This window comes from Arachis hypogaea, chromosome 1, assembly GCF_003086295.3.
Source record: "Arachis hypogaea cultivar Tifrunner chromosome 1, arahy.Tifrunner.gnm2.J5K5, whole genome shotgun sequence".
Classification (NCBI taxonomy): domain Eukaryota; kingdom Viridiplantae; phylum Streptophyta; class Magnoliopsida; order Fabales; family Fabaceae; genus Arachis; species Arachis hypogaea.
Genome location: NC_092036.1, coordinates 30,259,353 through 30,331,441, shown reverse-complemented (window position 1 = coordinate 30,331,441; position 72,089 = coordinate 30,259,353). Strand labels below are relative to the sequence as shown.

At 35.9% G+C, this 72,089-nt stretch overlaps 2 protein-coding genes and 2 non-coding genes across 5 annotated transcripts; 2 read left to right on the top strand and 2 right to left on the bottom strand.

The window, feature by feature from the left end:
- The first annotated feature begins 19,208 nt into the window (after positions 1–19,208).
- Positions 19,209–19,312, top strand: LOC112714311 (small nucleolar RNA R71). Its single transcript, XR_003159204.1, has one exon. It is a non-coding gene; the product is annotated as a small nucleolar RNA R71 (small nucleolar RNA).
- Positions 19,313–27,185: 7,873 nt separating this feature from the next.
- On the bottom strand, positions 27,186–27,293 carry LOC112716275 (small nucleolar RNA R71). Its single transcript, XR_003160245.1, has one exon. It is a non-coding gene; the product is annotated as a small nucleolar RNA R71 (small nucleolar RNA).
- A 20,274-nt stretch (positions 27,294–47,567) lies between these two features.
- LOC112801222 (type I inositol polyphosphate 5-phosphatase 2) lies at positions 47,568–54,199 on the top strand. Of its 2 annotated transcripts, none has more exons than XM_025843841.3 (11): positions 47,568–47,884; positions 48,007–48,130; positions 48,204–48,305; positions 48,769–48,856; positions 48,949–49,053; positions 49,659–50,457; positions 51,452–51,636; positions 52,215–52,323; positions 52,522–52,670; positions 53,106–53,360; positions 53,724–54,199. In XM_025843841.3, the coding sequence occupies exons 1-10, from the start codon at positions 47,855–47,857 to the stop codon at positions 53,320–53,322; spliced, it is 1,908 nt and encodes a 635-aa protein (XP_025699626.1). In that variant the 5' UTR covers positions 47,568–47,854; the 3' UTR covers positions 53,323–53,360; positions 53,724–54,199. The 2 variants fall into 2 exon arrangements, with proteins under 2 accessions (XP_025699626.1, XP_025699632.1); XM_025843847.3 differs by having other exon boundaries at positions 47,652–47,884; positions 53,709–54,199.
- A 503-nt stretch (positions 54,200–54,702) lies between these two features.
- LOC112801215 (nifU-like protein 4, mitochondrial) lies at positions 54,703–57,345 on the bottom strand. Its single transcript, XM_025843831.3, has 6 exons — positions 57,026–57,345; positions 56,785–56,946; positions 56,530–56,705; positions 55,822–55,925; positions 55,583–55,694; positions 54,703–55,172 (listed from the first exon to the last, which is right to left on the bottom strand). Exons 1-6 carry the CDS (start codon positions 57,225–57,227, stop codon positions 55,104–55,106), a joined length of 825 nt encoding a protein of 274 aa, XP_025699616.1. The 5' UTR covers positions 57,228–57,345; the 3' UTR covers positions 54,703–55,103.
- Between the last annotated feature and the right edge of the window lie 14,744 nt (positions 57,346–72,089).

Sequence of the window (72,089 nt, the reverse complement as noted above, 5' to 3'; positions counted from 1 at the left end):
AACCTCTAAGAGGGACAAAATAAACAAGTTTCTTGTAGAGAAAGCTAAGTACATATATACATAAACTAATAATCAAAAGAACCCAGGGACCACTCTACTTCAGGGATCCAGACGCCTAGCAAGGTGCCTCTCGACCTGCATCTGAAAATAACAACACTATATGGGGTGAGAACCGGAGGTTCTCAGCATGGTAAAGGTGCCACACATATAATATATATGGTCTTAGGAATGCTAGAGACAATCCTAGAACGCCAACACTCAAATTATAAAGCTTAGATTCTATACAGAAGCCATAAAAATGGTAGGTGTTCTATGAAATTCTAAACTTATCTACTTAAACTTAACTTTATCACTGAACCGATCCACCTTTCCTCCACTCCTCCATCACCAATGATTTAGCAGAGACAAACAACCAAACAATTTCAAGCACAAGCAAAAAGAAGGTAGTGCAGGTAGCAAATATAACAATTAGCATATTATATATTCAGTTAGGTAATCCCAAGTACTACATAAAAGACAAAACAAATAGAATGCACATGATGTATGCCTGTCCTATGGCTGATGAGGCTCGTCTGTCGGTTATCCAGCCAACTCGACAAGTCCAAAAATCTTAGATTGTCCCTCGTCGCGCATCCCCATGAGTCCATGCATAGATTTTCTCATTCATTCATAATTCATACATTCATTCATTCATTTATATCTCACCCAATGGGGGATATCCATTCCCGGAAATTTATACGTGCCCGGTCACCCTTACGACATAGGATCAACAGAGTATCGAGTTTCAACCTAGAACACATGGTGGCAAGCCACGGTTCTGTTATCCAGGAAAACTCGTATCTCAAATATCATTAAATTCATAAGCCGCATAATAGTCAAAACCATTCACATTCATCATATAATCATTCATATTAGCCATAACAACATATATTCATTTAGCTTTCACATCATTCTCTTACATTTCATCATGTTTACCCTTTTCTTCATTCTCAAGTTACCTCAATTTCCTGGCTTCAACTAATTACTAAGATTACTAATAAGATCTAGGGTTAAAAGGATAAAAATAGAGGTTTAAAAGTTCGAAACCATGTTTGAATCACAAAAATACAGGTGCTAAAAAAACAGAGTGTTTGTGGACGCACACAAGTGTGCGTGCGCACAATTTGTGAAAGGAAGTACGTGTGCGTGTGCACGAATGTGTGCATGCGTGCACCAACCAGAAACTACTTAGTGTGCGTGCGCCTGACAAATGCGAGTGCTACCAGCAGTAAGCATACCCCTATGTGTGCGTACACACCATGGCGTGCGTACACATGTTTTCTGTAAAACACAAGGTATGCGTGTGCACAAAGGCTGGCGTACACACAAATGAAATCGTTGCTACTGCTGGGTGCATGCGCACATCAATGTGCATATGCACACACCAGAAATTCTGATCATGCTGTACTTAAAAAATTTCAGTTTGTTTTGCACCAGATTTCCAACGTCCATAACTTCCTCTACAGAATTCAGTTTTCCGCAAAATTTATACTGTTCTCAAGCTTATAAAACCCTATTTGATTTGAAACAAATCTCATCTTCATCCAAAATTTGAAGTTCAAGTTATGGACTACAAAAGTTCATGAAAATCAAGTTTTCGTTCAAAACCTCAAACCTCCATTTTCTTTAAAATTCAACTTACCCTCTTTATATCCATCAACACAACCTATTTATATCAATACTACAACAACCACCATAATAAATCATACCTCAAATCAACAATAACATACATACACTTCCCAAATGCATCAATCAAAATTATAACTCACCAATTCTAGGCTCATATGCTCATGTACTCAAGTCATTAGTTATCAATTCATCAAATCACCAACTAATCAACAAGCACCAAAATCAACACAACATCACTTTACCATTACCACAATAATCCTTCCATAACTACCATAACCTAATTCCACAATATCATATATCAACCATACAAATATATCAACAAATTTGTCATCCACCTATCCAAGATATTCATATATTCTTTCAATAAGTTCATAGTCATAAATTCATCAATTCACATCCTGTTATCATCATCCATAACAATAACCCAATACACAACTCATAGTACAATTCAACAACAAGGATACTAAACATTAAACGTTTCTTTACATTCCAACTTATCCTAGGGTCGTCTAGCCTAAGTTTTCACACGACATTATATATTAAATATGCGAAACCTAAACCATACCTTGGCCAATTTCCACGTATTTATCTAAGGTAACCCACAAGGCAAAGTTGTAAGCTTCAACCACCAAAAATCCAGCAACTAGAACTCTCACCAAGCTTCCAATTAAGCTTCCAACATATCCAATTGCCTCATATCACATATTTACATGCACCTAACTTAATTATCACAACATATTCCCAAAATTCAATACCCAAAACACAACATTAAAGAATTAAATAGAGTTCTAGGATTCTCATCTTACCAACGGAAGAATTGGGACAAGACTCGGCACGTCCGCTAAGTCAATTTGATCCTAAACACCAAAATTTAAAAATTTCAACATTTTTACTCATGAAGTTTTGAAACTGAAACTGAGAAATTGAGGAAGAAAACATAACTTTCTTACCTTACAATGTACCGGGCTTTGTAGAGCTCAACTCCACGGTTGCGTGGCCGCAAACGGTGCGGTGCGGCGATCAGAGATCCGGATAAAAAATTACATAGATTTGAATGAAATCAAGGGTTTTGGAACTCAAGGTGTTCTTCCCCTTGTTTGGATTGCTTCCAGCATGTTTTGCATGCAGAAATGGGAAGAAGGAGCTTTAGCTCATTTTATTTAATGAGCTAGTTGGGCCCACGGGCTCGGTTTGGGTCCGATTCGACTAGTTCGGTCCGTTCGGTCCAATTTTGAACCAAATTCTTTGAAATTAGTGTCAAAATTTTCGTTTTAATTCGCTCTATCTTATTTTAAAATAAAATTTATATTTCTAATTTATTTTAATAAAATTTAATTTATTGATTAATTATTTGCTTATGGGGTTTACAAAACAAAAAATGGGAAGACAGCTTAGAAATACTCACCACAATACCTAGATAGAATTGAAGAGGAAGAGGAGAATGATGTGTGGCTGCAAACGGCTCATCAATCAGAATATCGGAGAGATAGTTATGGTGGCTTGAAGTTTCAAGGAGGCTAGGGTTTCTCCCTTCTTCCCTCTCCTCTCTATTTTCGGATCTCTCTCATAAATGGGGTAGTATGGTGGCTGAAAGTGTGTTTAGTGATGTTATATATATGTGGGCTTGGGTCCACCTAGGCCCAATTCATTCGGTTTAGCCCGTTTGGCCCAACTTTGGGGCAAAACCTTTAAAATTAGTGTTTTAATGTGTGTTTTAATTATTTTTACCATCTCAATTATAATTTTAAAATTTCTAACCTTTCTCACTCACAATTAATTTTCTCAACTGCAGTACTGGACAGATATCAACCGATACTACCGGTCAAATTTTTAGTGCACATTTTTACGTAAAAACCTATGTTTCTGCAAAAAAATCTACTGATTTCAAATATCATATTTAAATTGTCAAATTTTGATTGATAAATTTTCTAAATGTTTTCACCTATATTTAACTAATTACTTAATTAATAACGGTTCAACCGGGTTTTACAGTGTACACGAATCATCGGTATCAAGTTGGTCAGACCTAATACCATGAGAGATGTTACAGTCGACTAATAGCATTAATCAATAGACAATCATGCATATAAAATCCAAACTCTTGTCATTAGAACAAGTCTTATTGCATGAAAGAAACTCAGAGTATGCAATGATGCATAGTCCGTCCACTCCCAAGGCTTTACAGGAAGGACTGTTCAGATACCATAATGTAACGATCCAACTTCAAGCACGTCATGATCATACCAAAAGTAAGGTGTTCTGACCAGTTTTCCTTTATTATCTATTTAATATTGAGCCTTTATGACATTAACACGTTTTCAGTTTTAGGAAAAAGCTAGTAAATTTTGTTTTATTCATTAATAATCATTCAATAAAGATTTTCAATCAATAATAATCACATACTTACTAGTAATACATTATAGTTAATCAATGAACAACATATACAAGCCCACCCCTCTGAAATAAAAGCTTCAACTAACATGGCAAGGAAAAATAAATTCTAGCAACAACTCAACTTGCAAAAAACTCTTTTATGCTTCCACATCTTCACATCTATAGCTGAAAGGGTTGGAAAGAGAGGGTAAGAACTGAGGAGTCTTTAGTAGGGTTGCGGTTAGAAGTTAAATTCATTTTACTATTATAGCTGGTGAGAATTTTGAATGTCCACAACAAAACTGGCAAGTGCATCGAGTCGATCCCATGAAGATTGATAGACTAAGCAACAATGGTCGAGTGAATCACTTAGTCAGGCAAGCAGCAAGTGGTGTTTTAGGGTCTAAAAGCATTAAACATTGATTCAGAAAGTAAGAAAGCAAATACTATGACTAGTGTGAAATATATGGGAAAAGATAGTTAAGGAATCAGAGATGTTTATTTTTCTGGATTAAGTTTTCTTACCAACTAATTTAACTCATGCAAGATTTATTTCATGGAAAACCGTCAATGACTAAACCCTAATGTCTTAGTAATTTAGTCTCCTCTAACCTAGATAACCACCAATGTTTTGGTCACTTAATTTTGATTAGAGGGTTAAGTTCAATTCTAGTTTATAGCCACAAAAACCCTAATTACCCAGATATAAAAGGATTATATGTCATGTATCCTATTAAGTCCAAGTAATTAGCAATTTAGGAGGAATTTACTTTCAAGGTATTTTTCAAGTGAGATAACTCTTCCAAGAATCACAAGAACGCATATAGAATAAGGGTTATTCTTCCGATCTACCCAGATTCATAAGATGAAAAATGAAAGTAATCCTTGAAACTGAATCAATACATTAATTAAAATAGAAAAATAATAGTCTTAATCCATAAAAATAAATAGAGCTCCTAACCTTAACCGAGGAGGTTTAGTGGCTCATGTTTCAGAGAGAAAACTAGGGTTCAGAATACATTGGCCATAGTCATAAGTCTCACCTTAAGGGAAGCCACCACTCATATCATAAGAAATATATTGAGAATTAATGACTAAGGCTTGCATTCCACTCAAGTGTTGTGTAAGAGCATTGATTTGCTTAGACATAACCTTGTTCTGGGAAAGAATAGCATCCAAGGTATCCGACTCCATGATTCCCTTCTTCACTGAGGTCCTTTCAAAAGAGTATAAATATTGGTTATTAGCAATTATCTCAATCAACTCGATGGCCTCATCAGGGATCTTCATGTGAAGTGACCCTCCTGCAGAATTATCCATGGACATCCTGGTGGTCTCAAAAACTCTGTCATAGAATATCTGCAACTGAATCCAGTCTGAAAATATATTAGGAGGACACTTCCTAAGCATCAGTTTGTACCTTTCTCAGGCTTCATAGAGAGACTCTCCCTTTCTCTTCCTAAAGGTTTGAACATCTATCTTCAGCTTAGTCAGCCTCTGAGGAGGAAAGAATTTGGTTAGAAACCTGTTGATCACCTTATCCAAATTGTCTAAACTCTCCTTGGGCTGAGTATCAAGTCACTGTTTAGCTCAGTCCCTTACAGCAAAGGGGAAGAGAAGTAGCTTGTAGATCTCAGGATTCACTCCATTAGTCTTGATAGTATCACAGATCTGTAGAAAATTAGATATGAACAGGTTGGGATCTTCCTGTGGGAGTCTGTGAAACTGACAATTTTGCTGCACTAAAGAGATCAATTGAAGCTTTAGCTTAAAGTTGTTTATAGCAACAGGAGGTACAACAATGCTATTCCCATAGAAATTTAGGGTAGGAGTAGTATAAGAGCTAAGGGTTCTCCTTGGTTGCCCATTTGCATTTTGATTAACAATATTTGCATTAACTGCATTATTGTTGTTGTTGTTGAGCTCCATAGTGGACTTTTCAACTTCTTTCTGAGGGTTATCCCTGAGATTTTCAGCAGCTCTATAAGCTCTGGGCTGCTGCAAATGTCTTCTTGTAGTCCTCTCAATCTCAAGGTCAAAGTCTAGAAGGGGTTATTTGTCCTTGTTCCTGCTCATAAGCAGACATAAAACAAAAAAATGGGATTCTCTATGTCAGAGTGCAGAGCATTTCCAGTGAGGTATCCTATGTAATAGAAATTAAATGAATAATTAACACTAAAATTTTGAAAATTAATGAAGAAAAATCACCCCCAAAAAATCGAAAATAATGAGAGGATAAATTAGGAAAAATAAAATAAGATTACTAAGGGAACACCAAACTTAAATTCAGAAATTATAAAATTTTTTAACTAAAATAAAACCAAGATTTCAAAAATTTAAAGAGCAAATCCAAATAAAAACTAAAAACTAAAAACACCTAATTTAAGAAATCAGATAACAGTTAGTTGTCAATCACAGTCAATCTCTGGCAATGGCGCCAAAAACTTGGTGCGGATTTCACATGTCCACAATTGAACCGGCAAGTAATACCTCAGGTGAGTGAGGGTCGATCCCACGAGGATTGATAGACTGAGCAACAATGTTCGAATGAATCATTTATTTAGGCAAGCAGAAAGTGGTGTTTTGGGGTTTAAAAGCATTAAACAATGATTCAGAAAGTAGGAAAGCAAACAGTATGTCTGGTGTGAAATATATGGGAGAAGGCAGTCAAGGTATCGAAGATGTTTATTCTTCTGGATTAAGTTTTTTTTACCAACTAATTTAATCATGCAAGATTAAATTTCATGGCAAACCGTCAATGACTAAACCCTAATGTCTTAGTGATTTAGTCTCGTCTAACCTAGTTAACTGCCAATGTCTTGGTTACTTAATTTTAATTAGAGGGTTAAGTTCAATTCTAGTTTATAGCCACAGAAACCCTAATTACCCGGATATAAAAGGATTATATGTCACGTATCCCGTTAAGTCCAAGTAATTAGCAATTTAGGAGGAATTTATTTTCAAGTTGTTGTTCAAGTGAGATAACTCTTTCAAGAATCACAAGAACGCATATAGAATAAGGGTTATTCTTTTGATCTACCCAGATTCATAAGATAAAGAACAAAAATAATCATTGAAAATGAATCAATACATTAATTAAAATAGAAAAATAATAGTCTTAATCCATCGAAATAAACAGAGCTCCTAACCTTAATCGAGGAGGTTTAGCGGCTCATGCTTCAGAGAGAAAACTAGGGTTTAAAAAAATATGAAAGTGCGGAAGTGAGAAGATCACCCTTGATACGAATTTGATAAATCAATATCCACCGGCAAGTGCACCAGGTCGTAATCAAGTAATAACTCACTAAGAGTGAGGTCAATCCTACGAGGATTGAGAGATTAATCAACTTCAATCAATTGGTCATTCTAGTCAAACAATCAAATTAATATTATTTTAGTGATCATTAAAAATCTTGACAGTAAAATAAATGACTAGAATGTAAATAAAAAGGAATAAAATGATTGAAAATAAAGAGCAAAAAAGTAAATAGCTAGAAACTTAAAGTGAAAAAACTTAAATTGCTTAAATGTAAATACGGGAAGAGTGAATAACAAGGTAATTAAATTGTGGACATGTAAAGGAATTAAGAACAATGAACATTAAAGAGAATAGTTAATTAGGAAGGAAAGTTGTAGCAAGCAATCAGGAAGGAAATTAAAAAGAGGTAGGAAAATGATTATGAATTAAAATCATTAGGGATTGGAGATGCTAGATCTTCCTAAATCAATGAACTTCTCTTTTCTCTTGTTCAAGTAATGTTAGATCTCTGGCAGATTATAAGTAACTGGGTTTCAATTCCTTGGTAACTCAATTTCTCTAGACATGATCAAATGCCAATTCCTTGATCCAATGCTCATGAAAAGAGGTCAAGCTTGAATTCTAATCCCAAGTCACACAAATCCTAAGATCTCAATTTCGGAGTGATTAAATGTCACATATCAAGCTCTGAATCAAAATCAAATTCATTGTGAAAAGAGAGTTTCAAATTGAATTACTATGATCCCTTTTCCAAGGCTCACATAGAATTCTAATAGATCCAATTTCTCTTCTGATTGAATTGGATCTTTGAAGATCGAAAACTCTCTCTTAGATAAACAAAGATCGAATCAAGAAGAGAAGAAGATAAACATTAATTTATTTCAATTCAACAGAGCTCCTTCCCTTAATGAATGAGGGGTTTAATGACTCATTGCTTTATTACACAAAAGCTAAAACTGGAAAAAGTCAGAACTCGAAAATAAACTAAAAGTGAAGTACAAGCAAAAGCAAAAAGTGAAGTAAGATAAAGCTTCCAAAAGTCCCCTTTTCAGTTTTAACCTTCCCCCATTTATACTATTTTTCTACTCTTTAAGTGCCTTCGAAATCTGCTTTGAGAATGGGCTTTGCTGGGATTTGGACTATATGCACTTCTTCTCAGGCTTGGGCGTTATTTGCCCTTAACGCTCCCTTTTGCTGGCTTTGCCAATGCTTAGGACTTCATTCCTAGCATTGGTTGGATTGGGCGCCCTTGAAGTGGGCGTTATTGCTTGTACACACGTGTGTACGCATGTTCACTCATGCGTACGCACAGTTGCAAAAACTCCCACTATGCGTACGCATACTAGGTCGTGTGTACGCACGATTGCAAAATATTCAAGCCCAAGTATCGCAGGCACTATCTCAAGGTGGTGCCAGTTTAGTTGGGTGTTGCCAACACCAGCATCCACCTTCCAGGGTAATCTTGGCATTATTCAAGGTGGCGCTAGTTTTGTTGGGTGTGGCCAACTCCCAAAATGCCTTTCTAGGGAAGCTTTATGTGGTGTGCGCGTTGTTTGAAGATAACTCCATTTGTAGCTCAAGTTGCCAACGCCAGAACACACTCGCAAGGGCCTCTCATTATGCATGGGCATTTTTTTGAGATAACTCCAGTTAAAGTTCAAGTTGCCAATGCCACACTCCTAAAGTGTTTCATGGTTAGATGTTGTTCCAGGATAACTCCTCTTATGATGGGCGTTGCCAACCCCAGGACGTTAGCTCCAGGAGTTGCTTGGCGTTGTTCCAAGATCACTCCTCTTGTTTCTCAAGTTGCCAATGCCAGGGTGTCCTTATCAGGATTGCTTTTTTGTGCATTGCGGTTGTTCCAAGATGGTGCCAGCATAACTAGGCATTGCCAACGCCTGCATGCATCCATAATTGGCGTTCTTTGAAGTACGCCCCCTATATTGGGCGTTGCCAATGCCCTGCTTCTTTGGGGTTGGTGTTCCTTGAGGCAACGTCCTTTTTAGTGGTCGTTGCTAACGCTCTAAGTTAGCTTCCATAATTGGCGTAAGTTTGCTTTCTCGTTTAGAATAGTTTTAGTTTAGTGACCAAATTTCTAAAAATTTGATTAAGAATTTTTAAAAACTAGCTATAGATTTGCTACAAAATGTGATAGATTTGTGATCATAGTAGTAGACAACTTGCAATGAGTTAGGTTCAGAATATTTCTTGCTGATTAGCATCAATTAGGCATTCCATTTTGTCTATAAAAATTTACTTGAATTTAGCAATGAGTCTGTTGCAATAGAGTTTATTGCTAATTATCAACTACATTTTATTCTATTTCTCCTATGAAATTAGCTTTTAATATAATGATAGATTTATAACTATCTATTCGATTGTTAAAAAAATTCTGATGAATTAACGACTATTGTATTTGTCTCACTAATTTGTGACTTATAATTAGTGAGAAATGTATTGGTTGCTAGTCGGTAGTTAATCTGTTATAAATTATATTTTGCGTTAGATTAGCGATAATTTTTTTATTATTTTTGTGGTAGTTAATCGGCCTTATTCTTGTAGTGGGACGAAGATAATAGAATTATAATGGAGGTGTGGTGGTGGTAGTATATGTGTTGGACATAGAATTAGATGTTGGAAAAAGAGTGAGATGTTGATAGGATAAAGGAGTTGTGAATTTTTTTTTATTTTTATCAAAAAAAAATTTAGTCCAAAAACTAATATTTGGATAAAATAGGATCATTTTAAAAATAATTGTAACAATAGGGATGATTTTGAAAAAAAAAATTGTTAAAAATAATTTTAATTTTAGGTATAAATTTGAAGATCAAGAGAGTACTTAATCCAATTAAAAGTAAAGTATTGCAAACCTTTCTTTGCATATATATATCAAAGTTTTATGAGCCAATTTGTTTTAGTCAAATATTAAAAAGCATATCTAAAATAAAACTACTAAAAATCTAAAACTGAAAAAAAAACTTTTAAAAATAAAATGAAGTAAAACCAATTAAAGGTCCAGTAGCGAAGTTTGAAGAGAATTTTTAGAGGGCGAATAGAAAAATTTTAACATAAAAAATATATAATGACATTCATATTAAAATAAAATTTATAAAAAAATTATTTTAAAATTTGTCAGAAATATGACAAAAATAAATAGTTTTGTAAGTAAAAATAATTTTAAAATAATATTCTTTGAATGTTGAGTGATTTAAAATTTTTAATAATTTTTTAATATAAACAACTAAATTATTATAAAAAAATATCTTTGAAATTAACTTCAAAATAATTAATTTATTGTTGTTTTTTATGGAGGTCTTTATCTTTTTTTTTTCTTTTTAGGAAGTAATTTTGAGAATATGTAAAGATTTTGTTGGTTTTTAATTAATTAATTATTGTTATTTATTTGAAAAAAAAAATATATTGAGTGTATGAAAAAGTAATGATATAACACGAGATAATAGAGTATGAGCTTGGTAGAAAATTTAATGAAAATGAAAAAAGTAAAACTTGAATAGAGAATACCTAAGTTTCTAAAAAAAATTTTTCAACCGAAATTAAACTGATCATATTACATGAAACATCTAGTACTAATAGTTTTATAAAAAAAATTGGAGACCATAGCTTTTCATTACCAATACAAAGATCCGACCCTAGCAGTAACAGTAGTTGATGATGGTAGGAAGCCGTGGCTAGAAGTGAATAGTGGGAGACAGATGAAATTGTGGTGTTATAGAATGAGAAGAGGGGTAAGAAGGAATAAAATGATGATTTATAAAAATAAGAAAATAATAATTTCTAACCACAAAAGATTTAAATGTTTATAAATTTACCCATAAAAAAATAAAATTGACCTTATATCCATAAAAAATAGATTTCAATTTTCAGGTAACAAAACTACCTAACCCCTAAAAAATAATTTAAATTTTTTAAACTACCTTTTTTAACCTAACTTAACCAAATTTCAACTATAATCTAATTTTACCATATCCCCCTCTCCAACATTTTACCATCACCCCCACCCAATCCCACAACCTTTCTTCTTCCTCTTTTACTGCCATCGCAACACCCACTTCTGACACCACTATTAATGAGTTCTATTAAGTCCATTTTTTATTATCGGTATGTCAAAAACAGTTGATCTAATAACTACGTTCTCTTTTTTCACTATATGCAATGTCCATTGTTATTCCACTCTCTTTATTTTTCATCTTTATTTATTTTTTCTTCTTCTTCTTAAATTGTTTATGAAAAATAAGTGCAAGGCAACAATAATACCAAACAATCTTCTTTTAGAATAGAGAAAGGGAGAGAATTCTTCTGTAAAAAATTGCTTATAAAAAATAAGTGTAAAGTGTATGACTCATAACTTTTGAAAAGATTTATTTTAAATTAATTTTAAATAATATATTTAATTACAATTTTAATTTCAGAAACTATTTTATTGAAAATAATTAAAGACAATTTTAATTAATTGGATTTAAAATAAATTAAAGTTTTTATTCAAATTCTATAATTATAGATTATTTTTCTTTTTACAATTTAAAGTTTTTTAGAAATCCAAAAATAATGAGGTTTGGCTATTTAAATTAGAATTTTATCTAATTTTATAGTTATTTGAGTTATTCTCTGTATTTAAATTATAAAGTTAGTAGTTGTCAAACAATAAGAATTTTATATGACTTAATTTAAATACTTTATATTTTTATAATTCATTACTTTAAGTTTTAGGGAAAAAGAAAATTAAGTATATTACTATGTATTTTCAATTAGAGAAATTGATTGAGAATCAATTAGTATTTTATACCACAAATAATAATTTTTAAAATAATTTTAGAGATTAAATTAGATTTTCAAATTAATACTCTATACTCTAATTTTATTAAAATTACATTACTCAAATTAAATAAAAAATCACCAATTCAATACACAAACCCTAACCCTAATTTTTGACATAACACACTCCCTCACACACACTCACCAAAACCCTAGCCGCTCTTACCCCTTACCCAGCAGCAGAACAAAAGAACAGAAAGGGAAAAGAGAAGAGGAGGAGAACCAGAAAGGGAAAAGAAGAGGAAGGGACGGAGGTGGCGCCGATGAGTGTCTCGTGTCGCTGCCAGGAAGTCAGAACCGGGGAGAGAGAGAGGGGAAGTTCGTGATGGGAGATAGAGAGAGAGAGAGAGTAGCACCGAGAAGGAGAGGTCGCCGCCACCGTCTAGCCCGCGCCGCCGTCATGAAGAAGTCCAGAATCGAGGGGGAGAGAGAGAGCCGTGAGAGGAGAATGAGGCGTCGCCGTCCCGTGGAGCCTGCGTCGCTATCATCACCGTCGAGGTTTTCATCGTCGCTGGTGCACGGAATTGTGATACATAACTCTGATACAACTAACCAGCAAGTGCACTGGGTCATCCAAGTAATACCTTACGTGAGTAAGGGTTGATCCCACGGAGATTGTCGGCTTGAAGCAAGCTATGATCATCTTGTAAATCTCAGTCAAGCGGATTCAAATGGTTATGAGGTTTTGATAATCAAAAGATAAATAAAGCAGAAAATAAGATAGGGATACTTATGTAATTCATTGGTGGGAATTTCAGATAAGCATATGGAGATGCTTTGTTGCTCCTGAACTTCTGCTTTCATATTTCCTTCATCCAATCATTCATACTCCTTTCCATGGCAAGCTGTATGTTGGGGGATCACCGTTGCTAATGGCTACCGTCCGTCCTCTCAGTGAAAATGGTCCGGCTACGGGTTACGTAGGACTAATCATCTGTCGGTTCTCACTTGTGTTGGAATAAGATCCAATGATCCTTTTGTGCACTGTCACTGCGCCCAACAGTCATGAGTTTGAAACTCGTCACAGTCATCCCATCCCAGATCCTACTCGGAATACCACAGACAAGGTTTAGACTTTCTGGATCTCAAGAATGCTGCCATTAGGTTCTAGCTTATACCACGAAGACTCTGATTTCACGGAATTGAAAGGATCTATTGTCAGGAAAGGCAATCATGTGTCGTAAATCAGGAACCCAAGAGATACACACTCAAGCTCTCGCAGATAGAACGAAAGTGGTTGTCAGGCACGCGTTCATAAGGGAGGATGATGATAAGTGTCACGGATCATCACATCCATCAGGTTGATGTACGAGTGAATATCTTAGAATAAGAATAAGCGTGAATTGAATAGAAAAGTAATAGTACTTTGCATTGATTCATGAGGAACAGCAAAGCTCCACATCTTAATCCATGAGGTGTAGAAACTCCACCATTGAAAATACAAAAGTGATGAAGGTCCAGGCATGGCCGAATGGCCAGCCCCCAGAATGTGATCAAGAGATCAAAAGTGATCCAAAGATAGTCTCAAAAATGATTAAAAGATGTGAATACAATAGTAAAAATTCCTATTTATACTAAACTAGTTACTAGAGTTTACAGAAATAAGTAGATAGTGCAGAAATCCACTTCCGGGGCCCACTTGGTGTGTGCTTGGGTTGAGAATTGAAGCTTTCACGTGCATAGGCTTTTCTTGGAGTTAAACGCCAATTTTAGTGTCAGTTTGGATGTTTTACTCCAGCTTTGGTGCCAGTTCTAGCGTTTTACGCCAGAAAAGGGGTTTTTGACCGGCGTTTTGACACCAGTTTGGGCCATCAAATATCGGGAAAAGTATAGATTATTACACATTGATGGAAAGCCCAAGATGTGTACTTTTCAACGCAATTGAGAGCGCACCAATTGGGCTTCTGTAGCTCTAGAAAATCTATTTCGCGTACAGGAGGGTCAGAATCCAACAGCATCTGCAGTCCTTTTTCAGCCTCTGAATCAGATTTTTGCTCAGATTCCTCAATTTCATCCAAAAAATACCTGAAATTACAGAAAAACACACAAATTCATAGTTAAGTCCAGAAATTTGAATTTTTCATAAAAACTAATAAAAATATAATAAAAACTAACTAAAACATACTAAAAACTATGTAAAAATAATGTCAAAAAGCGTATAAATTATCCACTCATCACAACACCAAACTTAAATTGTTGCTTGTCCCTAAGCAACTAAAAATAAAATAAGATAAAAAGAAGAGAATAAACTATAAAACCCAAAATATCAATGAAGCTTAGTTCCAATTAGATGAGCGGGGCTAGTAGCTTTTTGCTTCTGAATAGTTTCGGTATCTCACTTTATCCTGTGAAGTTCAGAATGATTGGCATCTATAGGAACTCAGAATTAAGATAGTGTTATTGACTTTCCTAATTTAGCATGTTGATTCTTGAACACAGCTACTTTATGAGTCTTGGCCGTGGCCCTAAGCACTTTGTTTTCCAGTATTACCACCAGATACATAAATGCCATAGACACAAAACTGGGTGCATCTTTTCAGATTGTGACTCAGCTTTGCTAAAGTCCCCAGTTAGAGGTGTCCACAGTTCTTGAGCACACTCTTTTTGCTTTAGATCACGACTTTAACCACTCAGTCTCAAGCTTTTCACTTGGACTTTCATGCCACAAGCACATGGTTAGGGACAGCTTGATTAGCCACTTAGGCTACGATTTTATTCCTTTGGGCCCTCCTATCCATTAATGCTCAAAGCCTTGGATTCTTTTTACCCTTGCCTTTTGGTTTAAAGGGCTATTGGCTTTCTCTGCTTGCTTTTTCTTTTTTTTCTCTTTTTTTCTTTCTTTTTCTTTATTTTTTGCCATTTTTTTTGCAAGCTTTTTCTTTTTCATTGCTTTTTCTTGCTTCAAGAATCAAATTTATGATTTTTCAGATCATCAATAACATTTCTCTTTTTTTTCATCATTCTTTCAAGAGCCAACAAATTTAACATTCATAAACTTCACTATAAAAAATATGCACTGTTCAAGCATTCATTCAGAAAACAAAAAGTATTGCCACCACATCAAAATAATTAAACTAATTTCAAGATAAAATTTGAAATTCATGTACTTCTTGTTCTTTTGTAATTAGGAATATTTTTCATTTAAGAAAGGTGAAGGATTCATGGAATTATTAATAGCTTTAAGACATAGACACTAGACACTAATGATCATGTAATGAAGCTAAAACATAGTCAAATATGAAGCATAAAAATAAAAAAAATAGAAAAATAAGAACAAGGAAATTAAAGAACGGGTCCACCTTAGTCATGGCGGCTAGTTCTTCTTTTTGAAGATCTTATGGAGTGCTTAAACTCCTCAATGTCTCTTCCTTGCCTTTGTTGCTCCTCCCTCATGGCTCTTTGGTCCTCTCTAATTTCATGGAGGATAATGGAATGCTCTTGGTGCTCCATCCTTAGTTGCTCCATGTTGCAACTCAAATCTCCTAAGGAGGTGTTGAGTTGCTCCCAATAGTTGTGTGGAGGAAAATGTATCCCTTGAGGTATCTCAGGGACTTTTTGATGAGAAACTTCCTCATGCACTTGTTAAGGTCCATGAGTGGGCTCTCTTGTTTGCTCCATCCTGTTTTTGGTGATGGGCTTGTCCTCTTCAATGAGGGTGTCTTCCTCTATGACAATTCCAGCTAAATTGCATAGGTGACAAATGAGATGAGAAAATGCTAACCTTGCCAAAGTGGAGGGCTTGTCAGCCACCTTGTATAGTTCTAGAGGTATGATCTCATGAACTTCCACTTCCTCTCCAATCATGATGCTATGGATCATGATAGCCCGATCCACAGTTACTTTGGACCGGTTGCTCTTAGGAATAATAGAGCGTTGGATGAATTCTAACCATCCTCAAGCCATGGGTTTGAGGTCAAGCCTTCTTAGTTGAACCGGCTTGCCTTTGGAGTCTTTCTTCTATTGGGCTCCTTCCACACAGATATCTATGAGGACTTAGTCCAACCTTTGATCAAAGTTGACCCTTCTTGTGAAAGGATGAAGATCTCCTTGCATAATTAGCAAGTTGAACGCCAATCTCACATTTTCCAGACTGAAATCTAAGTATTTTTCCCGAACCATTGTGAGCCAATTCTTTGGGTTCGGGTTCATACTTTGATAATGATTCCCATTGATCCATGCATTAGCATAGAACTCTTGAACCATTAAGGTTCCGACTTGTTGAATGGGATTGGTGAGAGCTTCCCATCCTCTTCTCCTAATCTCATGTCGGATCTCCGGATATTCGCTCCTTTTGAGCTTGAAGGAGACCTCGGGGATCACCTTTTTCTTAGCCACAACTTCATAGAAGTGGTCTTGATGGACCTTTGAGATGAATCTCTCCATCTTCCATGACTCGGAGGTAGAAGCAATTGCCTTCCTTTTCCTCTTTCTTGAGGTTTTTCCGGCCCTAGGTGCCATTAGTAGTTATGGAAAATTAAAGAGCAAGGCTTTTTCCACACCAAACTTAAGAAGTTTGCTTGTCCTCGAGCAAAAGAAGAAGGAAGAGAGTAGAAGAAGAAGAGAAGTGGGAGATGGAGGCTTGAGAGGGTTCGGCCAAGGGGGTTTTGAGTGTATGTGATGTGTAAGAATGAAGGAGTAAGGAGGGGTATTTATAGGGTAAGAGAGGGAGTTGGTTCGTGTGAGAAGGGGTGCGTTTGGGACGGAAATGGTTTGATTTTGAGTGGGTGGGGGTAGGTGGGTTGTATGATGGGTTTTTGGGAATTAGGGGATGGATGTGAGTGGTAAAGAGAATATGGGGAAGAGAGTAAGATTTGATAGGTGAGTGGTATTTTGGGTAGAGTGTTATAAAGAGGTGTAAAGAGGAGAGAGAGTGAGGTAGTGTAGATGGGGATCCTGTGGGATCCACAGATCCTGAGGTGTCAAAGATTTTGCATCCCTGCACCTTGCTGGCGTTAAACGCCTCTCTGTGTGCCTTTCTGGCGTTTAAACGCCAGGTTGCTGCCCTTTTTTGGCATTTAAATGCCAGTCTGTTGCCATTTTTTGGCATTTAAACGCCCAGAAAGGTGCCAGATTAGGCGTTTAAACACCCATTTTTATACTTTTACTGGCATTTAAACGCCAGTTTGCCTACCAGTTCTGGCGTTTAAATGCCAAACTGCTGCCCATTTTTGGCGTTTAACGCCCAGAATGGTGCCAGGCTGGGCGTTAAACGCCCATTTTGGTATCCTTACTGGCGTTTAAATGCCAGTAAGCTCGTCCTCCAGGGTGTACCATTTTTATGCTATTTTTTTTTTTTAATTTTTACAGTTGTTTTTGTGACTCCACATGATCATGATCCTAAAAAAACCATAAAATAACATAGATAAAAATAAAATTGGGTTACCTCCCAAAAAGCACTTTTTTAATGTCAATAGCTTGACAGTGAGCTCTTTTCAGAGCTTCACAGATGCTCAGAGCATGATTGTGGCCTCCCAACACCAAACTTAGAGTTTGAGTGTGGTGGCTCTGTCTGACTTTGTACTGAGAGAAGCTTTTCATGCTTCTTCTCCATGTTTACAGAAGAAGATCATTTGGCCTTAAACACATGGTAGTCCTCATTCAATTGAAGGACTAACTCTCCTCTGTCCACATCAATCACAGCCCTTGTTGTGGCCAGGAAGGGTCTTCCAAGGATGTTGGATTCATTCTCATCTTTCCCAATGTCTAGGATTATGAAGTCAGCAGGGATGTAAAGGCCTTCAACCTTCACTAAAACATCCTCTACCAGTTCATAAGCCTATTTCATGGATTTGTCTGTCATCTCTAGTGAGATTCTTGCAGCTTGTACCTCAAAGATCTCTAGTTTCTCCATTACAAAGAGTGGCATAAGGTTTATACCTGACCCTAGGTCACACAGAGCCTTTTCAAAGGTCATGGTGCCTATGGTGCAGGGTATTAAGAACTTTCCGGGATCCGGTTTTTTTTTTTAGGCAATGTCTACTGAATCTATGTATTCAGTTCATTGATGAGCAATGAAGGTTCATCCTCCCAAGTCTCATTATCAAATAACTTGGCATTCAGCTTCATGATTGCTCCAAGATACTTAGCAACTTGCTCTTCAGTAATATCTTCATCCTCTTCAGAGGATGAATACTCATTAGAGCTCATGAATGGTAGAAGTAAGTTGAATGGAATCTCTATGGTCTCTTTATGAGCCTCAGATTTCTTTGGTTCCTCATTAGGAAACTCCTTAGTGGCTAGTGGACATCCAGCAGGGTCTTCCTTATTGGGATTCACGTCCTCCTCATCCTCTGTGCTTTTGGCCACTTTGGTTATATTGATGGCCTTGCACTCTCTCTTTGGATTCTCTTCTGTATTGCTTGGGAGAGTACTAGGAAGAGTTTCAGTAACTCTTTTACTCAGCTGACCCACTTGTGCCTTCAGATTTCTGATAGAGGACCGTGCCTCATTCATGAAATTGAGAGTGGTCTTGGATAGATCAGAGACTATGGTTGCTAAGCTAGAGAGACTCTGCTCAGAATTCTCTATTTGTTGCTGAGAAGATGATGGAAAAGGTTTGCTATTGCTAAACCTATTTCTCCCACCATTATTATTGTTGAAACCTTGTTGAGGGTTCTGTTGATCCTTCCATGAGAAATTTGGATGATTCCTCCATGAAGGATTATAGGTGTTTCCATAGGGTTCTCCCATGTAATTCACCTCTTCCATTGCAGGATTCTCAGGGTCATAAGCTTCTCCTTCAGAGGAGGCTTCTTTAACACTACCGGATGCAGCTTGCAATCCAATCAGATTCTGAGAAATCATATTGACTCGCTTAGTCAATATTTTGTTCTGAGCCAATATGGCATTCAGAGTATCAATCTCAAGAACTCCTTTCTTCTGAGTCACCTCATTATTCACATGATTCCTTTCAAAAGTGTACATAAACTGGTTATTTGCAACCATCTCAATGAGTTTCTAGGCTTCTGTAGGTGTTTTCAGATGAAGGGATCCACTAGCAGAAAGATCCAATAACATCTTTGACAATTCAGACAGACCATCATAAAATATATATATGATGCTCTATTCTGGAAACATGTCAGAAGGACACCTTTTGGTTAATTGCTTGTATCTTTCCCAAGCTTCATAGAGGGATTCACCTTCCTTTTGTCTGAAGGTTTAGACGTCCACTCTGAGCTTACTCATCTTTTGAGATGGAAAGAATTTGGTCAAGAAAGCATTGACCATCTTGTCTCAAGAGTTCAGGCTTTCTCTAGGTTGTGAGTCCAACCATGTCCTAGCTCTGTCTCTTATAGCAAAGGGAAAAAGCATAAGTCTGTAGACCTCGGAATCAATCCCATTGTTTTTAACAGTATCACAGATCTGCAAGAATTCAGATAAGAACTAATGAGGATCTTCTGATGGAAGTCTATGAAACTTGCAGTTCTGCTGCATTAGAGAAACTAATTGAGGCTTAAGCTCAAAGTTGTTTGCTCCAATGGCAGGAATTGAGATGTTTTTTCCATAGAAGTTGGAAGTTGGTGCAGCATAGTCACCAAGCATCTTCCTTGCATCTCTGGCATTGTTGTTATTTTTGGCTGCCATGTCTTCTTCTTTTTCGAAAATTTCTATCAGGTCCTCTCCAGAGATTTGTGCTTTAGCTTCTCTTAGCTTCCTCTTCAAAGTCCTTTCAGGTTCAGGATCAGCTTCAACAAGAATGTCTTTATCCCTGTTCCTGCTCATATGAAAAAGAAGAGAACAAAAAAGAAGGGGAATCCTCTATATCACAATATAGAGATTCCTTTATGTGAGTAGAAGAAGAGAAGAAGAGAAGAATTAGATAGAGAGAAAATAAAGAGAATTCAAACACAGAGAGGCAGAGAGGGTTCAAATTTTTTAAGAAGGAGAGAAGTGTTAGTAAATAAATAAATAAATAGAAAGAGATGAGAGAGAGGGAATTCGAATATTAAATAAAAGGAAAAGGAAAAATATTTTTGTTTTTATTTTAAATATTAGTTAATATTCAAAAATTAAGAAAGGAATAAAATAAAATTAGAGTTTAAAACAATTAGTTAATGAAAAAGGTTTTTGAAAAAGTTGTTAGTGGTTTTCGAAAATTAGAGAGAGAAAAGTAGTTAATTGAAAAAGGTTTGAAAATAAATTTTGAAAAGATAAGAAGTTAGAAAAAGATTTTGAAATTAAGTTTTGAAAAAGATATGATTGAAATTTATTTTGAAAAAGAAATTTAAAAAAGATTTGATTTTGAAAATTGAAGTTGATGACTTGACTAACAAGAAACTAAAAGATATGATTCTAGAATTTAAAGATTGAACATTTCTTAACAAGAAAGTAACAAACTTGAAATTTTTGAATCAAAACATTAATTGTTAGTAAAGTAATCGAAAATATGAAATGAAAATAAGAAAAAGATTTTGAAAATCAATTTAAAATTTTTGAAAATATTAAGAAGAAAAAATGAAAAAGATTTTATTTTTGAAAAAGATTTAAAAAGATAGAATTTTTAAATTGAAATTTGACTTGACTAACAAGAAACAACTAAGTTTTAAAAATCTTTGACTAAGTCAACCCAAAATTTCGAATTTTATGAGTGAAATAAGGAAAAGATATTTTTTTATTTTTTAAATTTTAATGAGAAAAGAGAAAAATAACAAATTGACTTAACACATGAAAAATTAAGATCAACACAAAGAAAACATGCAAGAACACATTGAATGTCAAGATGAACACCAAGAACACTTTGAAGATCATGATGAACATCAATAACTTATTTTTGAAAAATTTTTAAGAAAGGAAACACATGCAAGACACCAAACTTAGAAATTTTTAATGCTTAGACACTCATAAATTAAAAATGCATATGAAAAATAAGAAAAGACTCAAAACAAGAAAATCACAAGATCAAACAAAGACAATCATCAAGAACAACTTAAAGATCAAGAAGAACATATGCATGAGTTTTCGAAAAATGCAAGAAAAATAAAAAGATACAATTGACACCAAACTTAAAATTTGACTCTAGACTCAAGCAAGAAACAAAAATTCTTTTTTTGTTTTATGGTTTTATGATTTTTTTTTTTGAAAATAAAACAAGAAGAAAATTACCTAATCTACAACAAGATGAACCGTCAGTTGTCTAAACTCGAACAATCTCCGGCAACGACGTCAAAAACTTGGTACACGAAATTGTGATACATAACTCCGATACAACTAACCAACAAGTGCACTGGGTCGTCCAAGTAATACCTTACGTGAGTAAGGGTCGATCCCACGGAGATTGTCGGCTTGAAGCAAGCTAAGGTCATCTTGTAAATCTCAGTCAGGCGGATTCAAATGGTTATGAGGTTTTGATAATTAAAAGATAAATAAAACAGAAAATAAGATAGGGATACTTATGTAATTCATTGGTGGGAATTTCAGATAAGCATATGGAGATGCTTTGTTGCTCCTGAACTTCTGCTTTCCTATAGCCTTCATCCAATCATTCATACTCCTTTCCATGGCAAGCTGTATGTTGGGGGATCACCATTGTCAATGGCTACCGTCCATCCTCTCAGTGATAATGGTCCGGCTACAGGTTACGTAGGGCTAATCATCTGTCAGTTATCACTTGTGTTGGAATAAGATCCAATGATCCTTTGTGCACTATCACTACACCCAATGGTCATGAGTTTGAAGCTTGTCACAGTCATCCCATCCCAGATCCTACTCAGAATACCACAGACAAGGTTTAGACTTTCCAGATCTCAAGAATGTTGTCAATTGGTTCTAGCTTATACCACGAAGACTCAGATTTCACAGAATTGAAAGGCTTTGTTTTCAGGAGAGACAATCATGCATCGTGAACCAGGAACCCAAGAAATACACACTCAAGCTCTCGCAGATAGAACAGAAGTGGTTGTCATGCACGCGTTTAAAAGGGAGGATGATTATGAGTGTCACGGATCATCACATCCATCAGGTTGAAGTACGAGTGAATATCTTAGAATAAGAATAAGCGTGAATTGAATAGAAAAACAATAGTACTTTGCATTGATTCATGAGGAACAGCAGAGCTCCATACCTTAATCTATGAGGTGTAAAAACTTCACCGTTGAAAATACAAAAGTGATGAAGGTCCAGACATGGCCGAATGGCCAGCCCCCAGAACGTGATCAATAGATCAAAAGTGATCCAAATATAGTCTCAAAATGATCTAAAGATGTGAATACAATAGTAAAAAGTCCTATTTATACTAAACTAGTTACTAGGGTTTACAGAAATTAGTAGATAGTGCAGAAATCCACTTCCGGGGCCCACTTGGTGTGTGCTTGGGATGAGCATTGAAGCTTTCACGTGCATAGGCTATTTTTGGAGTTAAACGCCAGCTTTGGTGCCAGTTTGGGCGTTTTACTCCAGCTTTGGTGCCAGTTCTGGCGTTTTACGCCAGAAAAGGGTCTCTGACCGGAGTTTTGACGCCAGTTTGGGCCATCAAATCTCAGGCAAAGTATGGAGTATTAAACATTGCTGGAAAGCCCAAGATGTTTAATTTCCAACTCAATTAAGATCACACCGATTGGGCTTCTGTAGCTCTAAAAAATCCATTTTGCGTACAGGAGGGTCAGAATCCAACAGCATCTGCAGTCCTTTTTCAGCCTCTAAATCAGATTTTTGCTCAGATCCCTCAATTTTAGCCAGAAAATACCTGAAATCACAGAACAAAAACTCATAGTAAAGTCCAGAAATGTGAATTTTGCATAAAAACTAATAAAAATATAATAAAAACTAACTAAAACATACTAAAAACTATGTAAAAACAATGTCAAAAAGCGTATAAATTATCCGCTCATCAGTCGCCGTCCATAGAGGTTCGAGAACAGAGGGAAGACGCCCCGTTCTGCTTAGAGCCGACGTGGGAAGGGTCGTCACCGTTAAGCCCAGCGACCATCGCTACCGTTCGTGCCTTCGTTTTGCGCTGCCAGATCTGTCGCCGTCATCGGGAGAGAAACAAAACGTGTATGGAGAGGGAAGGGGTCGCAGGGAGGTTATGCCATCATTGGAACTCCGTTGCTGCTGCTGCCATGGCCGCCGCGCCTCTGCCGCCAAGAAACGTCATTGTTGCCGCCGAGATCCACTGCTGGTAATGGGTTTTGAGTTTGGTTTTCATTCATTTTGAGTTTTTGGGAGCTTTACCGTCACTGCATGGTTGTTACAGTCACCATCACCGGGGTTTTGCTCACCACTATTGCTTGAGGTGGCTGCCAGGGCTACCGCCAAACCGGTTCAGTGACCGTCGCTGTTTTATTTTCTTATTTTTGGCATTGTTTTTAGAATATTTTTAGTATGATCTAGTTAGTTTTTAGTATATTTTTATTAGTTTTTAGTTAAAATTCACTTTTCTTGACTTTACTATGAGTTTGTGTGTTTTTCTGTGATTTCAGGTATTTTCTGGCTGAAATTGAGGGACTTGAGCAAAAATCTGATTCAGAGACTAAAAAGGACTGCAGATGCTGTTGGATTCTGACCTCCCTGCACTCGAAGCGGATTTTCTGGAGCTACAGAAGCCCAATTGGCGCGCTCTCAACGGCGTTGGAAAGTAGACATCCTGGGCTTTCCAGCAATATATGATAGTCTATACTTTGCCCAAGATTTGATGGCCCAAACCGGCGTTCAAAGTAACCCTCAGAATTCCCAGCGTTAAACGCCGGAACTGGCACCAAAATGGGAGTTAAACACCCAAACTGGCACTAAAGCTGGCGTTTAACTCCAAGAAGAGTCTCTACACGAAAATGCTTCATTGCTCAGCCCAAGCACACACCAAGTGGGCCCGGAAGTGGATTTTTATGTCATTTACTCATCTCTGTAAACCTTAGGCTACTAGTTTTCTATAAGTAGGACATTTTACTATTGTATTTTCATCTTCGGACGTCTAGTTCTTAGATCATATCGGGGTAGTTATCCTTGTTCTGATGCTATCTTAGATCATTGGGAGGCTGGCCATTCGGCCTTGCCTAGACCTTGTTCTTATGTATTTTCAACGGTGGAGTTTCTACACACCATAGATTAAGGTGTGGAGCTCTGCTGTACCTCGAGTATCAATGCAATTACTATTGTTCTTCTATTCAATTCCGCTTGTTCTTGTTCTAAGATATCACTTGTTCTTCAACTTGATGAATGTGATGATCCGTGACACTCATCATCATTCTCACCTATGAACGTGTGACTGACAACCACCTCCGTTCTACCTTTGATTGGGTGACTATCTCTTGGATTCTTTAACTGGAATCTTCGTGGTATAGGCTAGAACTGATGGCGGCATTCAAGAGAATCCGGAAGGTCTAACCTTGTCTGTGGTATTCTGAGTAGGATTCAATGATTGAATGACTGTGACGTGCTTCAAACTCCTCAGGGCCGGGCGTTAGTGACAGACGCAAAAGAATCACTGGATTCTATTCCGGCCTGATCGAGAACCGACAGATGGATAGCCGTGCCGTGACAGGGTGCGTTGAACATTTCCACTGAGAGGATGGGAGGTAGCCACTGACAACGGTGAAACCCTTGCTTAAGCTTGCCATGGAAAGGAGTAAGAAGGATTGGATGAAGACAGTAGGAAAGCAGAGAGACGGAAGGGAAGGCATCTTCATACGCTTATCTGAAATTCCTACCAATGAATTACATAAGTATCTCTATCCTTATCTTTATGTTTTATTCGTTTATCACCATACCCATTTGAGTTTGCCTGACTAAGATTTACAAGGTGACCATAGCTTGCTTCATACCAACAATCTCTGTGGGATCGACCCTTACTCGCGTAAGGTTTATTACTTGGACGACCCAGTACACTTGCTGGTTAGTTGTGCGAAGTTGTAGTGATCACAATTTCGTCCACCAAGTTTTTGGCGCCGTTGCCGGGGATTGTTGAGTTTGGACAACTGACGGTTCATCTTGTTGCTTAGATTAGGTATTTTTTTCGGAATTCTTGAAGATGAATTCTAGAGTTTCATGATGATTTGTTGAAGTCTGGCTGGCTGTGAAGCCATGTCTAATTTCATTGGACCGAGGTTTCAACTTATCATCACAAAAGCTTGTTGATTTCTATCAATCCTGCTTTTGGAGCAGTGATCTGCTAAGGCTTGGCTGGCCATTGGCCATGTCTAGTGTTTTGGACCGAAGCTTTCCTTGAAAGCTTGGCTGGCTGTGAAGCCATGTCTAATTCCTGGACCGGAGTCTTAGACTAGCATTGCACTGATTCCTGGAATTCTCATTAAGAATTTTGATACCTTTATTTTCTTTTTCCACTTAATTTTCGAAAAAAAAAAAGCACAAAAAATTTACAAAGTCATAAAATCCAAAAATATTTCTTGTTTGAGTCTAGTGTCTCATGTTAAGTTTGGTGTCAATTTCTTGCATTCATTCATGTGTCTTAAGGATCTTCAAATAATTCTTGATGATTTCTTACTCTAATCTTTGAATTCTCTTGACTTGAGTGTTTATGAGTCTCATATGCATTCTCATTAGTGTCAGTAGTATACAAACTGCTAAGTTTGGTGTCTTGCATGCATTATTATTTGATTTTAGTTGCATTTTGATTATTCCTCATTATTAAAAATTCAAAAATATTTTTAATTTGTGTCTTTTCAAGTCAATAATACAGAGAATTGAAGATTCAGAACATACAGCAGAGGAATTGCACAGAAAAAGCTGGGCGTTCAAAACGCCCAGTGAAGAAGGACAGACTGGCGTTTAAACGCCAGCCAGGGTACCTGGTTGGGCGTTTAACGCCCAAAAGGGTAGCATTTTGGGCGTTAAACGCCAGAATGTGCACCATTCTGGGCGTTTAACGCCAGGATGGCACAAGAGGGAAGATTTTGTTTTCAATGCAAATTTTTTTTTCAAGTTTTCAAAGTTTTTCAAAATCAAATCTTTTTCAATTCATATCTTTTCAATCAAATCTTTTTCAAAATCAATTTCTCTCTATTTTTAAAAATACTTGCTATCAATCAATGATTTGATTCAACATTTCAAGTATGTTGCCTTTTCTGTTGAGAAAGGTTTAATGTTTGAATCATATCTTTTCCTGTTAGCCAAGTTTTTAATTTTTAAAATCAAATCTTTTTAAATGTTTTTCAAATCATATCTTCTCAATCACATCTTTTTTTAAACTAATCATATCTTCTTAACCACATCTTTTTCAAAATAGTTTTCAATCAAATCTTTTTGATTTCTAATTTCAAAATTTTTTTTTCAAAAATCACTTGATTTCTTTCCCACTTTTATTTTCGAAAATCAATTAGTGTCTTTCAAAATGTTTTCAAAATCTTTTACTTGATTTTCGAAAATTACTTCCCTTCTTCTCACATCCTTCTATTTATGGACTAACACTATTCCTTAATGCAAAATTCGAACTCCATCTCCTTTGATAAGTTCGAATTTTCTACTTCTGTCTTCTACTTTTCTTTTCCTCTGACACCTAAAGGAATCTCTATACTGTGACATAGAGGATTCCACATTCTCTTGATCTCTTCTCTTTCTTATGAGCAGGAGCAAGGACAAAAGCATTCTTGTTGAGGCTGATCCTGAACCTGAAAGGACCTTGAAGCGAAAATTAAGAGAAGCTAAGGCACAATTCTCTGTAGAGGACCTAACAGAAATCTTCAAAGAAGAAGAACCTATGGCAGCCGAAAACAACAACAATGCCAACAATGCAAGGAAGGTGCTGGGTGACTTTACTGCACCTACTCCCGACTTTTATGGGAGAAGCATCTCTATCCCTGCCATTGGAGCAAACAACTTTGAGCTTAAGCCTCAATTAGTTTCTCTAATGCAACAGAATTGCAAGTTCCATGGACTTCCATTGGAAGATCCTCATCAGTTTTTAGCTGAATTCTTGCAAATCTGTGACACTGTCAAGACTAATGGGGTTGACCCTGAGGTCTACAGACTTATGCTATTCCCTTTTGCTGTAAGAGACAGAGCTAGGACATGGTTGGACTCTCAACCTAAAGAAAGCCTGGACTCTTGGGAAAAGCTAATCAATGCCTTCTTGGCAAAGTTCTTTCCACCTCAAAAATTGAGTAAGCTTAGAGTGGAAGTCCAAACCTTCAGACAGAAGGAAGGAGAATCCCTCTATGAAGCTTGGGAAAGATACAAACAATTAATCAGAAAGTGTCCTTCTGATATGCTTTCTGAATGGAGCATCATAGGTATTTTCTATGATGGTCTCTCTGAACTATCCAAAATGTCTTTGGATAGCTCTGCTGGAGGCTCTCTTCATCTGAAGAAGACGCCTACAGAAGCTCAAGAGCTGATTGAAATGGTTACAAATAACCAATTCATGTACACTTCTGAAAGAAATCCTGTGAACAATGAGACTAGTCAGAAGAAAGGAGTTCTTGAGATTGACACTCTGAATGCCATATTGGCTCAGAACAAAATATTGACTCAACAAGTCAATATGATTTCTCAAAGTCTGTCTGGAATGCAAAATGCACCAAGCAGTACTAAGGAAGCTTCATCTGAGGAAGAAGCTTATGATCCTGAGAACCCTTCAATGGAAGAGGTGAATTACATGGGAGAACCCTATGGAAACACCTATAATCCTTCATGGAGAAATCATCCAAATCTCTCATGGAAGGATCAACAGAGACCTCAACAAGGTTTCAACAATAAAAATGGTGGAAGAAACAGGTTTAGCAATAGCAAGCCTTTTCCATCATCTTCTCAGCAACAGACAGAGAGTTCTAAGCAGAATACCTCTGACTTAGCAACCATGGTCTCTGATCTAATCAAAACCACTCAAAGTTTCATGACTGAAACAAGATCTTCCATTAGAAACTTGGAGGCACAAGTGGGTCAGCTGAGCAAGAAAATTTCTGAACTCCCTCCTAGTACTCTCCCAAGCAATACAGAAGAAAATCCAAAAGGAGAATGCAAGACCATCAACATGGCCGAATTTTGGGAGGAAGGAGAGGCAGTGAATGCCACTGAAGAAGACCTCAATGGACGTCCACTGGCCTCCAATGAGTTCCCAAATGAGGAACCATGGGAATCTGAGGCTCAAAATGAGACCATAGAGATTCCATTGGAATTACTTTTGCCATTCATGAGCTCTGATGAGTATTCTTCCTCTGAAGAGGATGAGTATGTCACTGAAGAGCAAGTTGCTAAATACCTTGGAGCAATCATGAAGCTAAATGACAAGTTATTTAGAAATGAGACTTGGGAGGATGAATCCCCTTTGCTCACCAAAGAACTAGATAACTTGTCTAGGCAGAAACTGCCTCAAAAGAGACAGGATCCTAGGAAGTTTTCAATACCTTGTACCATAGGCACCATGACCTTCAAGAAGGCCTTGTGTGACTTAGGGTCAAGTGTAAACCTCATGCCTCTCTCTGTAATGGAGAAGTTAGGGATCTTTGAGGTGCAAGCTGCAAAAATCTCACTAGAGATGGCAGACAATTCAAGAAAACAAGCCTACGGACTTGTAGAGGATGTTCTGGTAAAAGTTGAAGACCATTACATCCCTACTGATTTCATAGTCCTAGAGACTAGGAAGTGCATGGATGAATCCATCATCCTTGGCAGACCCTTCCTAGCCACAACAAAGGCTGTGATTGATGTTGATAGAGGAGAGTTGATCATTCAAGTGAATGAAGAATCTTTTGTGTTTGAGGCTCAAGGATATCCCTCTGTCACCATGGAGAGGAATCATGAAGAGTTTCTCTCAAAACAGAGCCAAACAGAGCCCCCACAGTCAAACTCTAAGTTTGGTGTTGGGAGGCCACAATCAAACTCTAAGTTTGGTGTTGAACCCCCACATTCAAACTCTAAGTTTGGTGTTGGGAGGTTCCAACATGGCTCTGAGCATTTCTGAGGCTCCATGAGAGTCCTCTGTCAAGCTACTGACATTAAAGAAGCGCTTGTTGGGAGGCAACCCAATGTTATATTTTATCTATTTTCTTTTGTTATTTTATATTTTTTGTAGGTTGATGATCATGAGAAGTCACAAAATCAATGAAAAAAGCAAAAACAGAATGAAAAGCAGAAAGAAAAACAGCACACCCTGGAGGAGAGCGTGCTGGCGTTTAAACGCCAGTGAGGCTAGCTGTTGGGCGTTTAACGCCCAGTCTGGCACCATTCTGGGCGTTTAACGCCAGAAAGGGGCACCAGACTGGCGTTAAACGCCAGAAAAGGGCAAGAAGCTGGCGTTAAACGCCAGAAATGGGCACCAGCCCGGCGTTTAACGCTAGAAATGGCTAAAAACGCAATTTTGCTTGCCATTTGGTGCAGGGATGACTTTTCCTTGACACCTCAAGATCTGTGGACCCCACAGGACCCCCACCTACCCCACCACTCTCTCTCCTCTTCACCCATTCACCAATCACCTCTTCCCCCAAAACCCTTCACCTATCAAATCCCATCTTTCTCTTCACAACTCACATCCATCTTTCATAAAACCCCACCTACCTCACCATTCAAATTCAAACCACTTTCCCACCCAAACCCTCCCATACATGACCGAACCCTCATCCTCCCCCCACTCCTATATAAACCCATCTTCACTCCTTCATTTTCACACAACCTAAACACCACTTCTCCCCCTTTTGGCCGAACACAAAGCCATTCCCTTCTTCCTCATTTCTTCTTCTTCTACTCTCTTCTTTCTTCTTTTGCTCGAGGACGAGCAAACCTTTTAAGTTTGGTGTGGTAAAAGCACTGCTTCTTGTTTTACCATAACCAATTATGGCATCCAAGGCCGGAGAAACCTCTAGAAAGAGGAAAGGGAAGGCAAAAGCTTCCACCTCCGAGTCATGGGAGATGGAGAGATTCATCTCAAGGGTGCATCAAGACCACTTCTATGAAGTTGTGGCCTTGAAGAAGGTGATCCCCGAGGTCCCTTTTTCACTCAAAAAGGGTGAATATCCGGAGATCTGACATGAGATCCGAAGAAGAGGTTGGGAAGTTCTTACCAACCCCATTCAACAAGTCGGAATCTTAATGGTTCAAGAGTTTTATGCCAATGCATGGATCCCAAAGAACCATGATCAAAGTGTGAACCCAGATCCAAAGAATTATCTTACAATGGTTCGGGGGAAATACTTGGATTTTAGTCCGAAAAGGGTAAGGTTGGCATTCAACTTGCCCATGATGCAAGGAGATGAACATCCTTACACTAGAAGGGTCAACTTTGATCAAAGGTTGGACCAAGTCCTCACAGTCATATGTGAAGAGGGCACCCAATGGAAGAGAGATTCAAGAGGGAAGCCGGTTCAATTGAGAAGGCATGACCTCAAACCCGTGGCTAGAGGATGGTTGGAGTTTATCCAACGCTCAATCATTCCCACTAGCAACCGGTCCGAAGTTACCATAGACCGGGCTATCATGATTCATAGCATCATGATTGGAGAAGAAATAGAAGTTCATGAGGTTATAGCCCAAGAACTTTATAAGGTGGCGGATAAGTCTTCTACCTTGGCAAGGTTAGCCTTCCCTCATCTCATTTGTCACCTCTGTTATTCGGTTGGAGTTGACATAGAGGGAAACATCCCTATTGATGAGGACAAGCCCATCACTAAGAAGAGGATGGAGCACACAAGAGACCCCACTCATCATGAGATCCCTGAGATACCTCAAGGGATGCACTTTCCTCCACAAAACTATTGGGAGCAACTAAACACCTCCCTAGGAGAATTGAGTTCCAACATGGGACAACTAAGGGTGGAGCATCAAGAACACTCCATCATCCTCCATGAGATTAGAGAAGATCAAAGAATCATGAGAGAGGAGCAACAAAGACAAGGAAGAGACATTGAGGAGCTCAAGCACTCCATAGGATCTTTAAGAGGAAGAAAGAGCCGCCATCACTAAGGTGGACCCGTTCTTTAATTTCCTTGTTCTTTATTTTCTGTTTTTCGAAATTTAGTGCTTATGTTTATCTATGTTTGTGTCTTGTGATCATTAGTGTCTTAGTGTCTATGCCTTAAAGTTATGAATGTCCTATGAATCCATCACCTTTCTTGAATGAAAAATGTTCTTAATTGAAAAAGAAAAGAATTGCATGAATTTTGAATTTTATAACAGTTTGATTATTTTGATGTGGTGGCAATACTTTTGTTCTCTGAATGTATGCTTAAACAGTGCATATGTCTTTTGAATTTGTGGTTCATGAATGTTGGCTCTTGAAAGAATGATGAAAAAGGAGACATGTTACTGAGGATCTGAAAAATCATAAAAATGATTCTTGAAGCAAGAAAAAGCAAAGAAAAAAAAAAGAGAGAAAAAAATATTCGAAAAAAAAAAGAAGAAAAAGAAAGAAAAAGAAAAGAAATAAGGTTGTGATCCAAGGCAAAGAGAGTGTGCTTAAGAACCCTGGACACCTCTAATTGGGGACTCTAGCAAAGCTGAGTCACAATCTGAAAAGGTTCACCCAATTATGTGTCTGTGGCATGTATGTATCCGGTGGTAATACTGGAAGACATAGTGCTTTGGGCCACGGCCAAGACTCAATAAATAGCTATGTTCAAGAATCATCATACTTTACTAGGAGAATCAATAACACTATCTGGATTCTAAGTTCCTAAAGAAGCTAATCATTCTGAATTTCAAAGGATAGAGTGAGATGCCAAAACTATTCAGAGGCAAAAAGCTAAAAGCCCCGCTCATCTAATTAATACTGATCTTCATAGATGTTTTTGGAATTCATTGCATATTCTCTTCTTTTTATCTTATTTGATTTTCAGTTGCTTGAGGACAAGCAACAATTTAAGTTTGGTGTTGTGATGAGCGGATAATTTGTACGCTTTTTGGCATTGTTTTTAGTATGTTTTTAGTATGATCTAGTTAGTTTTTAGTATATTTTTATTAGTTTTTAGTTAAAATTCACTTTTCTGGACTTTACTATGAGTTTGTGTATTTTTCTGTGATTTCAGGTATTTTCTAGCTGAAATTGAGGGACCTGAGCAAAAATCTGATTCAGAGACTAAAAAGGACTGCAGATGCTGTTGGATTCTGACCTCCCTGCACTCGAAGCGGATTTTCTGGAGTTACAGAATCCCAATTGGCGCGCTCTTAACGGCGTTGGAAAGTAGACATCCTGGGCTTTCCAGCAATATATGATAGTCTATACTTTGCCCAAGATTTGATGGCCCAAACCGGCGTTCAAAGTTACCCTCAGAATTCCCAGCGTTAAACGCCGGAACTGGCACCAAAATGGGAGTTAAACGCCCAAACTGGCACTAAAGCTGGCGTTTAACTCCAAGAAGAGTCTCTACACGAAAATGCTTCATTGCTCAGCCCAAGCACACACCAAGTGGGCCCGGAAGTGGATTTTTATGTCATTTACTCATCTCTGTAAACCTTAGGCTACTAGTTTTCTATAAGTAGGACCTTTTACTATTGTATTTTCATCTTCGGACGTCTAGTTCTTAGATCATATCGGGGTAGTTATCCTTGTTCTGATGCTATCTTAGATCATTGGGAGGCTGGCCATTCGGCCATGCCTAGACCTTGTTCTTATGTATTTTCAACGGTGGAGTTTCTACACACCATAGATTAAGGTGTGGAGCTCTGCTGTACCTCGAGTATCAATGCAATTACTATTGTTCTTCTATTCAATTCCGCTTGTTCTTGTTCTAAGATATCACTTGTTCTTCAACTTGATGAATGTGATGATCCGTGACACTCATCATCATTCTCACCTATGAACGTGTGACTGACAACCACCTCCGTTCTACCTTTGATTGGGTGACTATCTCTTGGATTCTTTAACTGGAATCTTCGTGGTATAGGCTAGAACTGATGGCGGCATTCAAAAGAATCCGGAAGGTCTAACCTTGTCTGTGGTATTCTGAGTAGGATTCAATGATTGAATGACTGTGACGTGCTTCAAACTCCTGAGGGCGGGGCGTTAGTGACAGACGCAAAAGAATCATTGGATTCTATTCCGGCCTGATCGAGAACCGACAGATGGATAGCCGTGCCGTGACAGGGTGCGTTGAACATTTCCACTGAGAGGATGGGAGGTAGCCACTGACAACGGTGAAACCCTTGCTTAAGCTTGCCATGGAAAGGAGTAAGAAGGATTGGATGAAGACAGTAGGAAAGCAGAGAGACGGAAGGGAAGGCATCTTCATACGCTTATCTGAAATTCCTACCAATGAATTACATAAGTATCTCTATCCTTATCTTTATGTTTTATTCGTTTATCACCATACCCATTTGAGTTTGCCTGACTAAGATTTACAAGGTGACCATAGCTTGCTTCATACCAACAATCTCTGTGGGATCGACCCTTACTCGCGTAAGGTTTATTACTTGGACGACCCAGTACACTTGCTGGTTAGTTGTGCGAAGTTGTAGTGATCACAATTTTGTCCACCACGTTGCATGTCACTTTTAAGTTGTTGTGATTACTGTGAAAGTGATCAGGGACTGAGGTATCGGTTGCAGTTGGTTTCGGACTGAGAAAAAAGAGTTCTGTTGATGCGCTTGGTTTATGATTTCGGCTTGTCGAGGTAGGGGCTTTTTATAAAAAACTAATTTATTTTAAAGTGGAATTGTTATAAATTGATATGATGAGCGAAATACTTTTTTGATGATTATGTAAGTCTTATGAATTGTCTAATTTGTCTTGGATGAATATGGTTGTTTGTTTGATTGAAATAATGTCTAATTTTGTTAAAATGGAGATTTCTTATTGGTTTGATTTGAAATGATTTTTATATTTAAAATGATTTTAAAGAAATGAGGTCGGTTGTTTCCCCTAAAGTATTGAGGCTCTGCTGAGGAATTTTATGATCAAATCCTAATTCAGAAAGAATGATTTGAGTCTTTCAGAAGAGATTTGGAAATTAGCATGGTTTTGAAATTGTTTGGAAGTTTTGAAAAGATGTTGTGGAAAATGGCTCTATTTTGAAAAGAAAAATTGACTTGAGAAAAGTGGTTCTTGGCAAGATGTGAACTGAATACGTTTGTTATTTGAAAGTAAATGGGTCAAGAATGATTATTGAAATAAGAGTTTGAGCCTGATTGATTGTGAAAACTACTGAGATTGTTGATAAGTCGCTTGCGTCTGGCAAGGACGGTGGTTAATCCCACTTACGTGTAGATGTGAGGTCGGAGGCAGAGTATCCTGCTCACATCCTTTCGGATCACAGGAGAGTGCCTGGCACTATATCCATGGGGGTTTCCGTAGCTATATTCGTGAAGGCGACATTCCCATGGGAATGTATCAGGTTGGCAGTTGAACCGACAATGTGATATCATAGCCAGTAGGACAGACATTCATCATATACATCTATGTGACATCGTTTGGGTGTGTATATTGTAATTGGTTTGCCTATGTGAATAATTATGTTTAACTGCTAATTGCTATATTTGATGTAATTACTTTGATTGTGTTTGAACAACTTTACTTGTGTTTGTGTCTGAAATTGTTTGGATTGTGGTGTTTTGGATGCTGATTGAGTTGCTTGGGTCTGAGGCCATGACTGGTATGTTTGAGGTCTAGTTCTGTATAAAGTATCTGACTGGTTCAGCATAGACTTAATGAACCTATGCTTGAAACAGGATGATCATTTATACTGCGTACGTAACTTCTTTTATGGTTATGGTCTAGTAAAGTATGAAAAATCAAAATCTTATAGCATAGACTTAATTGAACCCATGCTTGGGACATATTGGTCGTTCATACTCTCTAGGAAAACTTTAAAGATTTTACAAGAACGGAAAAAGATTTTTGATTTTGAGGAATTAACCAAGTCTTCCTTAAAAAGGATTTCTGGATTTTGAATGTGAACCCTTGTTTTTTTGGAAAGGCACATAAAACGAGCAATGATCTCTGTATTTTAAAATAGTTTTATTTTTACGTATCTTATTATAGAAATCCTGTAACCCTATAGTGAGAACCAGTGTAAAATCTGGTCAAACCGTAATTCATTAAATAATAAATTAAATAGGAGTGAATATGGTTAGAAAATTTACCAATTGAAATTTGATAATTTAAATATGATATTTAGACTCAGTGAATTTTTCTGAGTCGAAAAACATAGTTTTCTACATAAAAATGCGCACTGAAAAATTGACCGGCAGTACCAGCTGTGATCTGTTCGGTACTGTGGTTGAGAAAATTAATTAAAAGTGAATAATTTTAAGAAATAAGATTTTATAATTTTGGAATCTAGAAATATTTAAAATACGATTTAAAACTCTAATCTTAAAGGTTTTGGCCCAAAATTGGGCCAACGGGTTAAACCAAGTAAACCGTGTAACACCCTACCACACAGAGTCTTACGCTTAAGGCATAAAACAGAGGTGACAAGGTATTACGACCTCTAAATATAAAATTTAGTACGTATAGTATTGCAAAAATGTTTATAACTAGGAGCCTTGAAGAAAAAGGGAGAAAATCAAAACCGTTAAATCGAAAAGCGCAACACTTCGATCGATAACGTAAACGAACGTATAAGGAGTAAGCTAATGAGAAGAGATATACAAAAGAGTGCCAAAATACATATATCAAGGCTCGGAACTCGGTTTGCGAAGATAACCGGTTCGAGCATATAAAGTATACATACATATATAAGGAACTTCCCAAAAGACAATCCAAAAGACAATATACAAATCTTATTTCTCCAAAATAACCTCTAAGAGGAATCAATACAATATATATATATATATATATATATATATATATATATATATATATATATATATATATATATATATATATAGTGGAGAATATAAGTATCCATGCAAATACATCAACCAAAATAAAATCCCAAGATACTAAGGATCTTCGCCAAGATAGAAGCCTCCAGAGTGCCTCAGCGAGGAGCCTCACGTCCTGCATCTGGAAATCACAAAATCTGCATGGATAAGAACCAGAGGTTCTCAGCACGGTAACAGTGCCCAAATATCTAACATGTAATGTCTTAGGAAAGCCGAAGGCAATCCTAGAACTTCCAGATATAATCAAAGCATATAAATACAACTAAACCATAGGAAAAATGAAATCAGGTGACTAGCTTAAGGATCTTCAGACTAACTATATATCCCCTTTTCAAATCCTACAAACCTCCCAACCGCCAACAATAACAGAGATGCAAGCACAAGTAAATCAAGCAAGGAATGCACAAGTAAGAAACAGATAAGACAATTAAGCAATTAGCGAGTAATGATGCAATCAATTAGGCAATTCAGACAATTCACATATAATGCATATGATGCATGCCTGTCCTAGTGGCTGATGAGTCTCTTCTGTCGGTTATAAAGCCAGCCCAACAAGTCCTGGTAGCTAACCATTGGACTGTCCTTCTATTGTGCATCCCTAACTCGAGTTATCTCATAACACAAACATCATATATATACATATATCCAACACCCTCACTGGTGTATATTTACAGGGGCGAGCTCATCTGGAACTTTCACAGTGTCCGGCCACACTTACGACATACGGTCAGTAGAGTATCAAGTTTTCACCTGGAGCACGTGGTGGCTAGACACTACTTTCACCCAAGAAAACTCGTATCTCAGATAGGTGGAGTGCAACAATCATAATAATCAACAATTTAGCATATATGCATTTAATCACAGCCATACATTAACATTTATCTCAGCCATTCAGCTCACAATTCATAATTCTATACTCAGCCATAATCATCATCCCACACGGCCATTCGGCTTATATCACACTCAGCCATTCGACTCATATCATATACAGCACCCTACCATCCTCCTCAACAACTTATCACATCATCTTTCATCATATTCATCATATCTTATCACAACATCCCTTTTCTTCCCCCACAAGTTACCCTCTTCCCTAGCTTTCCCTTAATCACTAGGAATTTATATCAACTCAAGGTTTAAGGGATGAAATTGGGGGTTTATAAGCGTGAAATAGCATCTCGTAAGGTTACGAGCTTGTTGGAAATGTGAAGAGCTTGAAAACAAAAGCTTTAAAAGAGAACCGGGTCGCGTGCGTACATACAGGGGTGTGCATGCGCATGCCCAGAAGTATTTTTAAAAAGTGTGCGTACGCACAGGTCTGTACATATGCACAAAAAGCAAAATCTCCAGGGTTAAGTGCGTGCACAAGCTGTGCTAGCGCCACCACCAGCATGCCATTCCCAATGTATGCATACGCACGGGGACGTGCGTACGCACGGGGACGTGCGTACGCACAGCTTGCAAGACTTCCTTGGCCATGTGTGCGCACAGAGCGTGCTAGCGCTCCCAGCAGCAGCCCCATTTCCATGTGTGCATACGCACGGGGCTGTGCGTACGTACAGGCTCCAAAATTTCAAGGGTTGTGTGTGCGCACAAGGCTATGCGTGCACATACAACCCAGAAATCATAAATTCTGCAGAAGTTGCAGAATTCAAATTTTTGGCCCAAACTTCCAACAATCATATCTTCTTTCCCAAAATTCAGATTTTAACCAAATTTAAGCTATTTTAAAGCTTATGAAATTATCTTTCAATTGATATAAAAATCATCAAATTTCGAAAATAATTGCTCAAGATATGATCCGTTGAAGTTCATCAAAATCCCACTTTTACCAAAACTTATAAACTCCCCATTTTAACACATAAACACTTACCAACTCTCATGTAAAACCATTCAAAACTCCACCACTTCAACATCAAACATTTCCAATTCTCATTTAATCAACAATCCACAATTCTTCAACATTTATCCCAAATCTCAACTCAATGATCCAATTCACAATCAACAATTATATCACAATTCTCAATCAAACATTCAAATTTATCAATCACCATATATACATGCATATATCAATCTCACCCATTAAACTCATGTTCATCAACAAGAGTCTCACCATTATCATCTATTAAACATATCAACTCACATCACATATAACTTTCACATGTTGTACTAACAATTACTATCATTCACAATCACCCAACCACTACTCAAATACTCATCTCAACCCAATTTATTCAATAACTACATCAACATTTCATAATTCAATAAATTTATACACAACAACATAATTCATTTTAATCTGTCAACAACATTAATAATTTAACTCCTATCTTAGGTCTCTAGTCTAAGTTTCACACCACATTACATTTTAGATATAGAAAATCGAAACCATACCTTGACCGATTTTTGTTCCACTCGGAAAACTCTCAAATTCAACTTCTAAGGTCTCCAAAACCTCACAAACAAATCTCCAAGCACAAAAGTTCCTTTCCAAGCTTTCCAAAACCACCAATCAAGCTCCAAAACACATATATACAATGCCTAAGCCACAATAGCACACCCAAACACAATAACTCAATCACTAAATCACAAAATTCCAAGTCTTTAGCTTAGGGTTGAGAATCTCACCTTACCCAAGGACCAAGACAGCTAGAACAAGCATTCTCTTCAAGCTAATTTGAGCCTATAACATCCAAACTCAAAAATCTCAACACTTTACCCAAAAAAATTTTAAAATGAGGGCTGAAAATTCTAAGAGTAAACTATAACTTACCTCAAGATTGCTTGGATGGATTTTGTAGAGCTCGACACCGCGGTTGCATGGCCGCAAACGGTGCGTCAATCGGAGCTCCGGATCAAAAGTTATGATCAATTGAATATGGAACAAAGGTTTTGGAACTTCTCCCCTTTCCCTTTCTTAATTTCAGCGTGTTTGTTGTGTTTTGAGGGGCGAGAGAGCTGAGCTTCATTATTGAATGAGGCTTGGCTGGCCCTTAGGCCCAACTTGGGTTCGGTTGGCCCGGTTCGGCCCGTTCGACCCAATTTTGGGCCGATTTCTTTAAATTAGTGTTAAAATTCTCATTTTAAATTTCTCTTTCACATTAAACCATAAAAATCTCATTTTTTCTTTTCTAAAATATATTTTAATTTATGGGTTAATTAGCCATTAATTAACCGGATTTTACAAACCGGGCTCAAGTGGATCCAAGCCCACACTATATCAGAACTCATTTCAGTACAAAACAACCCATTTCTCCCTTTTTGGAGAGAGAAACACGCTGAAATGGTGAATAGAGGAGGAAGAGAGAAACCCTAGCCACCATCAACTTCAAACCATCATAACTTTCTCGCGGAAACTTTGATTAACAAGCCATTTGCGGCCACACATTTCTCTTTCCATCCTCTACAATTCTATCTATGTTTTGTGGTGAGTATTTCATTCTTCTCTGCCCAGTTTTAATTTTTTCCCTCTAAAAATGTGATTGACTATAGGTGTTGAGTGATTTTATGATTTTGGTTGTTTAGGAGTGCTCTAGTATGAGCCATTGGTGAGTTCCATCAACCAATTTTATGGGTTAAGATAAGGAACCCTCTACTCCTTATGATTTATCAATTTCATGAACTCTAGGTTGATTAAAGTGTGAAAATTGATTATGTTAGAGTATTGGGTGATTTTGGTGTAAAATTGGAAGACTGATATTGCTTGTGGGGCCTTGGGAAGGCTTGGAGCTAAGGGTTGGTAGAGACTTCCAAGAAGAAGCTCAATTATTTTGGCTACAAGAGGTACGGCTTAAGTTTCATTTAAGTACTGTGTGATATGATGTGAATTCCTAAGTTAGGTGCTCCTATGATTAAGCTTGAATGGTACGATTGATTAGTATTATATGTGTAATGGATGATATTGATATTGGATAAGGATTGTAGAATTGTATATTTGGTAGAATTGATGTGTATAGATGATGTGCTTGGTAATTTATGAAATTGGATGATAATTTAATGGTGATGCATGATGGTTGTGTGTGGAAAATTGAGTATTTGAGTGATGACAATGCTTTTATGAGATTATGTATTGGATTGGTATATTGGGTCGGAGGCCGTGAATCTTGGGCCAGAGGCTGGAAAGAGGTAAGAAAGGTAAGTTGATGTGTGTATTGTGTGATGATATTAGAGATTGGATCGATTTTAAATATTGAGTGTGTGAATAATTGGTTTGATTTTTGAATAATAAGGTTTGAGGAATTGAGGTGTGGAATTTGATAGTTTTGGGTGAAATTGTGTAGATGAGGTAGGTTTGGTTTTGGTTGAGTGTAATTATTTGAATATGGTTGGGTTGTAGTCATTTGGATGAGTGAAAATGAATTTGGCTTATAAACATTGGAATAATTGGTGATTTCTGTTTCTGGGTAAAAACTGATTTTTGACTAACTTCGGCGGTCCGTACTCAGTTTTCGGAGTTAGGAATTCTTCAAAATCAAATTTTTATGAAAGTTTATTCAACGATCTTTCCAACGGTTAAGAAATGGTTAAAAAAGGAATTTTGTAGAAGAAGTTATGTGGGTCGGAAGTTTGGGGTTTGAAAATGTAATCTTGCACGCGTCACTCACGATTTTCACCAAATCACGCGTGCGCCTAGCCAACTCGTACGCGTCACTGTATTGATGCAGGTGCCCAGTAGAAAATCCAGAGAGTTGTGCTGGTACTGTGCTGGTTTTGTGCGAGGAGCACAAAACACACCCATGCGTACGCGTGGCTGATGTGCACACGTCACTCTGCTTTTCCACCTTCCCAGGCGTGCGCATGGGCGATGCTTACGTGTCACCCGCCTTTCTCCACTTCCCATGCGTGCACGTGGGCGATGCGCACACGTGACCCTATTTTCAACAAGAGTTGATTTTTGAGTTTTTAAAACCAAATTTCAGAATTCTAAGCCTCCATTTTCATCCTCTAAGTCCTAAATCTTTATAGTATGCCTAGTAATAAAAAGAAGCTAGAACATGTGGTAACTTGTGGATGAAGTAAAGTGAGAACCAATGATGAATGATGAGTAATGATGATTGTGTGAGTTGCTAAGGATGATGTTGGGAGTGCTGTGTATGCCATGAGCCGAAGGGCTATGTTTGTTAGTGAATTATGGATGGTTGTGTATTATGTTGTGAGCCAGATGGCTGTGATAAAAATTGACTTATGGTGGAGTATGTATATACATATGATTGAATGAGATAGATGTGCCGGGTAAGAGGCGGTGGAAATGACCACTCGCTCCAGGTATATGATTAAGAAGTGTAGAGATGTCTAGAATGTTTGGGAAATGAATTAATGAATTAATGATTATGAAGGAAGTGGAATAATAATGAAAATGAACTTGAATTTGATTGTGATAGGCGTCCGGGTAAGACGCAGTGGTGTCATCCACTTGCTGCGGGTAAGAGACAAGGACACCGGGTAAGATGCAGTGATGTTTTCCACTTGCTCCGAGCATGAATTTTGAATGAATTGATGTATGAAAATAAATTGCAATGATAATGAAAATGTGTTTCTGAATGTGACATCGGGTAAGATTCAGTGGTGTTATCCACTTGCTCTGGAAGAGTTTGAGGCTTCGGGTAAGATGCAAGGGCTGTGTTCTGTCGTCGCTTGCTTCGGGTCGAGAACTATAACATCGCCTGGGTAAGAGGCAGTGGTGAGGTCGTCCCCTGCTTCGGGTACGCGGGTAAAATGCAAGGGTTGCGGCGCTGTCCCACTTACTCTGTGTTTGTTGTTCCGTCCACGGTTAGCTATCAGGACCTGTCGGATTAGCTTTGTAACTGACAGATGAGACTCATCGGCCATAGGATAAGCATGCATCATCTGCATATGTTTGATACTGTTTGGGTTTGCTTAATTACTTTGATTTGCCTAATTGTACATGTTTCCTGATTATTTGCTAATTATCTTACTTGCTTTACCTGTGCATTACTTGCCCGTATTATTTGTGTTTGTATAAGAGTTGAATTACTTGAGGGATGATTCTATTCTTGGATTATTTTGTTGGAAGGTAGTGAAAGTATGAAGGATATTGGGTTAGAGATAGAATGCCCTATGATAGTTGGCAAGTTATGGATTAGTGAGGACCTAGGATGAATAATTGATGAAAGGAAGTTAAAACTCTTAGTGAGTTTGTATTATAGCGCATTATATTTATTTGGTACTTTTACCGTACTGGAAACCCATGGGTCGGGGGTTCTCATTCCATATATATCTCTTATTTTTCAGATGCAGGTCCAGGTGCTCAAAAGTGAGCTACGGTTCATCTGAGAGATGGCGAAGGTCTTTATATTCTCTACTTATATTTTTCTTAGAATCTATCCACCTTTATTTTGAAAAGCTTATATTACGAATTGAACTCTTTTGAACTTGCCTATAGAGGCTCTTATGTATCTTTTGGGAGAGATTAGAAAATACTGTTGTCAACTACTTTCATACTGTACCCTAGACGGCCTAAACTTTGTGGGTGACGACTAGTGGCTATTTACTTATGTTATATATCTATATATTGTCCTTCTCTTATTCTCCTTTATGACTTTATCCTTATATCGCTTTCGACTTCACGCTTTATTTTTTGTTGTCGATACGTGAGTGATATGACTTCGCAATTTTATTTTTGCTCTTTTCAGCCTTCTCGATTAATACTCCTTTCAATTTTTTTTGTAATTATGTATTAAAAATCCACTTGAGAGTCGTACCACCTTATTATCATTGATTTATGACTCGAGCATAAGGATTTGAATATTAGGGTGTTACAACTAGCGAGGACGATGTTCTCACTCCCCTACAGGTTTTTTTTCCTTTTTAGGATATGGACGACAAAGTTTCAGAAGAGTTATTTCATTCTCTGTTTATTTGATATTTTTGTATTATTTTAACTATTATTTTTTCCTCGCTTTTATCTTTACCAATTTTGTAAGAGAGATAGGAATTTGTGATATGTATGATTGTAAGTTATTGTAATATATATATATATATATATATATATATATATGTTTTCAACAAAAAAAGTGTTTTTGAAAAAGTTTATGCGGTTTTAAGTTTTAAATAGACTCCTATTTTAGTATTAAATATGTTTAGAGTCATAATACCCAAGCTATCAGAGTGGCGCAGGCGAAAGCGTGATATTCTAATAGTGAGAATGTTACATAAGGCGACCACAATTGCTTATGAAAAATAAGTGCAAGGCGACAACAATACCAAGCAATAATTAGGTAAGCTGATTTTAGAGTCTCACATTACTCCCTAATTCTCAATAAACTTTATTGAATTCCATCTTTTGTATTGTAAGTGTACCAACAAAAATTCATCCACTAACTAAAATTTCCTTTATTTTTATTATTATGTAGTCTTATTCTTGCTCCTTTACCTGATTAGAAGACCAATCAAATAAAAAATTTCAGACATTTTTTTTAAGTAAAAGTGAAAACCATAGATCATAGATATATTTTTATCACAAAGAAGCAAAACAATCTTTTTTTTTTTCAAGAAGTATAAATGTGACTATTTTTTATTTTAAGCATGAGGTGGTGTTGGAAGTGGGTATTGCAATCGTAGGATGTTAGGGGAATAATCAACAAGATGGTGAATGTGATGGTGGAAGACAAAGAGAAGTTGTGAGGACGAGTTAGGTAAAGAACGGGTAATTTAAAAATTCTAAATAATTTTTTATGATTTTGATAGTTTTGTCAATTAAAATTTATCTTTTATGAATATATCATTAATTTCGTTTTTCATATGTAGATTTATCAATATCTGAATCCTTCTTAGCTAAAAATAATTATTTATTTTTAAAAAATATATTTTTTATTTCTATTTTATTCTATTTTTTTTAGTCGGCCTAATTATTAGCTGCAAGCCTGCAACATTAGTTTAGGGATGTGATTTTCTAAGAGAGATATATATAAGACCATCTCTAATAGAAAACTTATTCCAATTCTTATTTATGTTTCACCTGACAAATTATCATTGGATATTATAAGTCTCTCTGAAAAAGAATTTTCTCTCTTCAAAGTATGAGTAAAAACGTTACTTCTTTTTTTTCTAACAGTTGAAACTGTATTGTGCAAAAAAAACAAAAAAACAAAAAAAAAACTTGAAGAATTCATGCGTTAGAAGTGCTCTAAAAGAAGCCTTTTGTTTTTTTTTTTTTTGTCGTAATAAAAACGAAGCTCTATCTTTAGTTTTAATGATTGAATCCTGTGAAATTACTTAATTATTAGGAAATTATCAATCACTTGTTAACTATAAGATTTGTTTTAATCATTTGTCCCAATCTTACGATACATGCTTTCCACATGTTCATGATAAGATTTACAAGCAATGATTCCTTATTTCTCACTTTATGTAGTTTTTACCAAAATAATTTAACATTATTTTATTTGTTCAGTTTAGTTATCAAAGATTGAAATAATATTCAAACCCACGAGGGCTAGAGGAGTATATATCTTCCTGTCCATCGGGTATCTATTCCCCACCAAGGTGCTTCTCTATTTGACAAAAAAAAATGTAAATATTAGTTAGATTAATGGATGGTTTCTTCTTTCTTCTTTTTTTTTCTTGACAGTTGAAAACTCAGAACTGTTATATTCACATATAGTGCGCTGGGCCTACATCCAATGGTATGACTCAACTTTTAGTTTTGTGGGTCAATTTTTATTTTATTTTAAAGCCTGGTTTGTCAACTTCTAAACCTGAAATTGCTTGAAAAAAAGGTGTAGAGAAGAAGAAAAGAAAATATTATGTTAATATGAACCGGCTAACCAATGGTTATACAGCTGTACTTAGCATAGTGAATCTTAATCACTACACACTCACTGGTTAGTTGCCTATTTGAGGTAAGCGCACACATTTATTAAATGTCTTAAGGTCTCAACTATGTTTTCTTTAATATATACTATATATAAGAGAAACATTTTTCAATATTCAAGCTATAGTATTTCGAGTCCCTACCAAAAAAGTTAGTTGAATGGATTTCGTATCCATACTCAATGCTTAAATTTTAATATATTATTTTAAAAAGAAAATTGCTTAACTAGAGATCTGAATTGATGTTTTATTTAATACGCTTAATATATAATTATTAAGTAAATTATATAGTCTCTATTTTATTTTATTTTGTTTGTTCATTCTCCATTTTATTCTAATTTTCAAATTTGAATTGATATCTCAAATAGATACTATCTTACGTATGAAATGAGTAAAAAAGTATGGTTGCATGGAAGAAGATTATCCTTCTTTAATTGAAGGTTTAATCATTATCTTATAATAATTAAAAACTTTTAAAATGGTGAACCAATTATTTCACCTACCTATGAAAACCTACAAATTAAGGGAAAATAAAATAAAATAAAATAAATCAGTATACTTAACGATAAATATGACCCAAAAAAATACGTATATATCTATAGATTAATAGAAGGATCCTAATTGTAATGAAAACCTTCCTAATTGTGGGGCCAATAGCAATATCTTGGCAGTGGTTATATGATATTTTCTTTTTTGGGTGCCATTCGTCATCAGTTTTAGTGTCTGCTGATGCATTAGCTTTCTCATTTTTGTGGCACTGGTGAATCTGCTACTCTAGCATATACCATTAATACTATAATATGCTATTATTAATTTATTATGTGCAATAAGCAATATTGTTCTCATAACTAAAATTAAAACCCCAATTGCATGCGTTCCTTTATATTAGCTAGTTATTCAATTGAATATTGACAAAATAAATAAACAATATATAATTAGCGTAATTTGCAGAAAGTTTCTTTCTATATGAATAATGCTATATTGCACAACTATTAGTCTATTACTGTAGATAATAATTTTTGTGCATTCATAAAAAGCATCCAAGTTGGATTCAGATGAAAATCATAAAAGTTTGGGGTCGAAAGGGATAAAATATTAAATTCAAAATTCAACCCAAAACACACACTAAGTATTCTGTTACAGTTGGCAAGGATTTTTAACGTGCACCAATTGAACACACAACAAAATTTTGGTTTCTTTTATTTTACAAATGATGCCCCAAACATATTTTAATTAGCATCTCATCAATTTGTTGTTGTGGTGGCTTTTCTTGTTTATTTTACCCTCTCATTTGTTCTTCTTAAAAAATAATAATATTATTTCTATATTTTTCAATTAGTTTCTTGTCGATTATGTACAACATCTATCATATTCTTAAAAAACTTGTCAGTTGCAATTACCAATAGATTCAAGGAGAGCAAGCAGTAACTTTGGTCTCTCAAAATTTTAAAGAATTATTTTTATATGAGATATATGGTTGATCAAATAAAAAAATTTTATTTGGTTAAATAGTTTTATATGTAAATATTTTTAAATATATGATAGATTTAAGTTTTAATTTTTTTATTAATATTTTTACTTAACCAATTTAATATTGTACACTTTAATTTCTATACTTTTTTTCAAATTAATTTCTATATACTTATTTTTATATCTATTTTTAATAATATTAAAAAATTAACTATTTAACATTAACATTATTAAATAAAAAATTTACAGTGAATTATATTGTTATGTTTTGATGTATTTTAGATTTTTTTTTCTTATAAAAAATACTAAATTTTTTCTAAACTTGTATTATTGAAAGGAAAAATTTTTACTTTATTTTTTTTATAATAACTTATTTCAAATTTTTCTTTTAGATTTGTATCTTATATTTTATAAGAATACTAGTATGTTTGAGATAATTAATAGTTTATGAATTGTTTTCAAATTTTTGAAATTTCTAAAAGAATTAATTTTAATTAAAAAGATATATGATAATTTTTTAACTAAACACACCATAAAATTATTAATGTTTTATAATTTTATAGATTATTATTAATATTGTTGTGTCTATTTTATATAACTGTCATGACAAAAATAAAATTACTGAAAAAAATTTACTTTTATGTAATGAAAAATATAACACAAAAAAATAATTAAAGAGTTCTTATAAAATTCGAGTCCTACGTATTAAAATTCTTAAATCCGACCCTGGTTGCTAGTTACAAAATTTAACAACTACGAACAGTGGAATGGATTTTGAAATTTTTTTACTACAACTATATATTAACTATAACAGGTCTCGAAATCAATGGTTCATATCCTTACCAACCACCCCGACCAAATCCTACATATATTATATTTTTTTAAGATAGAAAAACTCGAACCCGCGATTTTTTAAGTGAGTATAGAGAGTATGCCTTTGAACGAGTATAGCTCATTGGCGAATATATATTCTTGTTTACTAACGAAATGCTCTTCGTATCCTTATTTTTCTTGCCTTTTTTCTCAAATCACCTTTCCCCTGGTCCAAGATTTTTAAAATTTGTACTCTACTCCACTTGGGCATCTTTTGCAAATACCCAAAAATAATCCACCGTAAGTTGTTCTGCAATACTATTAGTCTACTACGCTACAGTTCTGTTTACTGGTTGGCTCAATGGTGTAGAATTCAGTTGCTATATATATATATGTGTGTGTGTTTTTCTTGAAAATGACATTTATTGGTGTTGGCCTCTTCTAAATCTTCTCCTGAAATTTCATTTTAGAATATTTTATTATTATAAGAAAATGTTCAAGTGCTGTGAGGACCAGTAATATTCCCTTTTTTTATTTGAATTGTTAATGTTATGCAAGTTGCGGTTGTGGATGTTTTGCTGATATAGTCACACTTTTATTCCGTCCTTTTCTGTTTGGTCCTAAATAGGGATCTTCCTTCTATTGGACACTTTTTAAAAAATAAAAAAAGAAGAAAAACTCCAAGTTTGTTTTGTTAATTGTTACAATCGGAGAAGACATTAGACATCCCTATTTAAATGTTCAGCAACCGAATAATTTAAATAATTAACATCAATAACAATAATGTATAACAAATTAAGTAACTAATGTGATGAGTGAGTGAATGGTTCCATATATTTAAGAACTTGAACTTTGAAAGTTTTGCACAGTAGTACATTAGTTCTATTGAATTGACCTGAGGCAATGAAATCAAAGAGAGGAAAACGCTCAGAGGTAAGTAATGTGTAACAACTAATAACTAAGCCTTTTATACAATAACTTGCCTCTGAAGCTTACTATATATATCTTCAACTCTATGTTTGGTGAAGAATATTCCTAATTTCATTTCATTGCAGGCCTTTTGGCCTTCAATTGTGATGAAGAAATGGCTAAATATAAAGCCACAGGTATATGATTTTAGTGAAGATGAAGTAGACACTGAAACTGAAACTGAAACTGAAACTGAGAGTGAAGATGATGGTAAGATTTTTGGTTTTAATATATTCTTTTTTTTCCGCCTTTGTTTGTAATTTTTTGACTTTCATGAATCCAGCTTGCTCTCTTAAAAATTCAAGACATCGTCTGCGTCATCATCATGAAGAAGATAATCCACTTAGAAGAACACAATCCAGATTCCCAACTCAAACAGTACCAGGTATTACTTAATTCCCATGCAGTAATCCAGTTCTTTAAGAGATTTAAGAAAAGAATGTTTAAAAAAAGAATTAAAAAAACTGTTTTCTAACTATTTTTAAAGTTGTGTTCTTGTGTTCTCTTTTCTGTTATTAGTTGCAGCTGCTTAATTATGAAATTTAGAATATAATAAATATGTCATCATCTTCTTATGGCTTGCATAGCTTTAATTTGTTCTCACTTTTTTGGTAGACATTGAAAAAGAAAAGATATGTTCTTATTTGGAATCAAATTTGCCTAACTATGGAGCTGAAATATTCTTTTCCAAAATAAAGGAAATTGAAACACTTAAAAATGTCAAACAAAGCAAGAAGTGGAGAAAGTCAAAGAAAGTTTCCAAGCCAAGTAGTTGAATAATTTTCTGAACTCAAGTGAATTACTTACTTCCTTTGATACTGAAGAGTTCAGTGCTATTTGTAATTCAGATGCATCTTGTAAGGGATACAAGCCGAAACATCGAAGAGGAAAATCTGAAACGTTGCGTGCACAATACATAAACACAAAGGAAGTGAGGTTTGGTCATTAATTATCTGGTTATGTAGCATATTATGTAGATGAAGGAAATGTTTAATAAAATAATAATAAAAATTATTATTGTTTTGCAGGATAACAGTTGGAACTTGGAATGTTGCTGGAAGACTTCCATCTAAGGATCTTGAGATTGAAGACTGGCTTTGTAGTGAAGAACCAGCAGATATCTACATCATTGGGTGTGTGTTCTATCAATTTGCCTGATAATTTTGTTATTTACTTTCTACTTTCTTTGTGTTTTTCTCTCCAAACTGTTTGCCTTTTCACATTAATGACATTTCTACCTTTTTATATTTAGGATCACTCAAGAAACTTTTGGGAGAATCTTATATACCGTGATCTAATCTGATTGTTCACATAGCTCTGTGTTACAAGTTTATTACATAGTTTCAATTACTTTTTTCATGTTATAGTTCATAGAGTTTTGTTTCTGTTGAACTGTATCAATTAATTTCAATGATATTTATCACCTATTTATTCAATCAGTATATCTTATTTGCAAAGTATCTTTATCTGCTGAATCTTTTCACTGATTAGCACACAAAGGATTTAATCATGCAAAACTTCACCCTGGAATCCTGTAAATTTGTTCTTCAATGGATGCTTGAGTTTTTCATTCTAAGGTTCATAAGAATGGATTTAGTGAAGAAAAAATATATGCTTAGCATGCATTTACCAAATATCTATCTGTATCCTTATGCTAAACTAAGCCTACTTCATACACTTACACTATGAGTTTCCATTTTAAAATTGGTCTTCTAATTGGTGTTCTGTATTTTTACAGTTTCCAAGAGGTAGTTCCGTTAAATGCCGGAAATGTACTGGGAGCAGAGGACAATACACCGATCCGGAAATGGGAAGCAATCATTAGAAGAACTCTGAACAAAACTTCTGAATGTGAAAGTGAAGACAAAAGCCTCAGTGGCCCTCATTCTCCTGTACTAAGAACCTGTTCTGCTCCTGATGTTCTAGCAGACAGTATAGACACTAATCCATTAGATATGATGGACGAAGCGTACGGCAGAGCTTTCGATAATGATGATCTAGAACATGAGGAAGTGAACAACATACTCGGTATAGGGAAGAACTTACAGTTGAGAAGAGTATATGGTGTTGATATTAAGACTACGTTAGATTGGCCAGAACGTCCACTAGATGCAACTCCCATTGTTGATTCTGGCCCCAAGTTGCGAAGAGTACTAAGCAGCTCCGAATTGAACTGGAGGGGTAATGCTTTGGTGTATGGTGGTGGGATGACACGGTCACACCATAGTTCTGGAAACTTGAATTTGTTCTGGAAAGAGCAGAAGGTGGTGCCTGAAGAAGTAGTAACTGATCCCATTGCACATGTGTCTGACATGTTATCTGATGAGGAAGATGATACTTTTTCTGAATTGCCAAATGACAAGGATGATAATGGGCTAGGCACCATGAAATCGCATCCTGCTTATGTTCGAATCGTTAGCAAGCAGATGGTGGGGATCTATGTATCTGTCTGGGTGCAAAGGAAGTTAAGAAGACACATTAATAACTTGAAAGTTTCTCCGGTTGGAGTTGGTCTTATGGGCTACATGGGAAACAAGGTAATGGCTTAGTTCTACTTCCACATTGAATGTGAGTGAGTCACATCATTTATAAACATAGGTCGTAGGAATATTTTTTAGATGAGACATTAAGGCTCTTTTTGTTATCTGTTTCAAGACACAAAATACTGAGACGTTGGGAAAACAGAGAAAATTCAAAGTAAAACTTTCCTAAGACAGAAACATTTTGGTTCTTTATGTGCTTGTCTTTCTTTTTCAAGTTTGCTACTCCCTGGTGTCTATATTTTTGTCCTGAAACAGTTACATTGAAAACAGGACACAAAGAATAGAAACAAAAATTAATATTTTTGTATTTTGTTTGGTAGTGAATTGAATATAAGATAAAATAAATAATAAAAAATCTAATTTGTCTTTTTTTTCACACAAAATTTAGAATAAAAAATAAAATAATAAAAAATATAAGTATAAAAATTTGATAATGATAATAAAAAAAATGAAAAATAAGTTGTATATTCGTTTAGTGTCTTTGTGTCCTTCCTGTTAGAAAAGACACAAAATACACTAATTCAATATCCTAGGACACGTCTCTGTCCATGTCTCACCTGTCAAACACAATTTTATCATTTTTATGTCTCTGTGTCTATGTCTCATGTCCTGTTCTTATAAACAAGCACGGCCTAAGTGACATCATGACATTAAAACATTTCACTATAAATTATTGGCGAGGTGTGTTTAGATGTGTTCACAAAAGTCTACTATAGAGTTTCATGTCACTGTGAGTGCAAGAGTATGTAGACTCGTCACATTGCACCCCATCATGGTGTAGGGTGCTTGTTGCTCATTTATTAGTACACAATGTGAGAGGAACAACACATCCAGGTCATGATGTTCTACAACGTGATCAGTGGTTGTCCATATGCATTGCATATATGAAACCATGAAAAACTCACCATAGAATTGTATATGTACATTTACAACTCTGAATTTGCTTATTCTGACCTGATTGGTGCTGATAACATTGTTCCCGATGCAGGGATCTGTTTCAGTTAGTATGTCTCTCTTTCATTCGCGCCTATGTTTTGTTTGTTCCCATCTGACTTCAGGTCAGAAAGATGGGGCTGAGCAAAGACGAAATGCAGATGTTAATGAAATTCTGCGACGCACATGCTTCTCGTCTGTCCTTGATTCAGATCAACCCCAGACAATCCCATCTCATGAGTAAGTCTTATTTCATGCTGAAAGTAATTTGATACAGTCACTTTGAGCTTCCAAAAAGCGAGAGACTATCACAAAATGTATGTTTGAGTAAAGGATTTTATGAATTGGGTTGTATGATAAAAGAATCACCATAACATAAGATTTAGTTATGTAACTCTGCCTATATATTATATAAATGCAGTCATCATGTTTTATAAAACTTGGCCATATGTCCTACAATCCATGCAAGTAAAGTCTAATTTGAATCCTATCTAAAAAATTAACAAGTGCGAGTTAAGCCACAAATGTAGATTAATTTAGGCAGCCTAACATATTGGAAGCATTAGTTGCTGGTTATATAACTTGAACTTGTGACCTCGAAATAACTCAATTGTTACTCCAAGGCTCCCCTTAAAATTCCTTTTCTGGATAGAAGAAAGAAAATAACTTATAGAAAGGACTTATGTAATATATATACTGTTAAACATAATAGATTATCTGTTGCTTCTAGTAAAGCTTTTTCAATTGAATAAATTCACATAAGTGAAAGCACGAGTATCGTGGAGTGGACTTCCTAATGAGTTGCTCCTTGCTAACAGTCAGATGTTCTGGTTTGGGGACCTAAATTATCGTATCAACATGTTAGATGCCGAGGTTCGAAAGCTAGTAGCTCTGAAGAAATGGGATGAATTGATGAATTATGATCAGGTGAGAATTTGATTTCCAGAATAGACTAGATTCTTTGTCTCTAATGTGTGTTTTCTTAACTTTTATCAAAGAATCAATGCTTAGAAATATGGATGGTAGCTTCATCCATTAAGAGCTACATACTTGGAGTTACTAAAAGGATTGGAAGTTTTAACAGATAAAATGAATTTATTACTAATTCCCGCTCCTCATTTGCAGCTAAGCAATGAGTTACATAGTGGACATGTATTTGAAGGATGGAAAGAAGGACTGATAAATTTCCCACCAACTTACAAGTATGAATTCAATTCTGATAAATATGTTGGAGAGAACCCAAAAGAAGGGGAAAAGAAGAGATCTCCAGCATGGTAAGTCAAGACCACGATCTCAAACCTGTAAATCTCTAATTGGTGCATGCATTAACATTATAAATTGATAATATCTAGTAAAAAAAAATAATAATAAATATAAATTTATAATAGTTATTTCACCAAAAATACTTGTGGAGCATTAAATGGTTGTAAATGTTTCTTAAACAAGTATTAAATGTGCTTAGAGTTTGATTCTGAGAATAGGACACAAATACAAAGATAAAGTGACAAAGGCAAGACATAAATTTTTGTCTTATTTTCATGTCCCTACTTCAGAGAAGTACATAGAATACACAACTTTTATTGGCATGTCTCAATATTTGTATCCTATGATACATCCCCCTTGCTAAACATTGAGATGAAAGTACTCTTCCTATTTCCCATTAGGACAAAGTAAGATGCATTTAGTGACTGTGGGGTAAAATTATGCAGGTGTGATCGTATATTGTGGCAAGGAAAAGGAATAAGGCAACTTGAATATAGGCGTGCAGAAAATAAGCTTTCAGATCATAGACCTGTTAGTTCAATCTTCTCTGTCGATGTTGAAGTCTTTGACCAACGCAAGCTACAACGAGCTCTGAATTTCACATGTGCTGTAGTCCACCCAGAGGTTTTTCTTCCAAATGATGATGGCTTGCAATTTTACTAGATACACATTAAAGATGCAGAAATACAATATATATATTGGTAAGTAAGAAAATCCACAAAAAAGAATAGCATTCTATCAATTCACAAAGGTGCACTTCATTTATTGACTGGTTCACTAAAATTCTCTCTGGATGAAAATGTTTTTGGTAAAAGTCAAAAGATCATTCTCTTGAAGTTATCTTTAGTAATAAAATCCAAGTATTTAAACCTTTGAAATGAGAAGATTCCAATATAACTCTCTCTATTCTCTCGTTTGTCACTGCCATGTTTTGTTCCTGAAGATCCTTAAATGAATGATATATTTTGACACCTTGAATCAATATGTGACATACCAGAAGGAATAGTCACAATGAAAGAGAGAATTGAGGAAACTAACTTCTTGGTCAGTTGACAACATTGTAGGTGAACATGCTATCTGTTTGAATGACTTCGCTAGCTTCCATGTGCTGTAACAACTTCAACTGGTTTACGTTGGTGTAGCGTGCTAAAATGTTTGTTATCTTTGAAGTCTTATTGACAAGGAGAAACAGCTGATAAGTGGTAACCTGTTTGTAAATTTAGCTTCAACATGTAACAATCAAGGCTCATAATTCTCAAATTTATGTGCTGCTGGAAGCCTCCTTTTTAAAGGGTCAGTCATTTTGGGAAATATGAATCGAAATCATCAGTTTTCAGATAGAAATAAGATACAAACAACAGACAAATGTATATAGGCATACAATAGATTTCATGTTGGACTTCCTCTTTTTCCTTTTTAAATGTGTTTTTTCATATCTGGTATACAACTACAGTGTTATCCAATTTTGATCTCATTAGTTTGTATGTCCAACAAGAACAAATTTTCACTTTTGATTAAGGTTCCTATCTCATTATGTAAAGATTAGAGTATCAACATAACATTCCTCATAGGCAAGAACCATGAAGAGTGAAAAACAAACAGCATAGGCCAAGAGTACCATTTCAATCTCAAGCAATGCTATTTAATGGTGCTGAAGATAGTGATATATAATAATAAATTTAATATAATAAAATTTATAAAATACAATCGAAAAATGAAATAGCAAAAACAATAGAAAGCAACATTTCCAACTTTTTAATTAATAATGAAATCATGTTTTTAAAAAATTGGTTAGCACCTATAATATATTCAAATTAAATCCTATTTAAGTATTTATAATAAAATTTCATATATCAACAAACGTGAATTATGTTTTAAATATAAATTCATGTTAAACTAAACTTAAAAATTGATAATCAAGAAATTAAACATTATTCAAATTGGTCACCTGAAACAAAACTAAGTTGCGATACGTGACATTTACAATCATACAGAAGAAACAGAAGTATAAATAGGTAGATTAAATATGGAATTCAAGCAAGATTAACAACCAAAAGATAGAAACTGGATGTTATTACTTATTACATTACATGAGTGGTACCTGTTAATCTGTTATGCAATTTATTCAACCGTCTTAGGCACTAGTCAGGCATAAAGTAGGACATCGACTAATAAAGTAATAATACTACAATACCTAAGCACTTGAACACTATTTACAACCTTGATTGTGTGAATCGAGAGAAACCAAAATTATGATATCAATATATAATGTGTGTGAACATATAAGTAAAGAATGCATTGTAATTTATCAATGGACTTAATTTAAAAGGAAGCCCAATAATTATTGGAAGCAGATCAATTTGGGGAATTATTTCTGTGTGCACACTGAAGACTCTGCTGAGCTCGCAATCTATCTAAAAAAACTAAATGTCGAACAAGTTCTACTACTCCATTTGTCCACTTACTGCTGCTTCCTCATCCTCAGCATCTAGTTCTTGTTGAACACCTTTGACCTGTAAAGCAAGCAACATTTGGAAAAAATTTTCATGAAATCCATTCCATTAATGTTGCTTTGATAAAATATCCAATAATCGATGCCAATTTCAATACACTAGATAACAAGCTTAAAAATAAAAAAGAAATATTGATCAAACATTTCTGGAAAAAAAGAGCTATGATCCCTATGATAGTTAAATCCAAATTTCGCAGTCTGAATGTGAAAAATAATGACAAGGAAATCAAGTTTTGTAACTGTCGCATTACGAATTCTAGTTTCTAAGCTTACAACAAAACGAAGCTGCTGCATTTTTTTATTAAACTAGATGAGCCAAAACAAAATTTGTTTCAAAGCATAAGCATAATCCACAAGGAAACAAGAACAGTATTAATTTTAGCACAAGAAGATATCCTAGAACTTGTTTACCTCAGGTACATAATGCATCAACATATTTTCAATGCCGGATTTCAGAGTCACCGACGAACTTGGGCACCCACTACATGCTCCTTGCATCCTAAGTTTTACTATTCCAGTATCACTAGAGAAAAACAGAAACACAAATTAACTCAGTACAAATATAATTCCATAGTGCCCGTAGTTGCATGCTCTTCCAAAAGGTTTCATCGACATGCTTCAAGACCAAAATAAGAAACTAAAGAACTTACGGATCAAAACCTCGATATTCAATGTCCCCACCATCATCTTGCACAGCCGGCCGAATACGAGTCTCCAACAATTCCTTGATCATTGCAACGGTTTCCGAATCATCCTATACAAAAGGCATGCATGCTACCTTTTAGTTTAGGCCTCTCAAATATGGTTGAGTAGATACTCAAATGTACTTCAGGGTTAAGACATATTTCATGCTCCAAGACACTTAAATACAAGTGGGAATACGCCACATTAGTGGGGAAATGGTGACTTTACATCAAAACCCAAGAACAAAAAAAGAAAGGTACAAGAACAAGACACTCCTATATCATGTTTTCTTCCAGTTGGCACAACACAATAGAAATTACAAGAATGGAAAACGATGTCTACCTTAGCAAAATGTTTGATGACTAAAGTGATTAACCAAACTTAGTAGCAACTCACACATGACACCATCTCAAAGCAAAAGTCATTATATTGCTGATATAAATCTAGCATGAGTACTTATTAAACCGAATGAAACAACGGATTCAGTGACAAACACATGACGTACATTCACGTTGGTTAGCAAAAGCCAAAGACCTCATAAACTAATGACAAAGAAGCATGGTTCACATTTGCTAAAATGACAAAACATACGTAATGAGTGGCGTAATCATTAATACAAAACAACATAAGCATTTGAATCAACTAGAAAAAGAACATGGATGCATAATATTTACATCTTGAATAGCTGTATCCATGGCTGCAGCAGCTTTAGAGTCCAAAAACAACGGCTGCCCAGAGGAATAGAAGTCCATAATGGCCGCAAATATCTCAGGCTTCAGGAACTCCCAAGAAGCTTCCTCCGACTTCGTCACAGTAACAAAATCAGACCCGAAGAAAACCCTAGTAATCCCTGCAACACAACCACAAACACGGATTCACCAAAATGCAAGCTACAAAATGAAAATGAACTAGCGGACAAACAAAAATACCATCAATTCCAAAGAGTGACTTAGCGAGAGGCGAATTCATAGCCGAACGCATGTTTGGGAAGTCGGCGCTTCCAACTTCCATGACAGGCTTCTCGGGATAGAACATGAGAGACAAAGGATTCGGGGTAGGCTGCGTTTGGATGAACATGTTCCTCCTTTGCCCTGTTACAATGCACAGTTTGAACTGAAACAAACATAGAATAACAACTGAAAAAAGCGCAATGCGGAAGAAGAAGAAGACCTTCGAATCCAAAGAGGGTGGAAGATTTGAGTGATGGTAGTGGAGAGGCGGAGGGATAGAAGGCATTGCGGTAGTGGCTGTGAAACGACGCCATCGTCCGCATGGGATGAATAACGAAAACGTCGTCGTTCTTAGTCATGGGTTTGGGCGTTCGGTGGGGAAGTCGTGCTCGTGCTACTAATCGGAAAAAGCTTCTCGTCATTAGTTCCCGTCTCTTCTGACGATGGAGGAGGTGGGAGCTGAGGTTATTCACTTGTTCTTTTATGTTACGCGGTGTCACAAAAACGCAACCACTTCGTTGCAAGGTTCTGAAAACCAAACCGATCATGAAACCGTTCTAATTATTGGTTTATTAATTTAGTGGTCTAATCGATTCAATTGTGATCTAACTGAAAAAATATTTTATATTAAAATAATAAATAAATTCTAAATAAACACTTTAAAATATAATTATAATCTAATATAAACTTTAAAATATCTTCTAAATATTGAAGCTTTTGCTTTCAAAGTTTGCTATAAGAGAAACCAAAATCCTTTCTTCATCCTATAAATGTTTGCTGCAATGACATTGATCAATAAAGTAATTACATCCAAAAAAATATCAAACCATTTTTAACTTTGGTTTAAATTTGTCCAAGCAACAAAGAAAAAGAATCAAGGTTTCCTCATAAAAAAAAAGAATGAAGGTTCCTCCAAGTAGCAGCTATACAATCCATATCATTTAACACAAACTAGAAGTTCAGAAACCTCATTCTTCCATAGCTACAGGCTCAAAGCTATTGCCACCTAATTCTAACCTGCCACCTAACATACCACAAATTTCTAATCAAGAGAGGTGTTTCCATTCTCACAACAAAATTGTATTCACTTGAAGATACTCAAAAGAAATCAGGAAAAGCAAAAGGATTTCACAATAACCCAGAGCTAAACTTGACACTTTAATGCTCCTTCGTCATGTTACTCAATAAATCAGCAAAGCAGTCACAATCCAAGCACATGTAAATCACAAAATAGTCAAACAGACACAAGACATTCAAAATCAATAATTAATAAATTAAAATCACGATACAAAAACAGCAGCACAGAGCTTCAAAATAATCAATAATCAATAAAAAACAGCAGAACCAGAGTAAACCAACAATCAAATAATCATTCAACAAATATTAACGACACAACCAGTCAAACCAGACCTTCGAAAGATAGAAACAGAGCGTAAAAAATAAAAAAAATGATGAACAAGTGAAGAACAAATGAACAAGTGAGCACCGAGCTAATAAGTAATCAGTAATGAACCAGAGCTAATCACTAATCAATAAAGGCAAAGACCATTATGCCGACAACAGAAGTAAAGGAGCAAATATAAGCTTTCATCCCAATTGGCTTTGTGTTCGGGAGACATGGGAAAAGGCTCGTTTCCAGCAATGATCCTTATCGCAATCAATTATTCATCAATTATTATTACAAAGAAAAAAATACATACCTAGGGCTAGAAGCTGGAAGCCTGGAAAAAAGCAGAGCTGGCGGGGATATTGGCTGGCAAGAGGCAAGACAGTGGCTGACAGGGTGGAAGTATAGAACAGAGCTGGCGCCGCGACCGAAAGTGGTGCTGGCAGTGGTTTCGGCTTTCGAAGATCAACAGACCTGGCTGCGCGATAGAAAGTGGCTGCGCAAACAGAGCTGGCTGACGTTGGCTTGACGGAAGTTGCGACTGTCCAGCCGTCCAGGTGAGTACTGCTTCGCGTTCTGGAGAGTGGAGACGAGAGGGGTAATGGTTAGGGAAGTTAAGGAGTTAGAGTTCAGCAACCAAAATGCAGCCGTTTTTGACACAATTTAAAAACCGGCTGAGTCATGGTTCAGTTTGACTGACCGATCTGAAAGTCCAATAACAGTTTTTCAATCTGACGGTTTTAACTTCTGTCTGAAGCATAATTGGTAGCGGTTCACGGTTCGATCGGTTCGACTGACCAATTCGAACCGGTTTTCAAAATCTTGCTTCGTAGACGAGATAAGTTTTAAATTGGTAATACATTGACGATCAGATTTTCTATCGATAAAGAAATTTAAAAATATAATCGCATTGTAAGTATAGCTTCTAAACCAACAGAGAATCCTTTCGTACAAAAATTTTGTTTGTCACTTAAGCAAAACCAATAAAAATAAATAACCGAAATATTCAAACCTAGAGTCGTCTTCTCAAGGAATTGCAGGGAAGTATGATTTATTATTGGTTATGAAAAAATATATATTTTATTTTGGGTTTTTGAAATAAGGAACAAGTAATTTAAATGACAAGAAAAATAAATTAATAATTAAGAAAACTCTTGGCAAGGTATGAAAATTAGAAGTCCTATCCTAGTTATCCTTATCAATTGTGATGAGAATTGCTCGTTGCTCCCACTTAGTCAACCTCTAACTATGAAGGTAAGTCAAGTGGATAAATCAATATGAATCCTCAAGTCCTAGTCAATTCCCAAAGAAAGACTAGAGTTAGTGAAATTCAAGTCAATTAGCAACTCCCAATTATCAATCAACAAAAGAGTTTGATAACTCAAGAGTCTCTAATTACTCAACCAAAGCCAAGAATATAGAAAGCTAAATAAAAATCATATATCTGAAATACCTCGAATTATATTAAATAGAAAGTTAGATTGAACATAGGAATCCATAAACCAAATTGGCAACATCAAGTAATCAACTAAAGTAATAGAATAAATAAAAGTAGAAGAAAACATAAAGTAAAGTAAAGGAATATTAAACCTGTAATTGAAAAGACGAAGAAATCCTAATCCTAAATCCTAATCCTAAGAGAGAGGAGAGAGCCTTTCTCTCTAAAAACTACATCTAAACCTAAAATTATGTATATGAGAAGTTATGTCTATTGAACGGATGCATCTCCCCACTTTATAGCCTCTAATCTGTGTTTTCTGGGTCGAGAACTGGGCCAGAAACAGCCCAGAAATTGCTGGTTACGAATTCAAACACGTTGATTTTTGCAAATGCGACGCGTCCGCGTGATGCACGCATTCGCGTCACTTATTCTCAGGGAAACTATGGCAAATTATATATCATTTCAAAACCCTGGATGTTAGCTTTCCAACACAACTGGAACCGCATCATTTGGACCTATATAGCTCAAGTTATGATCGTTTGAGTGCGAAGAGGTCAGGCTGGACAACTCAGCAATTCCTTCAATTTATGGTATCCCTTCCACTTTTGCATGCTTCCTTTCCATCCTCTAAGCCATTCCTGCCCTGTAATCTCTGAAAACACTTAGCACACATATCACGGCATCGAATGGTAATAAGAGGGGATTAAACATAGAAAATTTAGGGCCAAAGAAACATGTTTTCAATCATAGAACAAATTCTGGGAAGGAATTGTAAAACCATGCAAATAATACAAATAAGTGTGAGACTAGTGGATAAAATCCACTCAATTAAGCACAAGATGTACCACGAAATAGTGGTGCATCAAATCTCCCCACACTTAAACAGTAACATGTCATCATGCTAAACTCAAGAGAAGCTATAAGAGTGAAAAGGAATGGTAAGACTTATGAAATGCAATGCAACCTATGTATATGAATGCAACTATATGCAAAATTTTTCTACCTACTTGGTTGAAAGCAAACAAATCCTTCAAGAACAAATATGAACTGGATTTCACTAATTCAAACCATAAAAATGAAGTACAAGTAAACTTGCAAAAGAAAATAGCTCATGAAAGCCGGGAACAAGGAATCGAGCATCGAACCCTCACTGGAAGTGTATACACTCTAATCACTCATGTTTTTAAGGTTCGATTCTCTCAATTATCTACTAACCTTGCTTTCTAAGGCTTGCTCTTCTTCTACCAATCAATAAAAGTTTAATGCACAAATACACAAATCAAGAGGTCTTTTAAGGGTTGTAATGGGGTTAGGGTCAAGGTAGGATTGTATTTAGTTAAGTGGACTAAAATCTGAATCCTTAATTAACTTAAACTTCTCATCTAACTTAGGATAATCCATGTAATCATAATATAAAGCCTAACTATCCATTAACCATGTTTTCCACATATTCATGTATCCGAATTTAAGTACAACTCATATGCATTGCTTTCACCATTTACTTTGGGGCATTTTGTCCCCTTTTTGTTATTTGCTCTTTTTCTTTTCTTTTTTTATTATTACTTTTTTATTTTTTTTCTTTTGCTTTTCTCAAGGCATATGATTAAGGTATTGAATGCATGAACATATTCTTAACATTCTTTCACATTTTCAGACAATTCTAACATACTCAATTCTCAAACCAAATGTTTCTGAACCCAATTTCCCCACACTTAAATCATAAGCACTCTCACTAGTCTAAGCTAACCAAGGATTCAAAGGACATTATTGTTTTCCGCTTAGAGTTAATGATGTGCTAAAGTAAAGAATAAAAGGGGTAAAATATGTTCAAATTGGTTTGTAAAGGATAATGAAAGGTTAAGGCCATATGGGTATGTAAGCTTAGTGAAACAAGGCCTCAATCACATAAGTGCATGCATACATTAAACAATGGAAATATAGAATCAAGCAAGATATAGATCACAATTTTAGAGAGAACAACACACACCAAAATAAAATATTGGTTGATAAGATGCAACCAATCAAATAGGCTCAAAATCTCACAGGTTTTGTGTGTTCGAGCTTGATGGTTTCAGTGGCTAAGAGAAGGGAGGGTTGAATCTTAGTCCCTTTTTCACTTCAGAATACTTACTGGTCTTTGAAACAACTTCTGGAGATTTATTTGATTTTTGTCTCGTCCTTAGCCACGTGACTTTTCTTTTTGTCTCGTCACTTGGCACGAGATATTTTGCGGTTTTATCTCCTATGCAGCAGAAATAGAAAATGGAGTAGAAGAGAAAGAGAATTACACCCAGATATATCCTGGTTCAGCTGCTAAGTGCAGTGCAGCCTACATCCAGTCTCCATCATAACAATGATGGAATTTCACTATAATCATCTTTGATCACATACACCAATTCTCCTTAGGAACTACCCTTCCTATCTGGGACAAGTCTAGAATTCTAAACCCAATCCTGAACTTGACTTGGTCACTACCAAGCTTTCAATTGTAAAGTGCTAACCCAACTTACAAGGACATTCCCACAGAATCATGAAACACAACACAGATGTACAAAGAAACTCTAAGGACATCTATGGCTTTTTCTTTTAATTTTGCACTCTCTGCCTTTTTCCGCTCTATGGATTTTTCATACAAATCTCGCTGTTTGCCTTTTTCCATGAGACTCAAGACATGACCAAATTAAATAGAAAAATACAAAACAGAATACATTGAAGGAGAAGAAAATCTGTTAGCTCAGGTAGCTCTGAGAACTCTGTGCCTTGCACTCTCACACTTTCTCCTTGAATCAAACCTTGACTGTTCACCCTTACTTATAGGGAGAAGCCTTCAAGATTGAAATCAAACAAACCAAGCTAAACTTCTTCTTCTTCAAAGCAGAACCGGTTCGGCCAGAGAGAGAAAAGAGATAACCCATGCAAAACCCAACATGTAATTACCTCTAGTCCTTCCTTGGTCACTAATCTTCATCAATCCGAGCCTTTCATCTTTTCTTGCTTTCCAAGATGAACTCCTAGCCCTTGATGCTTCATGATGATGATCACTTCATCTGCTCCTATCTTTACCTCTTCCATCACATAGCCACTGTAGCTACCTTCTGTGGTGGTTGAGTAAGATCAGAGACAATCCATCCTTCCAAAGATTTTCTCCTTGCTGGCCGAAATCTTCTTCAACCATTTTTGGTATGGAGAAGCCAAGATCTCATCACTAAATCTTACCAAAAGTGGTAAAAATCTTAGCCACAGCATACTTTTAGTTTTTTTTTCTTGCCATCATTTTGATGGTCTTTAGGCGTGCTTCTTCTTCTCTATGGTAGCTTGCTATAGCTTCCATGGTTGCTGCTGTGATATGACCAAAAGTGAGAAGCAAGTAGAGAGAGAAGAGAAAAATTTGAAAAGCATTGAATTAGGAAAGAGAATGAGATTAAATGAAATGATTCTTCCCTTGCTGAGTAGTGTGTAGCATTAAGTGCTGCAATAAAATCAAATGCCTTTTTCTCTCTCATTGTTCCCATGCAATTAATGATAATTGAATGAATTTGGAATCCTTCACATGGTAAAAATTGAGATCCGTTGGAGGCATTTTTGCTTTCTCTCTCAATTGGTTTCGGATCAGGCAAGCAAAATAATTTGGGCTTGCATCAATAATAAGTAAAACTGGCCCATCTAATAAAACATTTCAGCCAACATTCATATGACAAAAATTGCATAAGGCTGAATTTTGATTTTATTAGGCTTAGGATCTCTTCTTTTCATTTCGACCCAAATTACCACAAATTGCTTCAGCCACTTAATTTATCATTTTTTATACCCAAGACTGAAGGTGAGATGCATATATAGGCTTGCAATATTTTCTTTTATTTTCGGCCCAATAGCAAATCTGCACACACAAAATTATTAATTAAGCAAGTACGAATTAAGATCAAATTAATAATTTTGTAATTAATTATTTTTAATAATATTTGTTCATCATCAAATTAAATTTTCAAACTCATCAATCTCCCCCTTGATGACAAACATTATTAAAAAATTGAAATGAAAAGAAATTAAAGATTTAGAGTATAGAATACTCCCTTTGAATATTTGAATTTCTCCCCCTTTCCAATTGTCACATGACTCCCCCTAAATATATGCTATTTTACCAAGGGAAGCTTTATACCTGTAACAATTTTCATCAAGCCTAAGGTAACAATGTTATTCAACATATATAATTTTGTAATGTTGAATGGCTTGATTTATGAGCAGAATTGAATGATAATCAAAACTCATTTATTATCAATAATTTGATTTTCTGCTCAAACCCATACAAAACAATTTGATGCAAACAAAAATTGATGTTTCCTGAAGTTGCTTTTCAAGCTATTTTGAAAATATTTTCCAATTAATAAATCAGAGCAAATTAATCATAGCAAGGAAAATATTTCTGATCAAGCATGATCATCTCAAATCATAGCAACTATGAAACTTTATATATCACGGCTTAAAGGAACTGCCAAAAATATTCCTTAATCCAAAACAGCAACATTTTACCAAGGAAACACAAATAGATCAAATGCATCACAAACACAGCAAATAATTTTCCAAGGTAAATCAACTAAATCACAAACATCAAGCAGCAGCAATCATGTTTACCAAGATAGAGCAGGTGCATTATAAACATATCATCACAACAAGACATTGAAACTTAAAACAAGGGAGATCATGAATCCTCACAAGGATTTCATCCCTATTTTGTTAATTTCAATTTTCCAGCACCATTTCTCCCCCTTTTGGCATCAAGAGGCACCTGCAAAAGATGACATAGAAAACAGAATATCCAAAATATACCCAAAGTATCCAGAGTGTATCACAGAGTTATAGGTCTAAAGTACCAAAATAACTACTACAGTATCAGATTGAGCCGAAACAAGCCAAATATCAACGAAAATAAAAGAGACACAGATTAATCATCAGATAGGTAAAACTCATATTCATCAGCCTCTTCGTCACTAGCAGCACCCAACTCCTCCTCAAAGCTTTGTAACATCAGACTCACCCTATCCTTGCACCTCATCCAAGCCCTTTCATTTTCATAGGCTAGCTTGCGAGCCGCCTTATGGGACTGTACCATTAGCTCCGACATGTTTGAGAATTCAGTGAGAATTTCTTTGATTGATTCTGTTGCCTTGGAGGATTCAGGCCGACTCTCAAAGTCACTATCCGAAGCAACAGATTTTTTCCCCTTGGTTCCCTTCACAGCTCCTCCTCCTTTGATCATGGATACCTTATTTTCTACAACCTCATTCAAGAGATCAATTTTAAAATATTCAAAAATACTTGTTAAAAACATGCCATAAGGTAGATTCGTCTTTTTGGTGCTCTTAACTGATTCCCACATGTGTCTGATCATAAGGTAACCAAATGATATAGGAGTAGATGTAACAAGAGCAAAAAGTATGAGAGAGTAAAAAATTGTTACCCGGTGGCGTGAACCACTTTGTGCCATGAGAACATGAGATATGATTTTGTGAAGAAGAAGTGCCTTATCTGGACCAAGTTCCTTGAGAGTTGGAGTCGTGCCATCCATTCTGGAGAGACTTTCACAGGTTTGATTTAGAGCTATCTGGTAAGTGATCCCAACCTGATTGTCCCATTTTTCAGTCATGTAAGCTCGCGGCCCCTCATCTGTGTAGCCTAGGGTAGCGCTGATGGTCTCAGGACTCAGAGTCATGTATACCCTTTTTACATAAGAGTGAATGGTACCATCGATCAGTCTCATGTTAGCATAAAATTCACATACTAATCCAGGGTAAACATGTTTCTGAATATGGAGCAAAGGAGTCTATTTCAGATTTTCAAACAGAGACAAGATGTTGATTCCTTTTGCTGTGAGTGACTCCAGGTTCACTAAGTATGTGGCACAGAAACGGCGTTTTTCCAATACTTCCTTGTGAAATTCATAGGAAGCACAAGAGTTGAATCTGGCTGGATCATAATGAGAGTGAGGCTTGTTGTATTTGTTCTTGAAGTCCAGAGACTCCAAGTTTTCAGGCTCCCGCGTGTTGTGTAATAGAAAACTCTTGGCTTTGTGAGAGCTCCGTCCAGGAGTGATCTTCTTTGGTGGTGACGAAGGCAGTGATGGCGGAGGTGAGGGAGATGATGAAGAGGTGGAATGAATGTGTATGTGAGTGTGAGTTTGAGGTGTGGAAGATTTTTGAGATGAGAGTGTTCTTTCACCTTTTCTAGGGGCGTTTTTCTTTTTCATGATAAAGAAAATGGAGAAGTGGAAGAGGAAGAGTTGAAGAGAACCAAATTGAGTGAGGGAGGAGGGAGGTTAGGGATGCAATAAATGTGGAGTGGAGAGAGAATTGGAGGGAGTTTAATGACCATTAATGGGCGGTTATTAACCAAGGAAGTTTCTCTTTTATTTGAAATAAACTGAAAATGGTTTCCTAGAATCAAGGGATTAGATGAAAGAGAAAGATTTGATTTGACAATAACCACTTCCAACAAGATTTGATGAGACAACAAAGAGATATTGTGATTTACACAAAGAGAAACTAACAAAACGGTTAGGGTGGGGTCAAAGGAATTTGGTGGAGCCAATAAGAATTTATTTCTGTGTTGTCTCCCCCTTGATCACAGCCCTCTCAGCACACTCTGATTTTTATCTCCTCCATTCCTACGAGACAAAACTGAGCATAATCAGAAATTTCACAAGTTATCAATAGAACTTAAATCAATCATTCCCAAGCTTTTTCTTAAAGAGCAGAATCTGTCTTCACAGAGGGGTTTTGTAAAAATGTCAGCAAGTTGGTCTTCATATTTTACAAATTGAATATCAATAGTACCCTTTTGCACATGTTCTCTAATGAAATGATATTTAATTTCAATGTGTTTGGTTCTTGAGTGCAGAATAGGATTTTTTGAAATGTTTATAGCACTTATATTATCACAAAATAAGAGTATACTATTTGATCTTTAATTTGTAATCTTCCAACTGCGCTTTTAACCAAATTAATTGAAAACAACATATAGATGCAGAAATATATTCAGCTTCAGCTGTGGATAGGGCCACAGTTGCTTGTTTTTTGCTTGACCACATATTGAGTGATCTCCCAAGGAAGCAACACATGCCGCATGTGCTCCTTCTATCCACCCTATCTCCCGCATAATCTGCATCACAAAACTCTACTGCACAAAAGTCATCAGATTTAGGATACCACAAGCCATAATCACTAGTTCCCTTAATGTATCTAATGATGCGCTTAACGGCTGAAAGATGGGATTCTTTTGGGTGAGATTGAAATCTTGAGCATACACCCACACTTTGAATAATATCCGGTCTAGAGGAGGTAAGATACATGAGTGAACCAATCATTCCTCTATACCTTGTTTCATCCACATCTTTCCCATTATCATCCTTTTCAAGTTTAGTGTTAGGAAGCATTGGTGTTCCCATTGGTTTAGAGTTTTCTAGGCCAAATTTCTTGATTAGTTCTAGTGCATACTTTCCTTGGTGAATAAATGTACCACTAGCTAGGAGTTTGTTTAATTTGGAGGCCAAGAAAGAAAGTTAGCTCTCCCATTAAACTCATTTCAAACTCACTAGTCATGAGTTTTCCAAACTCTTCTCACAAGGACTCATTGGCCGATCCAAACATAATGTCATCCACATAAACTTCAATTAGAAGAATATCATCATTAGATGCTTTAATAAACAAAGTAGTGTCGGTGGTACCCCTTTGAAATTGATTTTCCAACAAGAAGGCACTAAACCTTTCATACCAAGCTCTTGAAGCTTGTCTAAGGCCATAAAGAGCCTTAGAGAGTTTGAAAACATGGTTTGGAAATTCTTTGTCTTCAAAATCGGGGGGTTGAGCCACATACACTTCTCTATCAATAAAGCCATTAAGGAAAGCACATTTAACATCCATTTGAAACATTTTGAAGCCCTTATGGGCAGCATAGGCAAGAAGCAACCTAATTGCTTCCATTCTAGCTACCAGAGCAAAAGACTCATCAAAATCTATACCCTCTTCTTGATCGTAACCTTGGGCCACTAATCTAGCCTTGTTACGAACAACTTGTCCATCCTCACCAAGTTTATTTTTAAAAACCCACTTAGTACCCATTACATTCTTACCATCCAAATGAGGTACTAGTGTCCAAACCTCATTCTTGTTGAATTGAGCAAGCTCTTCTTGCATGGCTTTGACCCATGATGGATCTTCAAGAGCTTGTTTCACATTGTTGGGCTCCTTTTGTGACAAGAGTGCAAAATTACTTTGTTTAGATTACCTTTTGGTTGAGGATTGATAAACCTCATTTGTAGGGTTTATCTTGTGCTTGATTTAGGGGATTTTATAACCTTTTACCCACATTTATCTATTGAAATAGCATGGTTTTATAACTTCTCCTTTAATTGTGCTTAAGAGTGAAAACATGCTTTTTAGGTTTTAAAATAGCTAAATTTAATTCACCTTGATTCCATTAGATGCCTTGATGTGTTTGTTAAGAGATTTCAATTTAGGAGGCAAAGATTGGATCAAGGGAATGAAGGAAAAGCATGTAAAAATGGAGAACTCATGAAGGAATGTAGGAATCGCAAAAGCTGTCAAGCCGACCTCTTTGCGCTTAATCGACCATAACTTGAGCTACAGAGATCCAAATGATGCGGTTCCAGTTGGGTTGGAAAGCTAACATCGGGGCTTCAAAACGATATAAGATTTTCCATAGTTGCATCATGCATATGGGCGCGCACGCGCACGGTACGTGGACGCGCCGATGGTGGCACATGATCCACTTAATGCAACTCGTGGCCAGCGATTTTAGAAGCCTTGTGGGCCCAATCCAACTCATTTCTGATACTATTTAAGCCAAAGATTGAAGGGGAATCAACATACTAGTCATCATTAGTCATAGTTTAGTTTTAGAAGTAGTTAGAAGTAGTTTCTAGAGAGAGAAGCTCTCACTTCTCTCTAGGATTATGATTAAGATTAGGTTTAGTTCTTATATCTAGGTTTTCATTCACTCTTTCTTCTACTTCTACTCTTCAATTCTTTGTTGTTACATTCATTCTTCTTCCATTCTTTTGTTGTAATCTCTTTTATGTTGTTTTTGTGTTTTGTTGTAGATCTACTTTTGTTTCTTCTACTCTCTTTCAATTCAATCAAGGTAATTCATAATAAATGTGTTTCTTTTAATTGTTGTTGTTAATTCTTTTCAATAATTGTTGTCAATTTGCTTTGCTTTTCTTTTGTACCTTCCAAGTATTTGATGAAATGCTTGGTTGGATTTTAGTGTAGGTTTTGTTCCTCTTGGCCTAGGTAGATAATTAGTGACTCTTGAGTTATCTAATTCCTTTGTTGATTGATAATTAGAAGTTGCTAATTGATTTGAATGCCTCTAAAGCTAGTCTTTCCTTTAGGAGTTGATTAGGACTTGAGGAATTAAATTGATTCATCCACTTGACTTTTCCTCCATGGTTAGAGGTTAACTAAGTGGGAGCAATGAATAATTTGTTGTCACAATTGAGGAGGATAACTAGGATAGGACTTTTAATTCTCATATCTTGCCAAGAGCTTTGTTAGTTGTTAGTTTATTTTTCTTGCCATTTATAATTCTTGTCTAAAATCTCAAAAATCCCAAAATAACTCATAATCAATAACAAGAACACTTTATTGTAATTCCTAGGGAGAACGATCCGAGGTTCAATACTTCGGTTTATAAATTTAGGGGCACTACTAGAATTTAGACATTTACTAACATTTTTTAAGTAACACTTTTTAAAATGTTAGTTATTCTAATAAAAATATATTGTTAGCAACACTTGTAAAATAAATGTTAGCAAAATACACTTTTTTGAAAAAAAAGAAAATAAAAATCAGGTACAAACGTTACCAAATATATAAAGGGGCGAGTATTTTCATTTTCTCCCCGTTTTACGCATCGTTCTCACTCTCACTCTCGAAGCTGCACCTCTGGTTCCTCCTCAATCATCTCTTGTTCCGTCTCTTCAAGCTCTTGCTCCGCCTAATCGATCTCACGGTTTGCGAATCGAAACCACAATCGCGTGTTCTCACTCTCACTCCAGCTCGCGCTGTCTCGCCTCTGGTTCATCCTCTCACACCGTCGTTTTGCCTCTGGTTCATCCTCTCGTGCCGTCGTCTCCTCACCGGTTCCATCAGCTGCTCGTCCCACAGCCTGGTGAGTTCTAGTTCTCTTGTTCAGTTAGTATCTTTCTCCTTCAATCCTCTTTAATCTTTACGTAATAATTAATTTGATGTATAACTATTAGTTGATTTAGGTTTTTAATTGGTTATTTAGTAGTTAGGTTTTGAATTTAGGTTTTGATTAAGTTGTTTATTTGCTGATTAAGCTGTTAAAAACCATATATTATTAGGTTTTCATATCCTCTGTTTTCTATTTGCTTTTTCTTACTAAACTTGGATTCTAATTTCTAATTTCTGTTTTGTTTGATATTGCCAATTGAAAAAACTCAAATATTGATTCCATCATTTCTAGGCCCGATGAAATTGTTGTATAGAATGTAATTAATTTGACACAAAATAAGATTTAGTTTGTTAAAAAGATTCCGTATCCAAAATTCCAAATTATTTGACTTATAATACTTCTAACTCAAGCATATTAACACATTTACATTATCATATTATACATAGGCCCTTGAAAAGTGTCAACTTGGTGATGAAGTTAGAAGAAAAGAAGGAAAGTTGGACTCTCCAGGTTTGCATTCTATTTTTCTTGAATCAATAATTATATATCCTCCTAATTTATAACTAGGAAAATTTTGATTACTCTACATGAATTTAGTGATATAGTAACCTTTGAAGTTATTGCTAAGGCAAAATTGATGCTGCAGTTAGCGAAAATGGCGAGAACTGGAGCATGGGACAGAGGCAATTGGTGTGCCTTGGTAGGGTGCTTTTGAAGAAAATTTAGCCACTCCATGAATTGGAATTCTTATAAGCAGTTTACTACAAATTTATAATCATCCTCTTGGGCTTTCTACTTTACTGAACAATGAAACATTGTTACTTAAAGCCTTTGATAGAATATTAGAATGACTTCTTTTTTGTTAAGCTTTTGGTTGTGTTCTAATTTGTTTTCTTATGAGATGAAGTGTTTCAATGGTGATGCATGAGGGACAAAGTTTGCAGAGTGCTTTGTCTGTAAACAGCAAGGACACTTGAGTAAAAACTGCCCTCAAAATGCTCATGGTATCTATCCTAAGGTATTATTGTTTCTCTTTCTTGTTTGCCTTGTCAAATATATCATGATGTATTAGCCAAACACTTGAATCAACTGTCTAATCTATATTAAGTAATTGTTTATACTAGGATGGTTGTTGTAAAATATGTGGTGGCGTGACACATTTGGCAAGGGATGTCCCGAAAAAGGGAAGAAAACTCTTTTTGCTGCTAATGGGCCTGTTGATGGATGTAAGTCTATTCCTATATTCCTGGTTTTGATATCTAAAGTTTCATCTTTTGTTTAGTTTGTATGGGGTCCATATCTCCTTTGTTTGCATTTCCAAACATACATTTGATATTATTTATGTTTTGCTGCTATTTAGCTGCATTTAGATCCAGTATGCATGTAGAATAATGATTGACCTTAACCTCAAGTACATGCAAGTGGTGGAGGTGCACTGCTTTTGCTTGTTCATCACCTTATGATAGCTAAAAGAATTGCTGCTAAAAAAAATTAATGCTATTGATTGCTCTAAATCTAATTTATTCTCTTGTTGGGTGTTCTAAATTGATACTATGGAGCCATATGATATCATGAAGTGGCTAATCAAATACTTGCCTCTGACAGTTGTATAAGAAAATGACGTTCTTCATCACTGAATTCCTCTAGCAGACATAATTGGGCTTTCTTCAACAGGATTTGCCAGGTATTTGAATGAGTTCTCTTCAGCTTATGAAGTCTTTATTTTACAAGTTCTCAGATTTACTCCATGTTTAATCTGGTCACCATCATTTTCTATATTAATTTTGAGATAAACAGAAATGTATGTGCCATAGCCCATGGGACATATGGCCTATGCATTGGTAATTGGGAGGAGGGGGTTCAAAGTGTGTGTATCACAAAATTATACTTTTTCATTTAAAAAACAATGATTGAATTTTTATGAACATGCTTAATTGTTGCTGGATTTATGAACATGAAGAAACAACTTCCCTTGAAAGGATGTGTTTAAAATCCAAATCTTAACAAGTCACATTACAAAATCACAATTGATTATTACAAGTTTTACATCTAAAATATAGTCTCTATATAATTTACAAGTTCAAGACAACCTTGATTTTCTTGTCGGTGACAGAAGCTTTCTTGGGCTTGGCATTGTTGAGGCATTTGGATTTTGGTATTTGAATATTCAAATTTTCAGTAGAAAAATTGGTAAGTTCACCCCCCAACACAACGCGCTTCCTCTTGAGGGGTTGATTCTCAGTG

Excerpts from the sequence above, each read along its gene's own strand:
- LOC112801222 (XM_025843841.3), top strand. The coding sequence starts at position 47,855 with ATGAAATCAAAGAGAGGAAAACGCTCAGAG. Across the intron at positions 49,054-49,658 it reads GCAGATATCTACATCATTGG|TTTCCAAGAGGTAGTTCCGT; the intron begins GTGTGTGTTCTA and ends GTATTTTTACAG. Across the intron at positions 50,458-51,451 it reads TGGGCTACATGGGAAACAAG|GGATCTGTTTCAGTTAGTAT; the intron begins GTAATGGCTTAG and ends TTCCCGATGCAG.
- LOC112801215 (XM_025843831.3), bottom strand. The coding sequence starts at position 57,227 with ATGACGAGAAGCTTTTTCCGATTAGTAGCACGAGCACGACTTCCCCAC. Across the intron at positions 56,706-56,784 it reads GTCACTCTTTGGAATTGATG|GGATTACTAGGGTTTTCTTC; the intron begins GTATTTTTGTTT and ends GTTGTGTTGCAG. Across the intron at positions 55,173-55,582 it reads TGATGCATTATGTACCTGAG|GTCAAAGGTGTTCAACAAGA; the intron begins GTAAACAAGTTC and ends CTTGCTTTACAG.